Below are 72,089 nucleotides of genomic sequence, written 5' to 3'. Positions count from 1 at the left end.
CACTTTTCATATTTGGAAAACCCCTCTTGTGCCAACTATAACATCTTCTCTGAGGCCTTGGTATAGTTGCCAGCCCTGCATGCATTCGGCAGTAGGTTGGTCACACCTGCGGCCGTATGTCAGGAATCACACGGTCACTGACATCATTCTGCGCCATCTGTCCTGCCTGAGAATCACAGACTGGTCCTGCTGAGCAGCTGCCTGCGATGGGCACAAGATGCACACTCCTATATTACCCACACTGATCTGCCAGCAGCTGGTGCTGGGGACCACTTTAGACACTGGCAGAGACGTAGCACGTGGGTATTGGCATATTGGGCTGCTTTGTGGCATTGTGGGCACTTTAGCCATATAGAGATGTAAGCGGTGTATTATTTTTATCTACTGGCTGACAGGCGAAGCTGCAATCTAAATATACTGCGTAAAAGTCTGACTCCTATTAAATCTGGAGATATAGACAGGTGGCAGCACCATGCCAGTCTAAGGATAAAGGGGTACTACAATCTCCAAGATCCTATTCCAATATGTAGTAGGTGTAATAATATAAAAGAGAAGTAAGATCACCATGCCAATATTGTTCGGGATACACCGAAAAGATGATGAATAGGTGTCAATTCCTGCTGGTGACCCTCAGCTATTGTAGAACCAAAAAAAAAAAAAAATTTCCGGCACTTCCATCCATAAAATTAATCTTTTTATTAGAAATTAATTTAAAAAGAGGAGGATCCATCATGAGGATAAAACCTTACGCGTTTCTGGCGTATACCACCCTTAGTCTTAGGATTAATATTATCAAATACCTCCAATTAGAAATGTAGTATTGTTTTCCTGATTAGCTATGTCACTTACCCCATGTGCAGTAGTGGTTATGACCACTAGCAACTACACTGAACAAAAATATAAAGATAACACTTTTGTTTTTGCTCTTATTTTCATGAGCTGAACTCAAAGATCTAAGACTTTTTCTATGGACACAAACGGCCTTTATCTCTCAAATATTGTTCACAAATTTGTCTAAATCTGTGTTATTGAGACCTTCTCCTTTGCCGAGATAATCCATCCACCTCCCAGGTGTGACATATTCAGATGCTGATTAGACATGATTATTGCACAGGTTTGCCTTAGGGTGGCCACAATAAAAGGCTGCTCTAAAATGTGTAGTTTAACTGTATTTTTGGGGACCCGGGGGGGGGTCAGAAAACCAGTCAGTATCTGGCCTGACCACCATGTGCCTCACGCAGTGCAACACATCTCCTTCACATAGAGGTGATCAGGTTGGTGATTGTGACCAGTGGAATATTGGTCCACTCCTCTTCAATGGCTGCGAAGTTGCTGGATATTGGCAGGAACTTGGACACCCTGTTATATACACCGATCCAGAGCATCCCAAACATGCTCAATGGGTGACGTGTCTGGTGCGTATGCTGGCCATGCAAGAACTAAGATGTTTTCAGCTTCCAGGAATTGTGTACAGATCTTTACACCATGGAGCGGCGCATTATCATGCTGCAACATGGAGGCGCGCATTATCATGCTGCAACATGGAGGCGCGCATTATCATGCTGCAACATGGAGGCGCGCATTATCATGCTGCAACATGGAGGCGCGCATTATCATGCTGCAACATGGAGGCGCGCATTATCATGCTGCAACATGGAGGCGCGCATTATCATGCTGCAACATGGAGGCGCGCATTATCATGCTGCAACATGGAGGCGCGCATTATCATGCTGCAACATGGAGCCGCGCATTATCATGCTGCAACATGGAGCCGCGCATTATCATGCTGCAACATGGAGCCGCGCATTATCATGCTGCAACATGGAGCCGCGCATTATCATGCTGCAACAAGGAGCCGCGCATTATCATGCTGCAACAAGGTGACGCGCATTATCATGCTGCAACAAGGTGACGCGCATTATCATGCTGCAACAAGGTGACGCGCATTATCATGCTGCAACAAGGAGCCGCGCATTATCATGCTGCAACAAGGAGCCGCGCATTATCATGCTCCAACATGGTGCCGCGCATTATCATGCTGCAACAAGGAGCCGCGCATTATCATGCTGCAACAAGGAGCCGCGCATTATCATGCTGCAACAAGGAGCCGCGCATTATCATGCTGCAACAAGGAGCCGCGCATTATCATGCTGCAACACGGAGCCGCGCATTATCATGCTGCAACATGGTGCCGCGCATTATCATGCTGCAACAAGGAGCCGCGCATTATCATGCTGCAACAAGGAGCCGCGCATTATCATGCAACAACATGGGGTGATGGTTGTGGATGAATGGCACAACAATGGGCCTTAGGATCTCGTCACGGTATCTCTCTGCATTCAAAATGGCATCAATAAAATGCACCTGTGTTGGTTGTCCCTAACATACGACTGCCCATACCGTAACCCCACCGCCACCTTGGGCCACTCGATTCACAACATTGACATCAGCAAACCACTCACGCACACGGGATTCATCCGTGAAGAGAACACCTGTCCAATATGCCAGACGCCATCAAATGTGAGCATTTGCCCACTCAAGTCGGTTACGGCGACAAACTTCAGTCAGGTGGAGACCCCGATGAGGGTGACGAGCTGCAGACAGGTGGAGACCCCGATGAGGGTGACGAGCTGCAGACAGGTGGAGACCCTGATGAGGGTGATGAGCTGCAGACAGGTGGAGACCCCGATGAGGGTGACGAGCTGCAGACAGGTGGAGACCCTGATGAGGGTGACGAGCTGCAGACAGGTGGAGACCCTGATGAGGGTGACGAGCTGCAGACAGGTGGAGACCCTGATGAGGGTGATGAGCTGCAGACAGGTGGAGACCCTGATGAGGTCGATGAGCTGCAGACAGGTGGAGACCCGGATGAGGTCGATGAGCTGCACACAGGTGGAGACCCTGATGAGGGTGATGAGCTGCAGACAGGTGGAGACCCTGATGAGGTCGATGAGCTGCAGACAGGTGGAGACCCTGATGAGAGTGACAAGCCGCAGACAGGTGGAGACCCTGATGAGGGTGATGAGCTGCAGACAGGTGGAGACCCTGATGAGGTCGATGAGCTGCAGACAGGTGGAGACCCTGATGAGAGCGACTAGCATGCAGATGAGCTTCCTGAGACGGTTTCTGACAGTTTGTGCAGAAATTCTTTGGTTATGCAGATTGTTGCAGCCGCTGTCCGGGTGGCTGGGCTCATATGATCTTGGTGGTGAAGATGCTGGGTGTTGAGGTCCTGGACTGGTGTGGTTACATGTGGTCTGCGGTTTTGAGGCCTGTTGGATGTACTGACAAATTCTCTGAAACGGCTTGGGAGACGGTTTAATTCAATTCACGGGCAACTGCTCTGGCGGACAATCAGCATGCCAAGTGCACGCTCCCTCAAAACTTGTGACATCTTGTGGTATTGTGCTGTGTGATAAAACTGCACATTTTACAGCGGCCTTTTACTGTGGCCGGCCTAAAGCACACCTGTGCAATGATCATGTGTCTAATCAGCACCTGGGAGGTGGATGGATTATCTCGGCAAAGGAGAAGAGCTCACTAACAAAGATTTAGACAAATTTGTGAAGAATAATTGAGAGAAAAAGGCCTTTTGTGCAGAAAAAGTCTTAGATCTTTACGTTCAGCTCATGAAAAATGGGACCAAAACCAAAAGTGTTGCGTTGATATTTTTGTTCAGTGTAACTGTCACTATATGAGTGGTCGTAGTCATGTCCGTCATGTCAAATCCAAGTCATGATTGTTTGCCGGGTAAATGTCTACTAACAACTGGTTATTGATGGTTAAGCAATAGATCCCGCACAATCCAGCCTTGACTAATCTGCTCTAGGCGCTGAACTATGGGCAGGGCAGGGACAATGCTGCTTGGCATCTAGAAATTAAAACTTGCTCACCACTGGTGTCCAATCCACAGGTCATCTGCTGTGATTCTGTGCCACAGTGACTGATGAATGAGCTTTCATAACCCTCATTCCACAGTTATATTGCCGATCAACCAATTAAATGCTCGTTCATTGGGTGAAAAAAAAAACGATTGTTCTCGGCGGTGCATCGTCCTGGGTAAACGAGGCTCACACTGCCAAGAACCATAGCAGCCTATGCGCACTGAGAGATCTAGTATAGATCGTTTACTCTGGTCTAAAACTATCACCGATCAGTAAAAGTTTACCAATCGGCTGCTGATCAGTCCATGTAAATGGACCTTAAAGTACTGTGCCACACACAGAATCAGTCCTGCTCTTTCCTAGCAGTCGGTGGGTATCGCCGTATTGCTGACATATTCTAGGATCAAGAGTCAACAGCCAAGGGATCATAACGATTCTTTGTGTTCCCGATATATATTTTCTGTTTAAAGAATACCTATTGTTTTATGTATTTAATATCTAGTAACGTGCAGTATATCAGTGGGGGTCCGGGTCCTGAGACCCCCACCGATCGCGCACTAAGCTGCTCTGTAGCGTGCTGCTCCGCAGGCAGAAGCGCGGAGTTCCTGAGCCCGTTCCGCTTTGTTCCGCTCTCATTCAAGAGCTCAGCGCCACCTGAGCAGCAGACTGCGGAGCTCTTCTTTGAGCGATTATTTGGGGTCTCGGGACCTGGGCTCCCCACTAATCTGCTGCGTGTTAGGAATAGAATAGATATCAATAAAAAAATAAATCAATCAATGGTTAACCTTTCATTTTTTTTCAGTCCATATTGTTGTGGAAGCTCTCGGGGAGCTATGGTGTTTCCAGTAAATTGACATGTAATGACACTAGAACGACAGAGGTGTAGTGGTGCCTGTGATAAAGTGGGCTCTCCCCTTTGATGACAGAAGGAGTGTGAAGGATAGCACATGTAAAATTTCAGCATGCCCCATCCTTTGTGATAAGCAGCTGCCCATTAAGGAGTTATTACTAACCTGGCAAGTTATCAACAATGTAACAACTTGCTGATCTCTGTGGGGTCCGACAACTGGGACCGCCACTACTCTTAAGAAATAGGTTCTTAAAATCCTTGATAGCATGTAGCGGCCGGCATGATTATGCATCTCTTCTCTGTTCATTGTCTATGGGACCGCAGAGATAGCCGAGCGATGTGCTAAGGCTCCTTCACACGTCCGTCACTGCCGACTTCGTGCTGATTGACAGCCGGCTCCCCACTGCCTAATTGCGGGGAGCTGGCTGTCAATTGCAAGTCAATAAGTGCGTGGAACACATCGGACTGCACTTGGATGCCATCTGAGTGCAGTCCAATTTCCATGGACTGACAGAATGGAGAAAATGAAGACCTTTTTTTTCTCCATCTTCTGCTTATTCAAGAGAATCAGATCACACTCTGACCAGAGTTTGATCAGAATGTGATTAGCATAATCGGTCCAATTCTCTCAGATAAGAAAATATACCCTCGTGTGACCCTAGCCTTAAGCCCCCATCTCACATAGCGAGATCGCTGCTGTGTCACGGTTTTGGTGACGCAACAGCGACCTCACCAGCGATGTCGCTATGTGTGACACTTTGCAACGATCAGGCCCCTGCTGTGAGGTCGCTGATCGCTGCAGAATGTCCTGGACCATTTTTTGGTCGTTGCTCTCCCGCTGGTCAGCACGCACTGTGTGTGACCAGCGGGAGCAGCGATCAGGCTGGTAACTATGGTAAACATCGGGTTACTAGGGCCACACGCGCACCTAGTAACCCGTTGTTTATCATGGTTACGAGCCTGCTAAAGTGAGCGGTAACCTCCCGCTCACCGTAGCAGAGTGGTAACCATGATAAACAACGGGTTACTAGGAGCGCGTGTGCCCCTAGTAACCCGATGTTTATCATGGTTACCAGCCTGCTCCTGCTTCAGCAGGCTGGTAACCAGGAGCAGGACATCGTGGAAAGATTCTTTCCACGATGTCGCTGCTCCCCTGATCGTTGGTGAGCCTGCCTGTTTGACATCTCACCAGCGACCACATAGCGACGCAGCAACGATCCCTGACAGGTCGTATCGTTGTCGGGATCGTTGCAGCGTCGCTAAGTGTGACGGGGCCTTTAGTCTGAACTGCAGTACCTCAAGCTACCCGTGGACAGCCGTGGCACTGTTTTTGAAACAAAGCAGCCATATTTTCTAACTCTCTAAATAAATATTTTTTTTTTACCTTAAAAAAAAATGCTCCTCTCCAAATAGTAGAAACTTAACAAAACCTAAGACAGTAACAAAATGAACAGATACCCTGCTGTAAGTAAAAGCAACAGTGCACCCATACCACCTTACACTCCAGTTCATTTTTTACGGGGGGGGGGGGGGGGGGGGGGGTGTTCGGTTCAGAAATAGTAGAAACTGTACTAATTCTCAGGAGTTTTCATGCAATTGACCTTGGAGTCCCAACCAAAATCTACCATAATCTTCCCCTATTAATATTCAGCCCCCAGAAGCCCCGGCTCCCATCTCCATGTCTCCGTGTTATCGATGTGCTGCTCATCTGAGTGTAATAAGTGCACAAAATCCTTATTAATTTTGGTTTATAAATGTCTATTACACGGGGCGGAGGGGAGCGCACATCCCGAGGCCGCGCCACAACTCGGAATGGTGATTGCACATGATGAACCTCAATTTGCATTAATCTGCCAAATATAATGTCAGCTGTTTTGATTATCTGGATGTCTGCTCGCGCCTGACAATTAAGGAAGAATCTTGCGCAATTAGAAAAGCTAATTTTTTTATTTATTTTTTTACTGCAAACCGTTTACACAGAGTAGAAATGGGAGATGTAATGTTGTAATTCAGTACGTTCTTACTGAGCAAAAAACTAGTTACATGGTGAAATATAATCCACTAGTCTTAATAATAATAATTAACTTTTTACTATAAACTAGGGGGGTCTCGGCAGCAGCAAATCTGCATAAAATTCTGCCAATTTGTCTGCAGGTAATAAAAACTCCCTCTCCTCACCTTCCCTGGTAACGCCAGCCTGCTGTCACCTTGTTCCATGTGATCGCTGCAGCCTCGAACATGTCTGACTATCACAGCTTTGCTGTATTTTATCTCTTCTTTAGAGGCAGATATTAGTATGTGTATTGTCTTGTACTGCAATAATGTATCTCATGAGCTACAATGCATGTAAGCTTCCACGCCCAAATACAAAGTATCTATAACAGGACCCCCACCTACCATGAATCATACAGAATATTGCTGTGGAAGAGGGGACTTTGGGACCCCCTTTATGCGATGGCCACTTCTAAGGCCTTTGGGACCCCCTTTATACGATGGCCGATTCTAAGGCCTTTGGGACCCCCTTTATACGATGGCCACTTCTAAGGCCTTTGGGACCCCCTTTATGCGATGGCCACTTCTAAGGCCTTTGGGAGCCCCTTTATGCGATGGCCACTTCTAAGGCCTTTGGGACCCCCTTTATGCGATGGCCAGTTCTAAGGCCTTTGGGACTCCCTTTATGCGATGGCCAGTTCTAAGGCCTTTGGGACCCCCTTTATGCGATGGCCACTTCTTCAACTTTTATTGCTACCCTTGTGGCCTAGGGCACTTAGGTGGTTTAAGATAAAGTCCCTGGTGGTCTAGGGCATTAATCGTTCATTTACACCACTCACAAGTTTCTTTGGTCTTTGGGGCCATTGGAACCTGGGGCTCTTGGAATTTGACCATTTTTGTATCCCTTAAAAATGTTCCTAGCCCTGTATCTAAATACCTAAATCAGGACAGTAGTATCTCAACACTCAAGACTCATGTTTTACTAGCCCCCCCACCCTCCAGATATGCCCCAAAATATAGACTAGTTTCTTAAAACAATGTAACGCTGATGGGACCTTTTCTTCTTGATGTCACTAGATGGCAGTGATCACTATAAATGGAAGCACGATGGTTATTACCTCTGCAGTCTCGAATGTTATCAACTCTTGTGAGGAAACTGAAAGACGTATGCCAATAAGCATACGTAACACGTATGCTTCACACTGACTTGTGTCTCAGTGTAGGCATGTGGTAGGTACAGTATAGTTGGCTATACACCTTAGATACAGTAGCTGTGCAGAATGCTTGTTCGGTTGACAATTATCTCTTCTGGTCTCCAAACGTACCATGGGTGGACTGACAATGCTGGTATTTTTCGATAGAGGGTAAGAGTTTTGTAAGTAGCTGCCAGACACCCATATGCCAACTGTCCCGAATTTGCTTGGACTGTCTCGACTTATCAGAAACAATCCCAGCAAATTTGTGGTGTCCTGGACGAGAAGGGGCGAAGTTTACACAAACCCTTGTTCCTCATGGGTTGGCTCAGACCTAAGGTGGGACTACAACTTTCCTAAGTAAACAATAGTAGAGATGAGCGAACCCGAGCTTAAAAGTTCGGGTTCATACCGGACAGTTAGTGTCTAAACGCTGAACACGGTGGTGAGGAAGAGAGAGAGAATTTTCCAGCTGAACAGTTCAGGTCCTCATTGTTTTCGGGGTTCAAGTTCGGGTAAAGTCTTGGTACCATAACCAAACTTTGTAATAAAGTTTGGGTGTGGTACCAGAACCCGAACCTCCATGGGTCCATGTGGATCACTGTTATCTCCCGAGGAAACAAAAGAAATGGGTTTTTACATTCAACATACCGGCTTCATCTTTCCCCTGACATCATATTAGATGCGTCCTGTTCAGGTGCCCCAGGCAGGAACCCGCCTATTTCCCAGAGGAGAGAATGGCTATGCAGAGCACCTAGGGAGGACAGGATGTGTCAGTATATTACATGGGTGGTCTATTCATTCCATGGAAAACTGTGTAATGTTTCATTTGTCCTGCGATGCCCCCAAATGGATTGAACACTTGCTTCTGGATTCCTAAACAGATGACAGCTGATGACTGGGGTCCCAGCAGTGAGACAGTGTAATCCAACAGAAAATGCCTAAAGGGTATAACCCCTTAGCGCAGATCTGTCACCAGACGTCACAATACAAACTGCATTCATTATTAAATAAATCTCTCAGATTCTGATGAGGCTGGCGTACTTGCTTTAAAAAAATATATGTGAACAAAATTGATGTATAATCCTGATATTAAGATGAGTCCGGCTGCATAATGAGATTGCCCATGAGAACAAGTGTATTCTAATGCCACTCACCCAGCATGACTGACAGCTGCAGCTCGTGCTGAGCAGTGTGAGATTTCAGTAGCAGCAGGGAGGAGGGACACTGAGGAGCTATCAATCAGACTAGGTGGGTGGAGATTTAGCTTAACTTTCAGAAAGGATTATACAGCCATTCTGACATGGATTTTCAAAGTAAGTGGAATCCGCAGCGCAGGGAGGCCCAAGCTTTCTGGGCCCCCCGCTGCAAATTGCAGTCCTCAGCCACCCCAGAAAATGGCGCGTTCATAGAAGCGCCATCTTCTGGCGCTGTACCCAACTCATCCAGAGCCCTGTTGCGGTGGCTCACTGGGTAATAAAGGGGTTAAGGCCAGCTTGGCATTATCAGCTGGCCCTAAGCCCAAAATTCATGGGGTCACGCCAATATTAGACATGACCGCCATGAATTTCTAGTAAAGTATTTTAAAAAACACAACACCCAGAATAAAGTCCTTTAATTGAAATAAAGACACAATTCTTTATTGTTCTAAATTAAACCATACTTACCATCACGCCCATTCCAGCTGAAGCCAACGATCTCCTGCAATAAAAGTAAAATAATAAAGCAACCTCATCCTTACCTTCCCATGGTTCCCAGGACAGCTCCAGCTCTGCTACATCGAGATGACAGGCTGGACCGCAGCAGAACGCTGCCATCCAGCCTGTCATCCCGCAGACACTGAGAAGCGCAGGCATGCTTGCGCTCCTCAGTGTCTCGCTGTGACGGCATCCAGATGAGCCGACAATGAACTCAGCTCACCTCATGTACGTCACTGACAGCGTGGGAGAATTCTCCTGACATTACAGTGAGTGGCAGACAATCCCTGCATGATTGGTGCTCTAAATAGCGCCAAACATGCAGGACGGGGACCCGAGCTCCCGCCTGAGCATCTTGAAGTACTCGGCGAGCTCCGAGCATCTCAAGTACTGAGATGCTCGGGCGAGTACCGAACAGTGGCGAGCATGCTCGCTCATCACTAATTCTAAGCAAAAATGGCGCCATTTTCCGAGACCCGTAGCGTCTCCATTTTTTGTGATCTGGGGCCGGGTGAGGACTCATTTTTTTCATGCTGAGCGGACGTTTTTATTGATACCATTTTTGGGTAAAGACGATGTTTTGATCGCCTGTTATTGCATTTTATTGCAGCGACAAAAAAACGTAATTCTGGTATTTTGATTTTTTTTCTCATTACGCCGTTTACCGATCAGATTAATTACTTTTATATATTGATAAATCGGGCGATTCTGAATGCGGCGATACCAAATATGTGTATTCTTAATTGTTTGATTTTGAATGGTGCGAAAGGCGGGTGATTTGAACTTTAATATTTTTTTAATTATTTTTAAAAACATTTTTTTCACTTTTCTCTGGTTTCAGCAGTCTCCATGGGAGATTAGAAGCTGCGATCATTGGATCGCCAGTGCTGCACATAGCGGAGCTTCAGCCCTGCTGTGTGTAGCAAAGGTGCTCATCTGCTATGAGCACCAACCGCTGGGTGGCGCTCATAGCAGATCGGCTATGACAACTGCAGGGGTCTTCTGCAGACCCCGGGTTGTCATGCCAACCCATCGGCAACCCGCGATCATGTGACGGGTGTGCTGTTGGGCTGGTCTTATGAGCATGTTAGGCTATGTTCACACATCACGTTTTTTCAGCGTTTTTTTATGCTTTTTTTTTAGTAGTAGTGGGTTGTGAAAAAAACGCATCAAAAACGCAGGCGTCAGGTTTTTCAGTTTTTTTTCAGTGTTTTTATGCGCCAAAACCAGAATGAGATTTTTTTTTTCACTGAACTGTATGTACATGCATAAAGAAACAAAAGGACAGTGAAAAAAACGCATCAAAAACAAACCAAAAAACAAGGAAAAAAGCAAGAAAAATCCTGAACTAACCTCCTGGCAAGTGATCAGGTTTTGATGCAGAAAAAAAAAACGCAGCAAAAACGCAATGTGTGATCATAACCTTAAATGCCGCTGTCGGAATTTGACAATTTGAATTCGGCGTTTAACATGATAACAGCCGCGGGTGGATCGCGATCAGATCAGCTGTCACGTGCCCGGAAAGGGGTGCAGGCTCATCGCCGGAGTCCGTACCGAAGAGGGGAATGCGATCTTGAATGTACTCATACGTCCAAGGTTGTAAAGGGGTTAAAAATGAATCCAGTTTATATTGTGAAATCCGGTGACAGATCTGGTATAATTATAAAAAATATTTTTTTTCTGGAATAAACAATGAATAAACAATAAAAAGGTACTCCACCCCCCTGAGAGAGAGATGGATGGAGACGGACCGGTGGATGGAGACGGACGGATGGATGGAGACGGACGGACGGATGGATGGACACGGACGGATGGATGGAGACGGACGGATGTATGGAGACGGACGGACGGACGGATGGATGGAGACGGACGGACGGATGGATGGAGACGGACGGACGGACGGAGACGGACGGACGGACGGATGGATGGAGACGGACGGACGGATGGATGGATGGAGACGGACGGACGGATGGATGGAGACGGACGGACGGACGGATGGATGGAGACGGACGGACGGATGGAGATGGACGGACGGATAGAGACGGACGGACGGATGGAGACGGATGGATGGAGGCAGACGGACGGACGGATGGATATTCGATATAGATATTTGATAGATCATAGATATGAGATATATATATATGGATGGGTAAATAGGAGATAGATGATAGATACAGAGATATTTAGGAGATAGATAGGTAGATGAATAGTAAGACAGATAAGTCTTACTATTTCCTGCTAAACAGATCATAATCCCACCTATGACAGATACATTTTAGACTTGTGAGGTGCAGAAACCGGTGAGGTGCAGAGACCGGTGAGGTGCAGGTACCGGCGAGGTGCAGGGACCGGTGAGGTGCAGAGACCGGTGAGGTGCAGGGACCGGTGAGGTGCAGAGACCGGTGAGGTGCAGAGACCGGTGAGGTGCAGGGACCGGTGAGGTGCAGAGACCGGTGAGGTGCATGGACCGGTGAGGTGCAGAGACCGGTGAGGTGCAGGGACCGGTGAGGTGCAGGGATCGGTGAGGTACCGGCCGCCCTTGCGCTCTACAAAGTGATGCATGATAATAAATGAGGGGGTTCAGCATGTGTGAACGCTGGGACTGGAAATATCTTCGCCTCCGCAGCCGTGCAGGACTCCTGAAATATCAGTCTAGCTGATGTGACAAGACCGATGTATCCAGACACATAAGTAGGGCACTGAATCCAGCGAGAGAGGTATTTTTATATAATGGGTCAGTTTTCTAGTTCATAAAGAATGATATATAAATATGCACAACACTCAGCAACAAGATCCATTCTCAAATCAACATGTGACTTCAACTCAATTATGTGCGAGCAATGGGGTCAGACCATCTGAATATTCCGATCCCTGCAGCAGTGGTATTTCCAGGGTCTGGGGGTCACCGTATTACTGGGCCACTCGTACTATTACAAATGTGTCAGTCAGAGTGTTGCAGAAAGATTTGCAATAGGCCGTGCACGCATCACACCGCAACGATGACGTAACGCCAGGCCTAATAATGAGAGGTGATGCCAGGAGATAGGTGGAGGTCTGCAGGGCAATAATGGCCGCACCCCCACAACACAGCACTGAATCCTGCCACTATTTGCTTTGTTTTTCTCACAGATTCATATGAAATCTCAATTAACTCATTTTTTCACATTTTCCTCACAGCTTTCTGCTTGCCGCCATTCATTATTACCTTATTTTCCAGGGTTCTGAAAGGGACAGCAGGGTAATCCAAGCGCTGGTGCCGTAACGTAATCTCATTATAATAGTATGTGTGGGATTGGAATGACTGACACAATGACAGCGCTATTGTTCTTTAGAAAAGACTTAATAACTATGGCACTTGGTACAATCAGGGACATACAAGGGCAAGAATTCTTAGAAATTATCACTGTAACCCATGTTTCCCAGCATTCACATCAGTCAAAGACCATACACTTAGGTCCAGAAATATATGGACAGTGGCCGAATCTTTGTGATTTCAGCTCTGCAGGCCGCTATTTTTATTTAAAATGAAACAACTGAAGTGGAGACTTTCAGGTTTAATTAAAGGGGTTGAAAAAAAAATATCCTGTGAAACGTTTAGGAATTGCCACCATTTTTCTACAAAACCTCCTCATTTCAGGGGCTCAGAAGTAATTGGACAAATTAACTTTAGCGTAATAAAATGTTAATTTTTAATACTTGTAGAGAATCCTTTGCAGCAATGACGGCATGCAGTCTGGAAGCCATGGACGTCACCATCGCTGGTTTCCACCTTTGTGAGGCTTTGCCGCCTTTACTGCCTTACGTTTTGTCTTAAGCCTGTGAAGTGCTGCACGATGGGTCTGAGATCCGGTGATGACTCGGCCATTGAAGGATATTCCACTTCTTTGCTTTCGCAGGATGTTTTGGGGCATTGTCTATCTTTACTGTGAAGCTCCGTCCAATCAACCTTGCTGCATTTGGCTGGATCTGAGCACACAGTATGGCCCTGTACATACAGGATTCATCCGGCTGCTTCTATCTTCAATCACATCATCAATAACCACCAGTGACCCAGCGCCATTGGAAGCCCAGCATGCCCGCGCCATCACCCTGCCTCCACCATGTTTACAGAGGGGGTGGTGTGCTTTGGATCAAGAGATGTTCCAAGCCTTCTCCATAGTTTCTTCTTCCCATCATTGTCGTTCAGGTTGATCTTAGTTTTGCTTTTCCAAAACTGGGCAGCTTGTTTAAATGTTTTTTTTGGCAAAGTTTAATCCAACCTTTCTATTTTAATGCTGATTAATCGTTTGCACCCTATGGTGAATGATTGATTTGCTCTCATGAAGTCTTCTCTTTATGGAAGACCAAAACACTGTAACACCTACTTCCTGGAGAATGTTCTGCACTTGGGTGGATGTTGTGAAGGGGTTTTCCTCCTCAATTAAGGACTCTGCAATCATTCACCACTGTTGTCTTCCATGGACGTCCAGGCCTTTTTGATTTCCCAAGCTCACTACTGCGCTCTTTTTTTTACAGAATCTACCAAACTGTTGATTTGGCCTCTCCTAACATTTCTGCCAGGGTCGGACACTGACATCTTGGAGCCCCTGTAAAAACAAATGTGTCTGGACCCCCTTCATTTTATGGTGACAAAGCTACAGATATATATATTGTATATAGCCACACACATAGATTATATATATAAATCTTCCATAGTCTCCTTTATTATGTATATTACTGTCCCTTATTACACAGTGCCCTCTCTTATTATGTACAGCTCTGTCCCTTACATATCGGATTATCTATAGCGCCCTGTTCTTTATTACATACTGACCTCTCTTGCTAGATATATAATGCAATAACTGCTGATGGATCATGGGAAAGCTTCTTTTCTAAGGGAGGAGGCTGATGGACTGGTCTTCTGGTCAAAAGCTGCTCCATCAGCAGTCATTTTATATCTAACAAGAGAGGACTATGTAAAAAAGAGAGGACTATGTGATTAACAAAAATATGCTATGTAAGGGACAACTGTACATAACAAGAGAGGACATTTTATAATAAGGGACCGCCGTATATATAACTGGAGAGGATGGTACATAATAAGGGACGGTGTTATACATAATAAAAGAGGAAACTATGTAACTAAGGATGGCGCTATACATAATAAGTGAGTACACTATATACTAAGGGACTCTGCTATACATAATAAGGCTACATTCCTGCATCTGTGTGCAGTGTCGGTGTGCTGCCCTGTTTTACTGACGCATTGAGCATGTCCTATTCTAATCCTCAATATCGGATCAGAACAGGTCATTCTCTGACCCTCACAGATCTCATTCTCAGATCCGTGATTTTCATGGATGTGTGAATGGATCTATAAAACTGTACGAGTCCGTGGACCATCCGATAAAAAGATCTGGCAGCACACGGACATTTCACACAAATGTGAGAATGTGGCTTAAGGAATTTTACAGATAACATTATCACTCCAAGTCACACAGTGCAAATATAAAATAATATTTACATCCAGGCACTTACCGCTGACATCTCATCTGATCAGAGCCGGTTTCTGATGCTTCTTCTCCATCTGGTCAGACCTTCATGTCGACATCTCCCAGCCACGACTCGTCTTGTCACGATGATCTCCAGCCTAGAAAATAACAAGGTCACATATTGTATGTGTGGCGCCCCTGAGGGTTCAGTCGCCACAGAGGTACTGCTTCTCACCCAGAGGTGTGGTATCTCACTCTCAGGTAAGGAAGGAGTACAGCTCAGGACCCTAACACCTGCATTCACTACACCACATTTCCGGGGGACAGGACGAGATTGTTCCTACGGGAGAGCACAGTCCCTGGTTCCTGGCTGGAGTGGGGGGAACCACCTAGAGAGGGGGAACCATGTAGTGGATGGGGTGGAGGAAGTAGATCCTGGGAGCACATGACAGAGAGAGTATAAAATAGAGACACCATCTTAGATCAGGGTCAGTTCAGTCAGAGGAGGAGAAGTGACAGGAGCAGAGGCTCTGTATGAGCTCTGCTCCAGAGGCGGGCCTACCCTGTGAGGCCCAGGACTGAAGGAGAGAAGAGAGGAGAGGAAGCAGGAAGGCTCCAGGAGTAGAAGAGAAGGGACCCTAGGGGTATGGGCCGTGCAGAAAGCCACCCGTACGCCCGCTGCTACCAGGAGGTAAAGGGGTCAGGCCAGATAAGGGGAACCGGTCCCTCAACTAGTGGAGAACTGCAAGGCTCAACTAGAAAACGGAGGCTGCAGCACTTTATGTACCGTTCGCCAAAAGTCCACACCAGTCTCACTAAGAAGGTAGCCACATAGGACCCAGGGGACAGAACAGACATCGCCCGCCAAGGCCCGCGGGTACCGGATTGGAGTCATTAGGTGTGAGGTGCAGGGAGAAGGCCAGAGAAAGGACACACAGAAGGGGGTCCTGCTAAGTACTCTGGAGCTACCTGGGGGTGGACTGAGCCCCTCACTGAGTAAACACAGGACGACGTGGGAAGTCGTGATCTGCAGTGATGACTTGGAATGAAACAACTGTGAGTAAAGTACCTGAGACTGCATCCCATTGACTCCGTGTTTAATACTGACTCCCTGCACAATAACCACCATCATCCACACACACTGCCCTGAAGCTACACTCTTCCTGTGGGGAGTTATACCACCCTTGCTGCCAAACCATCAGCTTCAGAGGACTGTTCCGCAGCGGCGGCCTCATTAGCCGCACTCCACAGGTGGCGTAGTCGGACATTATATATAACCTATACACAGATACTACCCTTGGATTGACCGCCCTGGGTCACGGACCGGGTCACCGCCACAGTGACTACAACCCCCAGCATCTACCGGCCCGGCACTGGGTACCCCACGGCCCAGGGGGCGCATCATATGCATACATGTGTCTCCCCCGCTCTGCGTCCTCGAATACAGATATGTATCCCCCCCCCCCCCATTAATATACTATTAGCCACTTAGTAATTAAAATATAAAATGATGACCAGCACTGTGCCCCCCATTAACTATTATCTGCACCGGCCAATAATATAAATTATTCAGTCTCTGTGACTCTCCCCAATTAACTGTAAGGCTATGTGCACACGGAAAACATACAAGGCTTCACAGTACAAGCAAAGTGAAACCCCCATAATTGCTCTCTCCCAACACCCCCATCATTGCTCTCTCCCAGCACCCCCATCATTTCTCTCTCCCAGCACCCCCGTCATTGCTCGCTCCCAGCACCCTCATCATTTCTCTCTCCCAGCAACCCCGTCATTGCTCTCTCCCAGCACCCTCATCATTTCTCTCTCCCAACACCCCCATCATTGCTCTCTCCCAGCACCCCCATCATTTCTCTCTCCCAGCAACCCCGTCATTGCTCTCTCCCAGCACCCTCATCATTTCTCTCTCCCAGCACCCCCGTCATTGCTCTCTCCCAACACCTCCATCATTGCTCCCTCCCAGCACCCCCATCATTACTCTCTCCCAGCACCCCCGTCATTGCTCTGTCCCAGCACCACCGTCATTGCTCTCTCCCAGCACCCTCATCGTTGCTCTCTCCCAGCACCCCCATCATTGCTCTCTCCCAGCACCCCCATGATTGCTCTCTCTCAGCACCCGCATCATTGCTCTGTCCCACCGCCCCCATCATTGCTCTCTCCCAGCCCCCATCATTGCTCTGTCCAAGCACCCCCATCATTGCTCTGTCCCAGCAACTCCATCATTGCTCTCTCCCAGCCCCCCATCATTGCTCTGTCCCAGCACCTCCATCATTGCTTCTCCCAGCACTCCCATCATTGCTCTCTCCCAGCACCCCCATCATTGCGCTCTCCCAGCACCCCCATCATTGCGCTCTCCCAGCACCCCCATCATTTCCTCTCAGCACCCCCATCATTACTCTGTCCCAGCACCTCCATCATTGCTCTCTCCCAGCCCCACATCATTGCTCTGTCCCAGCCCCCCACCATTGCTCTGTCCCAGCACCCCCATCATTGCTCTCTCCCAGCACCCCCATCATTGCTCTCTCCCAGAAACACATCATTGCTCTCCCCTTCCCCACCATCCCCATCATTGCTCTCCCCAGCCCTATCAGCCCCATTATTGCTCTCCCTAGCCCCATTATTGCTCTTCCCAGCCCCATTATTGCTCTTCCCAGCCCCATTATTGCTCTTCCCAGCCCCATCATTCCTCTCCCCAGCCCCATCATTCCTCTCCCCAGCCCCATCAGCCCCATTATTGTTCTCCCCAGCCCCATCATCCCATCATTCTTCTCCCCAGCCCCATCAACTCCATTATTCCTCTCCCCAGCCACATTATTGCTCACCCCAGCCCCACCATCCCATCATTGCTCTCCCCAGCCCCACCATCCCATCATTGCTCTCCCCAGCCCCACCATCCCCATCATAGCTCTCCCCAGCCCCATCATTGCTCTCCCTAGCCCCACCATCCCATTATTCCTCTCCCCAGCCCCATCAACCCCATTATTCCTCTCCCCAGTCCCATCATTTCTCTCCCCAGCCCCATTATTGCTCACCCCAGCCCCACCATCCCATCATTGCTCTCCCCAGCCCCACCATCCCATCATTGTTCTCCCCAGCCCCACCATCCCCATCATAGCTCTCCCCAGCCCCATCATTGCTCTCCCTAGCCCCACCATCCCATTATTCCTCTCCCCAGCCCCATCAACCCCATTATTCCTCTCCCCAGTCCCATCATTCCTCTCCCCAGCCCCATTATTGCTCTTCCCAGCCCCATTAGTCCCATTATTCCTATCCCAAGCCCCATCATTCCTCTCCCCAGCCCCATCATTGCTCTCCCCGGCCCCATCAGCCCCATGATTGCTCTCATCAGCCCCATTATTGCTCTCCCCAGCCCCATCAACCCTATTATTCCTCTCCCCAGCCCCATCAGCCCTCTCCCCAGCCCCAATATTTCTCTCCCCAGCCCCATCATTGCTCTCCCCAGTCCCATCAGCCCCATTATTGCTCTTCCCAGCCCCATCATTCCTCTCCCCAGCCCCACCATTGCTCTCCCCCCACCTCCCCTCCCCAGCATTTCAGTAAATAAAACAACAACAACTTACCTCAGCTCGCTCCCCTGCAGCAGCATCCTCCTAGTTGTCGGCAGCTTTCTTCCTGGCCCAGGCGAGCGCTGCCTGATGACGTCATCAAGCTGCGTGCACCTGGTTCAGGGAGGAAGCAGAGGACGAACCCTCCAGCTCCGCTGCTATTCTACTCCTGACAGCAGCGGAGCTGCAGGGATCGCTCCCTGACCGCCGCGTGCAGGGAGCAGCTGCACCTTGCGGGCCCCTTGGCGGCGGTATGTCCACCCCTGGACTGCTATGGGCCCACCCCCCCAGCTCATGGGCCCCATAGCAGTCGCGTGGTCTGCCGCCATTGGCGGTGCGCCACTGGACTGTGCTATACATAATAAGTGAGTACACTATATACTAAGAGACTGTGCTATACATAATAAGTGAGTACACTATATACTAAGAGACTGTGCTAAACATAATAAGTGAGTACATTATATACTAAGGGACTGTGCTATACATAATAAGGCTACATTCCTGTATCCGTGTGCTGCAGTGTCGGTGCACTGCCCGCTTCTACAGACGCATTGAGCATGTCCTATTCTGATCCTCAAAATCGAATCAGAACAGGACAGTCTCTGACCCTCACGGATCTCATTCTCAGATCCGTGATCTATAAAACTCTGTGAGTCCGTGTGGCGTCCAATAAAAAAAATCTGGCAGCTCACGGACATTTCACACAAATGTGAGAATGCAGCCTAAGGGAATTACAGATAACGTTATCACTCCAAGTCACACGGCGCAGATACCGAATAATATTTGCATCTAGGCACTTACCGCTGACGTCTCATCTGATCAGAGCCGGTTTCTGCTGCTTCTTCTCCATCTGATCAGACTCTCATGTTGACATCATCCAGTCACGAGTCATCATAACGATCACCGTAGCCCTAAAAATAACAAACATACATTGCTTACATACATGTGTCTCCCTTGCACTGCGCCCCTTAATACCGATATGTGCCCCACCATTAATATACTATTAGCCACGCACCAATCAAAATATAAAATGATAAGCAGCACTGTGCCCCCCATAAACTATAATCTCCGCTGCCCAATAAATATAAATTATTCAGTCTCTGTGACTCTGCCCAATTAACTGTAAGGCTATGTGCACATGCAACATTTTTGTTGCGCAAAATATGCAAAATTTTACAGTACAAGAAAAGTGAATGAGATCCCTAAAGTCTCGTGCACACATTACTTATGTTTTCCTTGCGGATTTGCAGCAGATTAAAATTTGCATAATGTCAATTATTGCAGCATATTTCACCGCTACTAATGAGTGGGAGAGAATACACAACAAAAGCAGGTAAAAAAACGTGGCAAAAATTATTTTACACAGCTTTCTTTCTGCCAACACATTAGGAAATGCAACAGAATTTTCTGCTGCAAATCCTGAACGTGTGCACATAGCCTTAGTCCCTGTCCGGTGTCCCCCCCATTCATTATAAGTCCTTGTTAGCATAATAATGAATTTGGAGGTGGCATTATCAGATACTTAACATCCTCCGCCACCTCCCAATTCATTACCAGTCCCTGAGAGCGTCTTTTTCCACCTTTCCATTCATTACTAAGTGTCCTATGCACCTTACCCCCTCCCCTCCATATCCCATCATTATCCTCTCCCCAACCCCCATCATTGCCCTCTCCCCCACATCCCATCATTGCCCTCTCCCCCACATCCCATCATAGTCCTCTCCCCCACATTCCACCATTGTCCTCTCACCCACATCCCATCATTGTCCTCTCACCCACATCCCATCATTGTCCTCTCCCCCACATTCCATCATTGTCCTATTATCCACATCCTATTATTGCCCTCTCCCCCACATCCCATCATTGCCCTCTCCCCCACATCCCATCATAGTCCTCTCCCCCACATTCCATCATTGTCCTCTCACCCACATTCCACCATTGTCCTCTCACCCACATCCCATCATTGTCCTCTCCCCCACATTCCATCATTGTCCTATTATCCACATCCTATTATTGCCCTCTCCCCCACATCCCATCATTGCCCTCTCCCCCACATCCCATCATAGTCCTCTCCCCCACATTCCATCATTGTCCTCTCACCCACATTCCACCATTGTCCTCTCACCCACATCCCATCATTGTCCTCTCCCCCACATTCCATCATTGTCCTATTATCCACATCCCATTATTGCCCTCTCCTCCACATCCCATCATTGTCCTCTCCTCCACATTCATCATTGCCCTCTCCTCCGCCTCTGATTTCTGCTATCTCTCTGATGGATTTCTTCTTTTTTTTTGTTCAGCCTCATGATCTGTTTCTCTTTTATTCACATCTCCTTTGACCTCGTGTTATCGGTTGTCAGGTATTCCACAGAGACGACACCGGGGAGATCACACAATTTCTCACCGCACAGTCACTCTGTCAGGATTTCGTCAGGGATCTGCGAGCACACGGTCCCCACTACTCACTACGAAGGTATCGGCAAGCGACCAGTGAGCGTATGGCGTCACACCTCTGGATTCCAATGCATGGAATATGTGTTTACGCCCTCCGTACGGTCACTGTTAGCTTCACGATAGCACGATATTCGCTGCCACCACCGGCCGAGTTTGAAATATAATACAGGACTGGCCGGACGCCTGCGTTCTGGTAACGTATGGCTTCAGGGAAGGGAACAATTACAGGACAGAAGAAACAGAACTATTACATTTTATATTTAGTCGAAAAGGGAGGCAGTGTTTAGGAAAAATATACAAAAGATTTTACAAAAGGACGCAATACAATACATAAGCAGTTGCACAAAATAATAGGGATTAAAGCAGAAACTTACTATATGATCACTGAGACGATTCAATATAGCTGGAGGGGAGCTCTCCTCTGATTTGACTGTTATCAAACAGGATCTGTTGCATATAATAACTATATACTCCCGCAATGAATGTTACTCCAACCTCAGCAGACTATTTTATGCTGAAGGGACAGACCTGCCCACACCCCCCTGGCCCGACATCACAGGGGCTGGGCTCCACCCTTCATGTTTTTATTAAAAACGCTAACTTCTGTGATAACTTATCGCTCGTTGATCGCGGAAGCTTGCAAACGATGCCATATTTTCCATTATGATTTTACCTTTGTTTAGAGACCATACATCGCATACCTGCGATCCGTTATTCTGGTGCTTTTGCGCTACAGCTCCACAGAAGGATTTCCAGCGACAGGAAAATATCCCTATCGTTCCCTAGCTGACCCTGTGACTAAAAATATGGGTCCCATTATTATCGAATGTATCAAACTTTAGTTATTCCATATCTCGTTTTGGCTCCAAAGGGCCTGTAGACTTTTGTTAAACTCTCTTTGAAGTCCTGGGAATGAAATTTCAACAGGTATCTATAGATTTATCGCAAGTCTACATCTAATTGTCCCATTGCTTTGCCAGGGGAAATCTACTCGCATTTTACGTAGGTTGGTGACACCTCTCTTGCCAGCATTTGTTTGCAGGGCCTTACTCTGGAGTGTGTTAATTGGGTTTTTGTGCTGACATGGAGACAGCTCTTGTACTGACAAGTGGTCGATTGCTAGCTCTTGTCTTGTGACTAAGGTGGATAAGGGAGGAGTGAGAGGGGCTTCAGGGGAAGAAATAAAGAATATTTTCAATATTTCTCAATATTTCCCTGACATTGGTTCACAGCAGCAGCTTCCAAATGTAAATGCCATACCTGGAATACGCTCAATACCTTTTACCTGCTTAATTGATGATGGATTAAGGAGAGAAAAGGCCATGCAGTCCATTAAAGAGCTTTTCAGATAATTGTCAATTTTTTTTGGTCCCTATAAAAAGCGGCACCTACATATTAAAGAGCTGTAATTCCTAAACCCTACCTCTAATTAGGATGTGAATACCCTCAAATTAAAGCTGAGAGTCTGCACTTTAGGCCCAGATTCTCCTACCCACTATGGGCTGTCCTTAAACTTAACTCTCACATAACTGTCTCTGTTCCACTGTTGCTGGGCAAACTTTAAGCTTTCACCCAGTTCTGCACAAGGGTAAAAAGGACAACAGTGACATCTTGTGGCCGTTAATTAGTACTGCAGCCCACAGGGAACTTAACAGGGAAATTACCACAAGAAAACATATTTCACACAACAGTAACTATTAGCATCTTGCCTCGATGTCTTCTGGGGGGAACAGGACTCATTGTCCACTCTCTTACAGAGCAATGGAAAAAAGAAGGTCTGAGCTGATGAAGAAAGTTCTCTTTTACATCATGCGGATCTTGGTTTTTATGCATTTCACTCATGGGTAAGAGATTGCTCCAAAAGGCTCTTTGGGAAGAAGACAAGCCTGCGGTGGCAGTGTAGTAATGTAGGAAATGCTCTACTGGAAAACCTTAGGACCTTGTATTCATGTTACATTAATATTTAACACCTACCTAAACCGTACTACTGACAAAGTAATGTCAATGGATTCTTTCATTAATATGTGACAAATATTAAATAAAAATGTGACAAATATTAAAATGTTGACTTGGCTTTTAAATTCTCAGACCTTAGTCTGATCGAGTATCTACGGCATGCGCTGGAAAAACAAGTCCAACCCGTGGAGCCCCCAGCTTGCAACTTACATTTGCTTGTGATTAGGGCTGCCATCAGGAATTTCAGGGCCCCATCCTGGCAAAATTTTCGGGCCTTCTTGATACTCCACCCAGGCTCCTACCCAGCTCTGCCCCCACGACAAGGTAGACTCTTCTGGCAGGGCCCTATTCTACTCTAACCTATTAAACATTTCTTAAAATATTCAATACTCTTTTTAGGTATATTTTTATTTATTTTTCTTTAAAGGAATGTGTCACATACATTTTTTAAAATGACCAATAATATCCATCACACCATGGCCGATCCACATATTACCACCATATAGTGACCAATAATACCACATACAAGGAATACCGCCACACCATGACTAGACCACATATTGCCACCACATAGTGACCGAATAATACCACACACATGCCGCTTTGATGGCCGTGAGAGCTCCAAGGCTCCCTGTGCAGAGGACATGTACGCAGCCAGCAGCAGCGCGTCGCCACGTGAGACCCCGGGGCCTGGTGAGCAGAAGCACAAGAGGGGGGCGGGCCCCTGCTCTTTGTTTCTGGTCACCGGGCCCAAAACAGCAGTAAGGGCAGTAATGTCCTGATGGCGGCCCTGCTTGTGATGTCCATGCTTTTTCGGGTCAAAGCTGTACCACAGCTTTAGGGGGACCTACATAATATTAGGAAGGTGAATCTTATGGCTGATTGATGAATATTAGCTTTGGTTCAGCTTATCATAATGACTCGTGTAGACGACCGTATTTTCGGTTGGAGTGCGATCCAACAAAACATCAGATCGCACTCGAACAAATGTTATTATATGGGACTGAGCACATGAACTAGCTGGGCCCAGGAAAAAAAAAGCAGCATACCTGAGTTGGATCCGATTATCGGATCGCACTTGACCATGCAAGTCAATGAAAAAAATCAGACTGCACTCAGATGACATCTGAGTGTAGTCCGATTTTCACAGACTGTCAGAATGGAGAAGATGGAGATTTTTTTTTTCCATCTTCCCTTCATCTGAGAAAATCAGATGAGAGTGTGATTGGCATAATCTGCCCGATTCTCTCGGAAGGGAGAAAACACACTGGTGTGACCCTAGTCAGACAAGAACTTTTACGAGCTTGGATTTGGGTGTGGTAATGTAACACTTGGTAATAGGCTTCCTATCTACTCTAGGAGTCCATGGAGACAGGAGGAGTTGTGTCATTTAGTTTATAATAACTTGCAAATGAATGCACATTATTATACTGTCAATGAATGCAAAGCAGCAAATCATCATTCAGTCACATCCAGCAGAGGCCATCGCTTGACTGAACATTGGGTAAGAGAAGGTTCATAAGGTTCTAACCAAATATGATGCTTGACTTTCACCCTCAAGCGACTGAAGCATTTAATGTCTATGTATCATACAACTCGCCCATCCCAAGGTAGTAAAGGTAACTCCCTTTATACATTCTGGAAGCCTCGCAAACACCTGGCTGACGAGTCTCCACATGTCACTGCTTTACTCATTATTGGAAAGTCATTGTTCTTTTAAGAAACTCATCCAAACTTTCTCCTGTCTCATACGTTTCATTTAAGGAGATTGTCTTATGTTTGTCAATTTAGTCTCACTAATTAGATGTAAGACTGGGGAAGAAAAGTAAAGTATTTATTAGTATTTTTAAATAACATTTTTTTTACCTACCTTACACTTCTTCCCTGCATAGACAGATAGCATGTTATGTGTGATTTATGGAAGATACAATGAATGGGAGTTAAAGAGGTTGACAGATACTTTTTCGTTCACTTTTCAGCTTTGTTGTGTAGATTGGGACAGAATCAGCAGAGGTTGGAGATTTAACCATAGATATCAGCTGTCTTGTACTTCTTTTTTTTTTTTTTGTTCATTAAAGAGGCTATCCACTACTTTTTCATTACCTATCGTTAGGATAGGTCATCAATGTCTGATCGGTCGGGGTCTGACACCTCGCACCCCCACCGATCAGCTGTTCTCAGTATCGGCAGCGGCTGTCGGCTGAAACTGCTCGATTGTGGAGCTGCTCCATCTTCTGGTAGTGGCCGCGGCAGGGTACTGCACATCCACCTCCTATTGGTTTGAATAGGAGGTGAATGTGTTGTACCAAGCCTCGGCCACTATCAGAAGACAGAGCAACTCCGCAACCAAGCAGTTACAGCAGGCGGCTGCAGCCGGCATCAAGGAAAGCTGATTGGCAGGGGTGCCAGGTGTCAGACCCCAAGCGATCAGACATTGATGACCTATCCTAACGATAGGTAATGAAAAAGTAGTGGATAGCCTCTTTAATGAACAAAAAAAAAGAAGTACAAGACAGCTGATATCTATGGTTAAATCTCCAACCTCTGCCGATTCTGTCCCAATCTACACAACAAAGCTGAAAAGTGAACTACAGAAATACTGAAGGCTAACCTATTGTGTATACTCAATTGGCCATTGTCAGCAGTTACATTACAACTGCTGACAAGTGAAGTTAATAAAATTGATTATGTTGGTACAATGTCACATTTCGTGGAGTGTGTTATGTCTCACATGGTCAGATGGATCCTCAAAGCCCTTGGTACATATGAGCCATTGTGATACAGCACGGACTGATGACGTCGGTGCAGCGGGGAGGTCGAATACTGTGGTGGAATAATGACAACAGGAAAACCATACGTGAATTATAGGATGTGATGTAGAAGAGTTGAAGCAATGACAACAGAGATTACAGAGTTGTAATCCAGAAGGAAGTAGGGTAAACTCAGTGATGTAATTGAGCTGAGTTTTCAACAAAATGTAGAGTTGACACAGAGATATAGCAGCATTGACTCAGTGGCAGAGCTGAGTTAGTCAGAGAGTTCAATGCAGAACTGGTACAGCAGTATAGCAGCGTTTACGGTCAGGGAATCATATGCAGAGCTGGCAGCTATACAGCAAAGTCCTAGTGATGCAGCAGAGATGGCTTTATCCCAAGGTCCAAGACAGAACTGAACAATGGAATATCATGGAGTCCTAGCAATGGAGTCCTAGCAATGTAGACAAGCTGTATTTGTCAAAAATGGACTAATAAAGAGGTTTGTAAGGCTGCTTGCCCATGATGCGGATTAAATACGTTTCTGCGCCTGCATTTCTGCTGCGAAAACACATTAAAAATGCATGTTAAGTTGTCGGCCATGTTTCCCAATGATAATCCGCATGTCCTGTGCACATGCTGCGGAAATTTCCACTGCGGATTATCATTGCGGAAAAATACGCAGCATGTCCATTAATTTTGTGGAATCGTGGTGAAATCGCCGCCATTGACTTGCATTGGACCGCATAACATCCACATGACTACACGTACACATGCAGATATTATGCGATTAATGCGCAGATGGTACCCGGGTCTGGAGAAGAGGAGACTCTCCTTCAGACCCGGGTACCATAGTACCTGTAGTGAAAAAATAATTAAAATAAAAAAAAAAAACATATACTTACCTTCTGATGGCCCCCTGTCTGCTCCCGGCGGCGCTGCTGGCTCTTCGGCTGCTCGCAGTGGTAAAAGGACCTTCCATGATGTAATTTAGTCATGTGACAGGTCACGTGACCGCTGACGTCGGCGGTCGCGTGACCTGTCACATGACTAAATGACATCATGGAAGGTCCTTTTTAGAGCACCGCGAGCCACTGAAGACACCGGACGCATCGGAGAAGGGGACTGGGGGCCATCGGAAGGTAAGTATTATGTAATGGGTTTTTTTATTTTTCAACATTTTTATTCTTTTTTTTTTAAATTGATGCATCGTAACTTGGTCACACAACATAAATCCAGGCCGGTTGCATGGATTTATATAATATGACCAAGTTGTCAAGCACTTTTCCAAGTGATGCTAAAATCGCTTGGAAAAGCGCTTGACAACTCGCATGCAAAATCGCATGTTCAAAACGCTTCACAAACGCTTCTACCTGGCAGAAAAAACGCATGTAAAATCCGCATGCGTTTTTTCTGCCAGGGAGATGCAGAAACGCTTTGCAGCATTTCTGCATCGTGGGCACTTAGCCTAAAAGGCAGAAAGCAGTCTACAGTAGCGCCATGGATACCTACTACCTAAATACTCAGGCAGTGATAAGCTTGAGCTGGACTCTAAGGCCTGGAATCATGATGATAGAGATGCACACCAAGCTTCTTTGGCAACGCATATTTCAGAGAGAGCCAGGAGCAGGATGAGGACGCAGCATCCAGTGCTGGATCCAGAAGGTTAAGTAAAAGAGTGGGATATAATAGGAATGTGTTGATGGGTTGCAAGCAGGAAAAATGGACAAGCACAAGGCTCTTAGAGAGAAGTGACAAATTGAGATGTCTAGAATTCAGGGTCAGAGCATCTCCAAAACAGCAGCTCATGTGGGGTATTCCCAGTATGCCACGGTTAGTGTAACATCTGTGCCGTTTCTTGACCCTTCTGTGACTGTTTCAGCCATTAGATGGCGCCGCGCCTCTGTTGCGGGTGATGCGTGACAGCGTCATTCCTATTTTATCACTGGGACTTTTGGTGCCACTAGATTAGGGAGCAATGGTTTTGATTACTCCTTTCTGAGAGCCCTGGGCTGTCTGCTATTTAAACCCCTGGGTCTCTGACTTCCACTGCCAATTAGTCTGCTACTTGGTTTGTGCTCTAATTCTTGCTCTTGTATTGTCTTCCAGATTCCTCTCACTTTCTCAGCTTGAATTCTGACCATCCATTTGATTTACGATTTTGTCCCTGATGTGACCTCTTGGCATTGACCTTGCGTGGTGACCCTTCTTGACTCTGGCTCGCTCCTCCGGACAGCAGCCATTCTGTGAAAGCAATTCAGTGCACCCCGTTGTAAAACCAGATCCCTGTACAGGGGTTAAAAGTTGAAAGTTGGGGTTCCTCTGGAACCGTCAGATGGAGTGGCTTGAGCCAATTCTGTCCGAGGTGGTCTTTTTGAGCCTGTGGCTTCTGATAGACGTGACAGTTAGTAACATTAAAAGTGAAGAACTAAGATTAGCCCATCTAATCCAAACCCATAGAAGAGTACTAACAGTATAAATTGCTGAAAAAGCGAAAGCTTTTTATGATAGAAAGATGCCAGAATGCACAGAGCATTATAGGGTGTGTAGATGGAGACCGGTTAGGGTGGCCATGCTGATCCTGTCCACCACCGAAGATGCATATAATAAGAACCAAATCATGGAGCAATGGAAGAAAGCTAACTGGTCTGATGAATCACGTTCTCTTATACATTCGAAACCTTGGGTTCAGGCATTTACATGAATGTATGGTTTCAAATCAGGTACGGCAACATAACAGGCCCCGATTGAGCATTTGTGCTGGAAAAATAAGTCTTCCTTATTGGATCAGTTGTAGAAAAAGGAAGCCCCTTCAGAACATAAAAACATACATAAGGCTAGCTTTATAATATTACATTGTGATCACTGGTAAGTGACTTCATAACCATGCATGGGTCTGCTCACCAAAAGGAGGTCACATATGCGAAGCGTAATCTTTTGTACAATTTACAGCTGGCGGCACCGAGCAATTAATAAGTATATAATCATGTAACACAAGGCAACAGATGGCGGTCTCTGTAACCTGTGATACAATCTTGTGAATTGTGCCAGATTCTTACACTGCAGAATGAAGTCTACCGCTTTTTATGAATACCACCTTCAGTGCACCATTCTCAATACATTATAGAGCATTTCCTCCTAAATTGAAAAAAAAAATGAAGTTTTTCATTCTTCCTCTTTGACAAACTCTTTACATTTTAATTTAACTGTTCCTTTGTAACAATAGTGTTCAAAATAATAGCAGTGTGTTCAAAAACATGAGTTAAGCACAAAATCTTTACACTAGTTTTCATTTCCATGCATTGGGAACATTGTACACTGATTCTAATTCAAAACATGAAGAGAAATGTATATAATTTTTAACTACTTTACAGAAAATAACAAAAAATGAACATTGGGCTGATATAAAAAATAGCAGTGTCTGCATTTGTCTTTACAAACTCACAATATGTTCTCTCTTTTTTGAGGATTTAGCATTCCTGTGAATCACAAATCTAATATTTAGTTGTATAACCCACAGTGTTTTAGAACTGCTTCACATCTATGTTGCATAGAGTCAACCAACTTCTGGCACCTGTCAACTGTTATTCCATCCCAGGATACTTTGACTTCATCCCACAATTTTTTGGCATTTCTTGGCTTTGCCTCAGAAACGGCATTTTTGATGTTACCCCACAAGTGTACTATCGGATTAAGGTCCGGGGATTAGGCTGGCCACTCCATAACCTCAATTTTGTTGGACTGGAACCAAGATTTTGCTCATTTACTGGTGTTTAGGGTCGTTGTCTTGTTGAAACACCCATTTCAAGGGCATATCCTCTTCAGCGTAAGGCAACATGACCTCTTCAAGTATTTTAATATATGCAAACTGGTCCATGATCCCTGGTATGCGGTAAAAAGGTCCGGCACCATAGTAAGAGAAACATGCCCCTATCATGATGCTTGCACCACCATGCTTCACTGTCTTCAGAGTGTACTGTGTCTTGAATGCAGAGTTTGGGGTCGTCTGAGGAACTGTCTGCGGCCCATGGACCCATAAAGAACAATTTTACTTTCATCAGTCCACAAAATGTTTCTCCATTTCTCTTTAGGCCAGTTGATGTGTTCTTTTGCAAATTGTATCCGCTTCAGTACATGTTTTTTTTTAACAGTGAACTTTGTGGGGACTTCTTGCTAAGAGATTAGCATCACACAGGTGTCTTCTAACTGTCACAGTACTCACAGGTAACTTGAGACTGTCTTTGATCATCCTGGAGCTCATCATTGGCTGATCCTTTGCCATTCTGGCTATTCTTTGATCCATTTGAATAGTAGTCTTCCGTTTTCTTCCACGTCTCTCTGGTTTTGCTTTCCATTTTAAAGCATTGGAGATCATTTTAGCTGAACAGCCTATCATTGTCTGCACTTCTTTATAAGTTTTACTCTCTCCAATCAACTTTTTAATCAAAGTATGCTGTTCTTCTGAACAATGTCTCGATCGACCCATATTTCTCAGGCTTTCAAGGAGAAATGCATGTACAACATGTGCTGGCTTTACCCTTAAATAAGGGCCACCTGATTCACACCTGTTTCTTCACAGAATGATTGACCTCACTAATTGAACTCCACACTGCTATTATTTTGAACACACCCCCTTTCAATTAATTATTCAAATACACCGACTCAAAAACATGCTGATCTTGAATGCTGAGTCTGGTGGTTTTCTTAGAATCTACTGCACCAACTGGTAAAATTTGACATGTGGTAATGTAATTTATACCAAAAACAGTGATTAATCTGGTCATATTGGACGGCTATTATTTTGAACACTACTGTATATACTATGTTTTTGGTAAATAAAAAAAAGCCCCTGAGCTCCAATTCTGTCAAATTGTTCTTCCTATCATGTGCTTTTTATAATCGTGTCTTAATGTGGTGATGGGCCTTTCTGACGGTTTAGGCTCCAGTTCCCTGATGTTGAATTCTTGCAAATCTTCACTTTGTGCATCTTTCATTTTTGGAATAAAAAGTAAAACTTTACAATTTCAATGTTGCAGATCAGCAATACACAGTTGCAATCAGAAATTATTCAACTCTCATTACAAAAATTTTTTTTAGCAAAATTCACAAACTTTCTGCTGTTTTCAATAAACAAATCAAACAAGAATAATATAAATATCTCAACACAACTAACAGAACAAATGCTTTCTCCACATTCAAGACAAAATGGCACTTATTCTGACTACTGCAGTCTCCGAATTATTATTCACCCCTTCATGGCAACTTTAGTTTTTAGTAGAGCCCCTTTGGCAGTTGTGACCTGCTGCAAACATTTTGCATAGCCAGACACCAGCTTCTGGCAGCGTTCCTGAGGAATCATGCACAATGGCCTGCAGGTCACTAAAATTCTTGTATAAAAAGAAGACAGCAAAGCCAGTGAATGTTCCTACAGATGCACATGGAAGCAGAATTCACATGTTCAAACTTAGAAGGAATACTGGCTGCACTGGAAGAAAGAGGACGCTGGCACCAGCTGCCACCAGGTTCATGAGGAGATAGGTGGTCAAAAACCCTCAGGAGACTGCAAAAGACCTGCAGCAAGAGCTGGTGGCAGCAGACGCTGAGGTTACAGTGTGTATGCTATAAACTGTAGGTGTTCAATTCATACCTGAACTCCAAGACATACACCTATACTGACATAAAGGCACAAGAAAAGTCAGCTTCAATATTGCCAAAACCATATAAATAAGTCTCAGAAGTTTTGATATTCTGTTCTGTGGAACAATGAAGCGAAACTGGAACTTTTCAGGGCTATGGATGAATGGTATGTCTGGAGGAGGAAGAATGAAGCAAATGTTGAAATGAACACCCGGCCTGCAGTGAAGTAAGGCGATTGTTCAGTGATTCCTACAGTGAAGCATGACGGTGGTTAGGTGATGTCTAAATTGAAGCATGGCGATGGCCCGGTGATGCCTACAGTGAAGTATGGCAGTGGCTTGGTGATGTCTACTACAGTGAAGTATGGGGATGGTTCGGTGATGCTTAGAGTGAAGCATGGCGGTGGCCGGGTGATGCCTACAATGAAGCATTGCGGGGTTCGTGATGTCTACAGTGAAGCATGGTGGTGGCTTGGTGATGTCTACAGTGAAGCATGGTGGTGGCTCAGTGATGTCTACAGTGAAGTATGGCAGTGGCATGGTGATACCTACAGTCAAGCATAGTGGAGGCTCAGTAATGTCTACAGTGAAGCATGGTGGTGGATTGGTGATGCCTATAGTGAAACATAGCGGTGGCTTGATGATGCCTACAGTGAAGTATGGTGATGGCTCAGTGATGCTTGGAGTGAAGCATGGCGATGGCCCGGTAATGCCTACAATGAAGCATTGCAGGATTTGGTAATGTCTACAGTGAAGCATGGCGGTGGCCGGGTGATGCTTACAATGAAGCATTGCGGGTTTTGGTGATGTCTACAGTGAAGCATGGCAGTGGCATGGTGATACATACAGTCAAGAATAGAGGAGGCTCGGTAATGTCTACAGTGAAGCATGGTGGTGGATTGGTAATGCCTATCGTGAAACATAGCGGTGGCTTGGTGATGCCTACAGTGAAGTATGGCGATGGCTCAGTGATGCTTAGAGTGAAGCATGGCGATGGCCCGGTGATGCCTACAATGAAGCATTGCGGGGTTCCGTAATGTCTACAGTGAAGCATGGTGGTGGCTCTGTGATGTCTACATTAAAGCATGGCAGTGCCATGGTCATACCTACAGTCAAGCGTAGTGGAGGCTCGGTAATGTCTACAGTGAAGCATGGTGATGGCTTGGTGATGCCTATAGTGAAGCATGGCGGTGGCTTGGTGATGCCTACAGTGAAGCATGGTGGTGGATCAGTGATGCCTACAGTGAAGCATGGCAATAGATCGATGATGCCTACAGTGAAGCATGGAGCTGGATCGGTGATGCCTACAATGAAGCATGGCGGTATCTCTCTGGTGGGATTTGAAGAAGGCAGTTGCAGCAGGCAAACCCAAGAATTTTTGCAAACTGAATGCCATTACCCACAAGGAATGGAGTAAGATTCCTCAAGAGTGCTGGAAAAAGCTGTTTTCTCATTATGCATCACATTTGCAACAGGGAACTACATGAAGAGCACATGCCCTGTGAACACTGAGCCGCATTGAAGATTTCTTTTTGTCTGAATAATTCATTTGAAGTGATACAGCAATGATACACAGACAAGCATCTTACACGGGATTTTACTTAAGAATACCCAGTAAGCGGGGTTTGTAACTATGGGAACAGATACGGCACATGACGGTTTGGTTAAAGAGCAACTCTGCAAAGCCCACAGGAGCCTGCGGGGACTGGTGAGAACGAGTCCTGCGTACAGCGTCTGGGCTGAGCGCAATAACCTGGATTCATTTCTGCCAAGAACGTCGTTGTGATGTCTGACACTATTGATTGGAAACAGGACATTATTCTGTAGATAGGATATAACTGTGTGCAAAATGATGCAGGTTCACTTTAAATGGAAGCTGCTACGAGATGTGCATAAAGTTTATAGCGGCGGGTAATTGGTCAGCAGGGTGCTGCAGTGAGGGATGCTCTGCCTGTTCTGCAGCAGCTCGCAGAATTAGCCGTACTGCTCAAAGCCATGCTGATGATAGGTGCACTACAGGCAATGCTGCTCATACAGCGTGCCGCAAAGCTGGCACATCCAGCCGACCCGTGCCCGCAATATCCGCTAGCACCCAGTGGTTTAACCCCGTAAGGATCCCTGTCTGCTCGTTAACAACCCTGCCAGTTCTGCTATGTGCCAATATTTCAGGGAATAATTCTGGAGACCTTTTCCAAGCAAATACGATATTGCTTTTTCTTTTCTTATTTTGTCATAAGTTGTATTTTTTTTTGCGAGAAAGTTATTGCATTTATTTATGAAAAATTATGAAAAATTGCAACAACAAAAAAAGAAAGAAAATATAATTTTTTTTCCCTACTTTTAACTGCATACCCTGAAAGTCTGGTAATAAATGTATATTTGTCATCTTAACGTTTATTACAAATTATTCTACAACGCTTTTACACTTGCAGAATATTTCAAGACTTATAAATGTAACGGTCATTTTAAAATTCTGAAGTAAATTTTCTTTTTCTGTTCTCTGCCATGTTTGCATCGTCTAAGAAGTGGTAAAATGTTAGAAACCCTAATAAAGGACCTCATTTAAAAAAAAGCCAAAAAAAAACCCCACAACTATACCCCATGAGGTATAGATCTAGGGATGTGGAGAGTATTTTGAACCCACTGATTTTGTATGGATTTGGTGCAAAGCAAGTGAAAAAATGATGGCACTTTTATGACAGATTTGCTCATACAAAGAAAAGGAAATGAAGGAAATACACCCCATGTTGTAATACGCTGTTTCTCCTGTGTTGAGAAATACCCCTAATGTGGCCCTACTTTGCTAACCATACACACAGGGGCCCAGAATTAAATGAGCACCGCTTGACTTTCAACCTACAATTTAATGAATTCAAAACCCGTGTGAACCCCCAAAATATTCATCTAGGGCACACATGTCAAATCTGTCCCATGGGCCAAATCTGACCCACAGGGTGAGTATATTTGGCCCATGGTGCCAGGCAGTTCCCCCGATTATATCTGACCCCTGCCCGGCATCACACTTTCACTCAGCATTGCACTTTCAACTATATCAGCATCCTAGATGCCGACACAGTTGAAAGCAATGATGGAGAGTCACCTGACACTCCCTCTCCCATCATTCGCCCTCTGCGATGATGTTATTGCAACGCGCCCGCTGTACTGAGATGTGCAGATGATCTGGAGACACCATGAAGAGACCGGATAAGCAGCGCAACGGGCAGAGGTGAGTATTTACTTATTTTTTCAATTTGGGGCGCATTATTCTGTATGGAGGACTCTGTGGGGCCATTATTCTGTATGGAGGACTATGTGGGGCCATTATACTGTATGGAGGACTATGTGGGGCCATTATACTGTATGGAGGACTATGTGGGTCCCATTATACTGTAGGAGAACTATGTGGTGCCCATTATACTGTATGGAGGACTATGTGGGCCCATTATACTGTATGGAGAACTATGTGGGGCCCATTATCCTGTATGGAGGACTATGTGGGGACCAATATTCTGTATGGAGGACTATGTGGGGACCAATATTCTGTATGGAGGACTATGTGGGGACCAATATTCTGTATGGAGGACTATGTGGGGCCCATTATACTGTATGGAGGACTATGTGGGGCCCATTATTCTGTATGGAGGACTATGTGGGGCCCATTATTCTGCATGGAGGACTATGTGGCGCCCCTTATACTGTATGGAGGACTATGTGGGGCCCATTATTCTGTATGGAGGATTTTGTTCGTGGGACAAGCCCTTTAAGTTTGGTTCCATATGAAAAAGTTCATTGTTATTTTTCATGATAAGGAAAAACGTTCTCAATTGCATACATTTTTTAATAAAAATCAAGCTTTTAATTTTGGCTCTGTGTGTATTTGAGTTTGACATCTCTGATCTGGGGTGAGATTTTAAAGGCAAGCTGTCGGCTAGCTAATAGCATTTAAAACATGTTTGACTGTCTTAACTGGAAGAGTGGATGCAGTTAGAAAATTAAGTTATCTTTTCCCTGCTTCTCTTCCAGTCATCGGGGCGGCACCCGGAGGCAGTGACCAATCAGTGCTCACAACCAGGGGTGGATTAAGAGTAGCAAGGGCCCCGGGCAGTTTAGAAGGCGCGGGCCCCCCCCCCCCCACACACCTGATTTATCACGTGACATGTCACATGATCCCCTGTGATAGATCATGTGATAGTTCACGGGAAATTAATTTGCCACAATATTAATTGTGCTGCCTCATCTGAGAGCAGCACAATATTGGGGCAGATACCCTGATTCCAGCGATGTGTCACTTTTTCAGCTGCTTGTCGTCATTTTGAGAAAATCACCGTTTTATCTGCTGCAGATCTAGCAGCTCTCTGAATGCTGCGCTCTGTATAGCCCCACCCACACCACTGATTGGCAGCTTTCTGCCCATGCTCAGTGTACACAGAAATCTACTGATCAGTGATGGGGGTGGGGTCCTACAGAACTTACTAGTCATCTAGTGATAATTACCTTCTGACAAATCAATGATTTATCAAAACAACACCAAGCAGCCCAGTAAGTGACACATTACTGGAATCAGTGCCTCTAACCCTACATTATGCTGCTCTCAGATTAGGTGGCAAAAACCTGATGACAGATTCCCTTTAAAGGAGCTGTAAACACAAAAAAGTTTGTATTAAAAAAATACAAGCCATTTGTGAAATTAACTTTTTTTCATTGTTAATTCACATTAGACTGTATCTTCAACACTTTTGTCAGCAGGTCTTATTACAGACTCTGAATAGGGCAGCTCTCTCCCTCTCCCTCAGCAGAAAGTCACAGCATGGTGAAAAAACGGGATCTTTTATGATTTTCTCATAATAAATAAAAAAGGACATGCAAGCCCTCCAAACTATTTTCCGTTTCTGTATAGGGGAGGTCCTAAATCTTTCTTGTTCTTTAGTTGATCACATGTCAAAAAGGCAAAGCATTTACTATGAACTCGCCTAAAAAAATATACACTTGGAGAGTAATATCATCATCTGCATGTAAATATTCCTTGACTCTAAGGGCTCGCTCACACTGTCGTATAACACGGCCGAATGCTATGTGATGCTTTATCGGATAGGACTCGGCCCTATGTTATACTATGGGACAGTGCAGATCTGCGATTATTGGCATGAGAAAATAATCTCATTCGATATTCAGACCATGTGCACCCATACAAGTCTATGGGTGCACGTAAAACATTGGACTGCACTCGGATGTCATCCTATTGCAGTCCGATGAACACTCACAGAGACTATGGAGAAGATGGAGAAATTAAGTTCTCCATCTTCTCCATATCTGTGCTGCGAGAGAATCGGATCACACTCAGTTGAAGCAATGACAGAGTTTGAGCCGAGTGTCATTAGCATAATTGGCCCTATTCTCTTGCATGAGAGAACATATGGCTTAGTGAGTGGACCCTAAAACTGAATAGTAGTGACGGACAGGCACCTCACAAGCGGGATCCATGTAGCTCTCAGATGTCATGTAGGTAGGGCTTCATTCCATGGGGTAGGGCTTAATTTCAAGGTATATAAAAAAAATGGACTTCAAATAAACATTAAATGAACACAAAAAGCAGTAATTGAATTATTTTTTTCGTATTTATGTTTGCAGCCCCTTTAAAAACCCTTTGAGGACCAAGGCACATATATGTCCCATAGTTTTAAACTGGAAAAAATGTAATTGAATAAAATTTAAGGTCCTCGAAGGTTTAAGTAGGTCATAAATTCATATGAATACTTGCTCATACAATTGCACATGCCAAAAGATGAAGAAGAACAGAATCAAAAATATGACATTAAGTGGAGCACTTACAGGTATTCAAGGTGAAAGAGACCAGCAAAGGCATCGTCTCGAATGACAGTAAATGAGTTAGAATTCAGCAAGCTGACAATGAAGACAGCAGGTTAGAAGCGAAGCAGACTTTATGGTGCTCAGAATTAGTCAAGCAGAATTTATTGACTGCTCTTGCAAAGCACTGAGACTCCCGCTGTGTATAGATGGCGCCGTGCGGCCTCCCGCTGTGTATAGATGGCACCGTATAGATGGCTACGTGCGGCCTCCTGCTGAGTATACGTGTATAGATGGCTACGTGCGGCCTCCTGCTGAGTATAGATGCCGCACGGCGCTCCCCCCAGAGACAGCAGGAGGCCGCACAGCGCCATCTAATCTCAGCGGGAGGCCGCACGTAGCCATCTATACACAGCAGGAGGCCGCACGGCGACATCTATACTCAGCGGGGGGCCGCACGTAGCCATCTATACACAGCGGGCGGCGCACGTAGCCATCTATACACAGTGGGGGGCCGCACGGCACCGTCTATACACAGCGGGGGACCGCACGCAGCCATCTATACACAGCGGGGGGCCGCACGTAGCCATCTATACACAGCGGGGGGCTGCACGGCGCCTCCCCCAGAGACATCAGGAGGCTGCTCGGCGCCAACTATACTCAGCAGGAGGCCGCATGCAGTCATGCACACACACAAACATATACAGACACGCATAAACACATTTGAAACACAATAATACATACAAACAGACATCACACAATGACATCTACACACACACACACAGACAGACAGACATCACACACACACACACCTGCCCACACACACACACCTGCCCACACACACACACCTGCCCACACACACACACCTGCCCACACACACACACACACACACCTGCCCACACACACATGCCCACACACACATCTGTGTGTGTGTATGTATAGTGTGTGTGTGTGTGTATATGTGTGTATGTATAGTGTGTGTGTGTGTGTGTGTGTATAATTTGTGTGTGTGTATTTTTTTTTAAGTTAAAAACAAGTAAAATGCATGTGGCATCAATATCAAGACTCCAGATATAAGGGCCTATTCACACTGAATTTTGCAATGCATTCATCTCCTCTTTCCAGGCTTCTATCTAAATCCCTGAAAAATGGCATTCAGATGGGCCATTGATTTGAACAAAGGCAAACCGAGGCTAAAGTCTGAATCTTTAGGCTCCATTAGCTCTGCTTTCAGATGTCTCATTTCAGACAGCACAATCCTGAATTTCAGGGATTCAGTTGTAAGCCTTGTGTAAAGACCTGAATGCAGCGCTGATTGTAGTGTGAATAGGTCCTTACATCCTACACCACCTCAGGGGATTGTTGTTATGGAGTATTGCCCCTGGGTGGCCGCAGTTATGACCACCACCAGGGCTCGCGGTCACCCACCCTAGCTTTGGCATTCTGGGGAGCTGGTATAATGAATATCTGAGAAGAGCCCTAGAGAAGCAAGAACATTGGACAACCAAGGGGTGGTGGCCTCAAGTCAGGTGTAGTGTTCAACAGGGCGAGACTTTCTAACCTGCCCACACACACACACATCTGCCCACACACACACACACACACCTGCCCACACACACACACACACACACCTGCCCCCCCCCACACACACACCTGTCCACACACACACACCTGCCCACACACACACACCTGCCCACACAGACACACACACACCTGTCCGCACAGACACACACACACCTGCCCACACACACACACACCTGCCCACACGCACACACACCTGCCAACACACACACACACCTGCCAACACACACACACCTGCCCACACACACACCTGCCCACACACACACACCTGCCCACACACAGACACCTGCCCACACACACACATGCCCACACACACACACCTGTCCACACAGACACACACACACCTGCACACACACACACACACACCTGTCCACACACACACACACCTGTCCACACACACACACCTGTCCACACAGACACACACACCTGCCCACACAGACACACCTGCCCACACACACACACACACACCCACACACACCCACACAGACACACACACCTGCCCACACAGACACAAACACACCTGTCTACACAGACACACACACACACACACCTGCCCACACAGACACACACACACACCTGCCCACACACACACCTGCCCACACACACACACACACACACACGCACACACACCTGCCCACACAGACACAAACACACACCTGTCCACACAGACACACACACACACCTGCCCACACACACACACCTGCCCACACACACACACACACACACATCTGCCCACACACACATCTGCCCACAGACACACACACTCACCATCCCCCGGCTCCATTCCTCCTGCCTGCTCTCTCTCGTCTCCGGTGCAGCACTGCAGGCCGGGCGCGCACTGCGAGACATCAGAGCTAGGAGACACGGCCGCGCACAGGGCCGTGTCTCCTAGCAGTGACGCGGCCGGGCCAGCACAGGGAAGTTAACTGCTGCAGTGCTGGCCCGGCCGATGAAGAAGTAGCGGCGGCCGCTGCTGGGGGAGCGGTCCGGGGCCCCCCCTCCCGCCACTGCTACCGGTATGTGCCGCGGCGGCCCGCACATATAATGAGGGCAATCCGGCATTAGACACCCCGCCCGGAGCCGCGGGCCCCCTGCAGGCTCGGGGCCCCGGGCGGTCGCCCGGATTGCCCTCATTATAATCCGCCTATGCTCACAGCACAGCATCTTGATTGACATCCTGCTCAGTATACACGCTGGACACACGCTGCAGAGCAAGCTGTCAATCAAGGCGCAAGGAAAGTGATCAATGCACCATCACAAAGGGCACAATTCTCACTGGGCTTTAATTTAATATTTACAAAGGGCCTTGGAAGGACTATTTAGCTTCGCCTGATTGTGCCAGAAGAGGTACCCCATTTCTAGTACAGGTAAATTAGATCACATACTATGCGGGCACTAGGTTTGATTTTGTAAAGCCGATCATAGCTGGGGTCATTTGTTGGGACATAGCACATTATCGCAGTAATGAAGCACATTATACCTTCTAACCTCTTGTGCTTCATGACATCTCTATAAATTGGGGTGTCATACAGGACATCTGTAGATCTTATTGTGGTCTATTTGACAAGCCCCATATAGAAAAGAACTTGGTCTCCAGGTCAATCTATCATTACGTCCAAGACAAAAGTGGCACTCATCACAGAAGACAATGGACCTCTATTTCAGCCTTCATTGCTCCATTTCATCCTCTGGTAACCATCTGGAGACCCCATGGGCAACGCCATGCAGAGTCCTTCACAAGGGAATGTCACACTGGTCCTACTCCCTGGATTATGGTGAGGGGCGGCATAATGTACGATAGCCAGACCCCTCTAGTCTTCATTCCAGGTATACTAAACAGCTCGGTGTTAGATAGATTTGGTCATGAAACCAGTGGTACGGCCATTTCTCCAAAGTGTCCCAAAAGCTATTCTTCAGCCCGACCATACCAGGCTGCATGTGCTCCCGTCAGCCATCTAAGTGGCCTAAACGTGCTACCATGGCCTGTGGCGTCTCCGGAATTGTTTCCCATCGAGCATATCTGAGACGTCATTAGTCGACAATTGCAAAGGAAGCTGCCAGCAGCGGATCTTGATGGCTTGCCCAAGAGCATTCAGTGACAGAACATTCCTCAGACAACCATTAATGACCTCATTGATAGCAGCTAAGGCAGTAAGTGTGGAAATTTCTGCTTGTGGCGCTCATGAATAAATCAATATGTCTAGGTACATTTTTTTTTATATGTAGCACAAAAACGACTCTTTGACATGCATTCTAACACTAAAGCTAACTGCCACAATAAAAGCCCATCCCTAACTGATGTGAGAACAAACTAACACTACTCCTAACCGAAATTAACTCCCACTAAGAATATGTTTACATTTGAAACACGTGTGGTAGTTTCAACTATTAATTGCCTCGCTATGTTCCCCCTTGCTGTGGAGTATATCTCCGTCAGTTTGTCGACCTTATCTTTCGGATCTTAACCATTAAAGAAATAAAGTAATTACATGTTTTTAATCAAATTTGGCTTCCTGGGCCAGGAAGGTACGATCAAACTGTGATGAAAACTGCAATAGGCTGATGGGTGGAGTGCTCGGTCAGAAAGCCTATGTATACAAATATCAAAGACTGGCCGTCACTTCCCATATAATTGTAGGCTATTAGCCCAGGAGAGGTATCGTACTAGGTTAGGTTCTCAGCAAAGAAGGTCGCCTTGTCTTTGGCTGCTTGGCACACATGTTACAAATGGAGGTGGCACTCTTAGCTTGCACCTGCTCACACCTGTTTTTCTGTTTGGAAGTGACGGTCGGTCAGTCTTTGATATTTGTATCCTTAAGATTGGGCACAATATTAGATCTATGAAGGTCCAACTCCTGTTAGCTCGTTGAGGCACCTTTAAACAGCTGATCGTCAAAATGCCAAGATTCAAACCATCACGATTTAATATCTCTGGCATATCCCAAGCATCGGCCATCAATTTTTTTTAAGAACCAAAAATCATCCCTCAAAACATTAAGGACATGATAAAGTTGTCCATGCTAAAATTATAGCTTCTTCAAGGCAGTACATCTTTAAAGAGGCCGACTGCGAATGAAAACCTATATCTAATATCCTGTTAGGGCATTCTGGATCTGTCAGGGTGATTTTACTACTGAAACTAATGGTACAATACAGCCGTAGAGGTCACACAAAAAAAAAACAATAAAAATGACACCAGCCGTGTAGTAATCCGATGTACCAGCACTGAGAAATCGAGCTTTGAAGCCACATGCAAATTAACCTGGAAGTGCATTGGGGGTGTGGCGATTTACTCCAGTACACTGCCATGCCTCAATGCACTTTCAGGTTCATTTATATGTTATACAATTAATTTCAGTAGTAAAATCGATGTGACAGTTTCCCTTTAACAGAAGGGAGACCAGCTACGAAGAGTACCAGTCTCTCTAGAAGACCTAGCACATCCGTTTATTTCATGGACCGCCTGTTGATGACAATATGAAGGGTGTTCTGCTTCCTGAACTGAACACACATAAAGGGTTCTCATCCTATGAGATTTTGGCTGACACTTTACCCAAAAATGAAAATTAATGTGGTTTCATTGCAACCAGCAAGTTTCCATCAGACACAAGTTGCAAAAGTCCAGTAGATTTGTGACTTGCAAATGTGCCAAAGCTGTTGTAACCTGACCAAATTCACTTTCACTATGGTGCAATGTATCAGTGACAAAGTGCCATCTTTGCCTGCACAGTGTGTGTTAAGCCATTGTCTATGTGTGCCCCAGCCTTATTAGCACATATAGACATCATATAGGGGGATGTGGCATTTAGGACCCCTATTTAAGATCACAGCACAAAGCCACTAACACTTGTGGCCCTTTCTCTTGCAGACCTAGTCCATTTATGTTGGCCATTTAAAGGGAATCTGACAGCAGGTTTTTGCAATGTAATCTGGAAACAGAAAGATGTAGGGGCAGAGAACCTGATTCCAGGGATGTGTCACTTACTGGGCCGCTTGGTGCAGTTTTGATAGAATCATTGTTTTCTCTGCTGCAGGTCTAGCAGTGCTCAGAAAGCTGAACTGTGTATAACCCCACCCACACCACTGATTGGCAGCTTCTTGTATACACAGTACACTGTCAGTGAGCTGCCAATCAGTGGTGGGGGTGGGGTTACACAGAGTAGTCTGACTTGCCTGCATGTGAGAGCTAGTCCTGGAGTGATAATCTTCTGCTGATAAAACACTGATTGTATTGAAACCACAACACTCAGCCTAATAAGTGACACATCAATTGAATCAGGATCTCTTGCTCTATATTATGCTGACAGATTCCCGGACTTTAACATTGATGGCCTATCCTTAGGATAAATTATCAATGTCTGATCAGTGAGGTTGCGACACCCGGCACTCCCACCGATCAGCTGTTCCCAAAGTCAGCCCAAACTCCTCAGATGCGGAGCTACACAGCACAGCTCCATCAACTGTATAATGGCCGTGGCCGGGTACAGCACATCCGTGACCTATTCACATAAATAGGGGGTGGAGGTGCAGTACCCAGATGCGGCCACAATTCCTTAAACGGGGTTGTGCTGTGCAGCATCTCAGTTCTGGCCACAGCTAAATGGCATGGGTGTTGGGTGTCACACCCCCACCGACTAGATATTGATGACCTATCCTGAGAATAGGTCATCAATGTTAAAGTCCCGGACAACCCCTTTAAATGATCACATGTAATACTACATCTCCCCAGTAGTGGCCGCTGCAGAGACAACAAAAAAAAAAAACAGCAGCTTCCCCTGATCGCTAGGTCACTGCGGATCTGTGATGAGACAATCCCTTTAAAGTTTTTCTCTTTTGCAATCTGTTCTGGGTTTTTTTTCTAGGAGATTTGCAAACAAACAGCAGCCAAAAATATGACAGAAGGTTTATGTGTTAGGATCACCTAAAAATTATGCGGCCTGGCTGTTTAGCAATTTGTATGCAGAGATTGGAATGAAATGACTCCTTAATTGTTCATCTGAGGAGAGCGGTCTAATTTGCTCTGACATTATCCATATTCCTGTATGAAGAGGACTCAGACAGCAGCAGCGCCTAAAAGCTTTCCTCCCACACAAGTGCCGCTCGCTCTTCCTGCCAATCAGCTCCCAGCATAGGTGCAAACAACGTGCACGGGCATATTGCTGCATGATCGGCGGAAACCATCTCTTAGAAGAGAAGAAGCTTCGCAGTTGTGGACTCTAACCACCCAAATTGTTCTCATTTTTGGAAATGCGGTGGAAAGATTAGATCCCTGCCGCCTTGTTTTTCAGCAACCATTCACATTACAAAGGGTCGGCGCTGCGCAGTTTTCACCAACAGGAAAATCTCTAAAGTATTTGGCACGCAGGAGGAGTAAACCACATATTATGTGCTGGCAGCGGAAGAATTTTACTCTCCCTAAGGCGATATAAATGAATACTGTTTTACTTAGTGGTTATGTATCCTACATACATGTGCTCTATATTTAAGCAGGACAGGACTGGATACTGTCCTATGGAAAACTTTGGGATGGACTCTCCTAATCTGAAGGGATGACACCTGGTCCTGTCATTGGCTTTTACTATATAGTGGGGAGAACTTACTGCATAAAATGTTCACAATGAACGCGATAAAGCAGAACGCAGTAGACTTCTACACCCCCTCTAGTGGTGGATGCTGGTACATCATGTTATCCTTATGTCTATATGTGCTAGTTATGGGGGCTCTATGTACTGGAAAAGCTTTGCTTAGTCTGCAATAAAGACATAATAGGAAATTAATCAATTCAGAATGTTAGAAACGGAAAATGATGTTTTAACAACGCTAGACATCCAGGGATCAGACACTTTCCCAACACTAGACATCCAGGGATCAGACACTTTCCCAACACTAGACATCCAGGGATCAGACACTTTCCCAACACTAGACATCCAGGGATCAGACACTTTTCCAACACTAGACATCCAGGGATCAGACACTTTCCCAACACTAGACATCCAGGGATCAGACACTTTCCCAACACTAGACATCCAGGGATCAGACACTTTCCCAACACTAGACATCCAGGGATCAGACACTTTCCCAACACTAGACATCCAGGGATCAGACACTTTCCCAACACTAGACATCCAGGGATCAGACACTTTCCCAACACTAGACATCCAGGGATCAGACACTTTTCCAACACTAGACATCCAGGGATCAGACACTTTCCCAACACTAGACATCCAGGGATCAGACACTTTCCCAACACTAGACATCCAGGGATCAGACACTTTCCCAACACTAGACATCCAGGGATCAGACACTTTCCCAACACTAGACATCCAGGGATCAGACACTCTCCAATCACTAGACATCCAGGGATCAGACACTCTCCAATCACTAGACATCCAGGGATCAGGCACTTTAACAACACTAGACATCCAGGGATCAGACACTCTCCAATCACTAGACATCCAGGGATCAGACACTCTCCAATCACTAGACATCCAGGGATCAGGCACTTTAACAACACTAGACATCCAGGGATCAGACACTTTTCCAACACTAGACATCCAGGGATCAGACACTTTCCCAACACTAGACATCCAGGGATCAGACACTTTCCCAACACTAGACATCCAGGGATCAGACACTTTCCCAACACTAGACATCCAGGGATCAGACACTTTCCCAACACTAGACATCCAGGGATCAGACACTTTCCCAACACTAGACATCCAGGGATCAGACACTTTCCCATCACTAGACATCCAGGGATCAGACACTCTCCAATCACTAGACATCCAGGGATCAGACACTCTCCAATCACTAGACATCCAGGGATCAGGCACTTTAACAACACTAGACATCCAGGGATCAGGCACTTTAATAACACTAGACACACTAGACATCCAGGGATCAGACACTTTCCCATCACTAGACATCCAGGGATCAGACACTTTCCCAACACTAGACATCCAGGGATCAGACACTTTCCCATCACTAGACATCCAGGGATCAGACATTTTACCATCACTAGACATCCAGGGATCAGACACTTTCCCAACACTAGACATCCAGGGATCAGACACTCTCCAATCACTAGACATCCAGGGATCAGACACTTTCCCAACACTAGACATCCAGGGATCAGACACTTTCCCAACACTAGACATCCAGGGATCAGACACTTTCCCATCACTAGACATCCAGGGATCAGACATTTTACCATCACTAGACATCCAGGGATCAGACACTTTCCCAACACTAGACATCCAGGGATCAGACACTTTCCCAACACTAGACATCCAGGGATCAGACACTTTCCCAACACTAGACATCCAGGGATCAGACACTTTCCCAACACTAGACATCCAGGGATCAGACACTTTCCCAACACTAGACATCCAGGGATCAGACACTTTCCCATCACTAGACATCCAGGGATCAGACACTCTCCAATCACTAGACATCCAGGGATCAGACACTCTCCAATCACTAGACATCCAGGGATCAGGCACTTTAACAACACTAGACATCCAGGGATCAGGCACTTTAATAACACTAGACACACTAGACATCCAGGGATCAGACACTTTCCCATCACTAGACATCCAGGGATCAGACACTTTCCCAACACTAGACATCCAGGGATCAGACACTTTCCCATCACTAGACATCCAGGGATCAGACATTTTACCATCACTAGACATCCAGGGATCAGACACTTTCCCAACACTAGACATCCAGGGATCAGACACTCTCCAATCACTAGACATCCAGGGATCAGACACTTTCCCAACACTAGACATCCAGGGATCAGACACTTTCCCAACACTAGACATCCAGGGATCAGACACTTTCCCATCACTAGACATCCAGGGATCAGACATTTTACCATCACTAGACATCCAGGGATCAGACACTCTCCAATCACTAGACAACCAGGGATCAGACACTCTCCAATCACTAGACATCCAGGGATCAGGCACTTTAACAACACTAGACATCCAGGGATCAGGCACTTTAACAACACTAGACATCCAGGGATCAGACATTTTACCAACACTAGACATCCAGGGATCAGACACTCTCCAATCACTAGACATCCAGGGATCAGACACTTTCCCAACACTAGACATCCAGGGATCAGACACTTTCCCAACACTAGACATCCAGGGATCAGACACTTTCCCATCACTAGACATCCAGGGATCAGACATTTTACCATCACTAGACATCCAGGGATCAGACACTCTCCAATCACTAGACAACCAGGGATCAGACACTCTCCAATCACTAGACATCCAGGGATCAGGCACTTTAACAACACTAGACATCCAGGGATCAGGCACTTTAACAACACTAGACATCCAGGGATCAGACATTTTACCAACACTAGACATCCAGGGATCAGATACTCTCCAATCACTAGACATCCAGGGATCAAGAACTTTAACAACACTAGACATCCAGGGACAAGACATTTTACCAACACTAGATGGCCGGGGAATAGAGACTTTACCAGCACTCGATGTCCAGTCATCAGACGTTATACCAACATTAAACATCCAGGGAGCAGACACTAAACCACCAATAGGCATCAGGAATCTAGCACCTTGTAAGAAATCCTGGAATAAAGGTATTTGTCACCAATAGACCATTAGGGTTCAGGGATTTTTACAGTTACTACTTAATATACGCTGCTCAAAAAAATAAAGGGAACCCTCAAATAACTCATCCTAGATCTGAATGAATGGAATATTCTCATTGAATACTTTGTTCTGTACAAAGTTGAATGTGCTGACAACAAAATCACACAAAAATCATCAATGGAAATCAAATTTATTAACCAATGGAGGCCTGGATTTGGAGTCACCCCCAAAATTAAAGTGGAAAAACACACTACTTTGATGTAATGTCCTTAAAACAAGTCAAAATGAGGCTCAGTATTGTGTGTGGCCTCCACGTGCCTGTATGACCTCCCTACAACGCCTGGGCATGCTCCTGATGAGGTTGCGGATGGTCTCCTGTGGGATCTCCTCCCAGACCTGGACTAAAGCATCCACCAACTCCTGGACAGTCTGTTGGTGGATGGAGCGAGACATGATGTCCCAGATGTGCTCAATCGGATTCAGGTCTGGGGAACGGGCGGGCCAGTCCATAGCTTCAATGCCTTCATCTTGCAGGAACTGCTGACACACTCCAGACACATGAGGTCTGGCATTGTCCTGCATTAGGAGGAACCCAGGGCCAACCGCACCAGCATATGGTCTCACAAGGGGTCTGAGGATCTAATCTCGGTACCTAATGGCAGTCAGGCTACCTCTGGTGAACACATGGAGGGCTGTGCTGCCCTCCAAAGTAATGCCACCCCACACCATTACTGACCCACTGCCAAACCGGTCATGCTGAAGGATGTTGCAGGCAGCAGATCGCTCTCCTCGGCGTCTCCAGACTCTGTCACGTCTGTCACATGTGCTCAGTGTGAACCTGCTTTCATCTGTGAAGAGTACAGGGCGCCTGTGGCAACTTTGCCAATCCTGGTGTTCTGTGGCAAATGGCAAGCGTCCTGCACGGTGTTGGGCTGTGAGCACAACCCCCATCTGTGGACGTCGGGCCCTCATACCACCCTCATGGAGTCGGTTTCTAATCATTTGTGCAGACACATGCACATTTGTGGTCTGCTGGAGGTCATTTTGCAGGGCTCTGGCAGTGCTCCTCCTTGCACAAAGGCAGAGGTAGCGGTCCTACTGCTGGGTTGTTGCGCTCCTACGGCCCCCTCCACATCTCCTGGTGTACTGGCCTGTCTCCTGGTAGCACCTCCAGCCTTTAGACACTACGCTGACAGACACAGCAAACCTTCTTGCCAGCGCTCGCATTGATGTGCCATCCAGGATGAGCTGCACTACCTGAGCAACTTCTGTGGGTTGTAGAGTCCGTCTCATGCTACCACGAGTGTGAAAGCACAACCAACATTCAAAAGTGACCAAAACATCAGCCAGAAAGCATTGGTACTGAGATGTGATCTGTGGTCCCCACCTGCAGAACCACTCCTTTATTGAGGGTGTCTTGATAATTGCCAATAATTTCCATCTATTGTCTATTCCATTTGCACAACAGCATGTGAAATTGATTGTCAATCAGTGTTGCTTCCTAAGTGGACAGTTTGATTTCACAGAAGTTTGATTTACTCTGAGTTATATTCTGTTGTTTAAGTGTTCCCTTTATTTTTTTGAGCAGTGTACATCCAGGATTCATGCAGATTATCTCCAGTAGACCACCAGGGATCAAGCATGACATCAACAATACACTGATGAACCTCCTGGGACCAGACAATGTCACCACTGATCCATCTCATGTTTTACACAGAAAATAGACACTGTGAATTTCATCAAGAACCAGCAAGGACACAAGCTCAAAAAAATGTGGTCGTTTTCCACCTTCTTCTGGTTTTTAAATGTATGAGGATTAATATAGTTAGGTAAGATGCTGTAAGAGCTGCCCAATAAATCTGGGAAAAACCCACGGAAGCACAGAGAGAAGGTACAAACGGGATGTAGATGCTCTGCTGGGTCAGTGCTAGGAATGCTACCCACTGAGCCAGCTACTGTTATTACACACATCAAAATATCACCTAAATCATTGAAATTGTGAACTTTTAGGATTCCTTTATGACGTGTCCCATTGCCCCTGGCTCTTCCTGACACTGCCGGGCGGCCATAGTGAGACCGCATGTAATGATATGGGTAGCTGGCTTTTGAGATTGTTGTTTAACATCTAAACAAATAAAGCATCTCTTCTGTCTCGTGTCTCGCGGGGCGGATGCACGGCCCAACTGCAAACATTTGTTCATCAATAATCCATTTTGCTAATGGCCTCAGGGACCCCTGGTTCTAGTTCTCTCCCCTGACGCCCTCATCATCAACTCATTCGCTCTTTTCTATTTCCTTTCTCGCCCCCCCCCCTTTCCTCTACTTTGGCATCCCCCTTCTCTCAGCCTTTTCCTGCCACTAACATTAGATGCAGAATTGTGCAATGTATGCATTATGTGTATTTTGCTTTAGATGGTTTTATACGGTAATAAACAGTATTTTGCAGTTCATGATCACTGGGATGGTTTACATTTAGGTGCTTAAGGGGGTTTAGAGGATTAGGTATATACAGCTGCTCCTAAGAACAGCGCCTCACCTGTCCACAGTTTGTGTTTGGTATTGCAGCTCAGCCCTATTCCCTTCAATGGAGTTGAGCTACAATACCGAAAACAGCCATGGACAAGTTTTTGTTATTCAGCACAATAGTTTTAGAATCAGCTGACATTGTCGAAGATGATTATCCGGCAGGAGGGGAAAGATCTAATAGAGGCAGAATCACGGGAGGTAACATATACAGTACAGACCAAAAGTTTGGACACACCTTTTCATTTAAAGATTTTTCTGTATTTTCATGACTATGAAAATTGTACATTCACACTGAAGGCATCAAAACTATGAATTAACACATGTGGAATTATATACTTAACAAAAAAGTGTGAAACAACTGAAAATATGTCTTATATTCTAGGTTCTTCAAAGTAGCCACCTTTTGCTTTGATGACTGCTTTGCACACTCTTGGCATTCTCTTGATGAGCTTTAAGAGGTAGTCACCGGAAATGGTCTTCCAACAATCTTGAAGGAGTTCCTAGAGATGCTTAGCACTTGTTGGCCCTTTTGCCTTCACTCTGCGGTCCAGCTCATCCCAAACCATCTCGATTGGGTTCAGGTCTGGTGACTGTGGAGGCCAGGTCATCTGGCGTAGCACCCCATCACTCTCCTTCTTGGTCAAATAGCCCTTACACAGCCTGGAGGTATGTTTGGGGTCATTGTCCTGTTGAAAAATAAATGATGGTCCAATTAAACGCAAACCGGATGGAATAGCATGCCACTGCAAGATGCTGTGGTAGCCATGCTGGTTCAGTATGCCTTCAATTTTGAATAAATCCCCAACAGTGTCACCAGCAAAGCACCCCCACACCATCACACCTCCTCCTCCATGCTTCACGGTGGGAGCCAGGCATGTAGAGTCCATCCGTTCACCTTTTCTGTGTCGCACAAAGACACGGTGGTTGGAACCAAAGATCTCAAATTTGGCTTCATCAGACCAGAGCACAGATTTCCACTGGTCTAATGTCCATTCCCTGTGTTCTTTAGCCGAAATAAGTCTCTTCTGCTTGTTGCCTGTCCTTAGCAGTGGTTTCCTAGCAGCTATTTTACCATGAAGGCCTGCTGCACAAAGTCTCCTCTTAACAGTTGTTGAAGAGATGTGTCTGCTGCTAGAACTCTGTGTGGCATTGACCTGGTCTCTAATCTGAGCTGCTGTTAACCTGTGATTTCTGAGGCTGGTGACTCGGATAAACTTATCCTCAGAAGCAGAGGTGACTCTTGGTCTTCCTTTCCTGGGGCGGTCCTCATGTGAGCCAGTTTCTTTGTGGCGCTTGATGGTTTTTGCAGCTGCACTTGGGGATACTTTCAAAGTTTGCCCAATTTTTTGCACTGATTGACCTTCATTTCTTAAAGTAATGATGGCCACTCGTTTTTCTTTACTTAGCTGCTTTTTTCTTGCCATAATACAAATTCTAACAGTCTATTCAGTAGGACTATCAGATGTGTATCCACCTGACTTCTGCACAACACAACTGATGGTCCCAACCCCATTTATAAGGCAAGAAATCCCACTTATTAAACCTGACAAGGCGCACCTGTGAAGTGAAAACCATTTCCGGTGACTACCTCTTGAAGCTCATCAAGAGAATGCCAAGAGTGTGCAAAGCATTCACCAAAGCAAAAGGTGGCTACTTTGAAGAACCTAGAATATAAGACATATTTTCAGTTGTTTCACACTTTTTTGTTAAGTATATAATTCCACATGTGTTAATTCATAGTTTTGATGCCTTCAGTGTGAATGTACAATTTTCATAGTCATGAAAATACAGAAAAATATTTAAATGAGAAGGTGTGTCCAAACTTTTGGTCTGTACTGTATATGTAAAAATGCAAGAATAATGAATGTATTAAAGGGGTTGTACAGACAGTATCAATTACTGCCTAAAAAAATTCAAACAATCCCGTGAAGATCCTATTCCGACACTCACCTGGTCCCCGCGGATCTGTGCTCGACACACCAGAAATGACTAGAGATGATCTCCCCATCAAACATTAGCTGAGGTGGTCACCGGTGGAGCCAGTGACTGACTGAGTCGACCTTTCTTACCAATTATGGTGTGTCGAGGACAGGACCAGTAAATACTGACCGGTGGGGACCATGTGGGCACCGGAATGTGACTTTTGGAGTATTTTCTTTAGGCAGTCTGGGGAATTACAGGACAAATCTATATTTCTTTGACAACCCCTTTAATGCTGTAGACAGGGTTCTTTTATTCAGAGAGACGAGATCTTGTGATCAGACACACTATGCCGCCAGGGTCTCCTGGTGAGTTTAGGACCTAAGGCTGTGTGCCCACGTAGCATTTTTCAAGCGTATATGCTGCGGAATTTCCGCAGCGTAAACGCTTGAAAAACGCATGTATATCCGCACCCCATGGTCCCCAATGGGATTCCGCAAGTTCTATGCACATGCTGCGGATTTTTCCGCAGCGTTTATGCCGCGTTCAAAAATCCGCAGCATGTCATTTAATTTTGCGTTTCCGCAAGCGGAATTGCCTTTGTCCAATGCATAAAAAACGCAAGGCAATTCCGCATGTGGAAAACGCGTGATAAACGCGCGAAAAATGCGCGATAAACGCGTGCGGAATTCCGCATGCGTTTTTCCGGGAGAGGACTTGCATTTATGCAGCAGAAATTTTCTGCTTCATAAATGCAACGTGGGCACATAGCCTTATTCCTTTGGGGAGTCAGATCATTTATTGTATATACTGGGAGTTCCACTTGTAGGCTATGTTCACACTAGGCGTTTTTTCAGCATTTTTTTTATTTGTTTTTTATATGCAAATTTTCAGCTGCGTTTTCCAGTACCAGCAAAGTCTATGAGATTTCAGAAATCTCATGCTCACACCTTGTTTTTTTTTGTCCTCAGTATTTTGTGCTTTGCATGTTTCTTTTTGCACAATAGCGCATATCCCTTCTTTCACCTTTTTTTTCAGTGGTTTTGCAAAGTTTTTCACTCATTGAAGTAATGGGCAGTGACAAAAACTCTGAAAAAAAGCAGGTATCAGGTTTTGCTGCATTTTTTTTGTGCCAAAACCTGATGAAGTTGAATAGGTAATTTTTTTTTGACACCAAACCTTATCAGCATGCATAAAGAGACAAATGGGCAGTGAAATAAAAAAGCCATAAAAACACAGCAAAAATAAAAAAACAAGCAAAAACCAAGCAAAATCTGCTTTTTGGAGGTAGAAACTTTACTGCCAAGAGATCAGGTTTTGCTGCTGAAAAAAAAAAACGCTGAAAAAACGCCTAATGTGAACATAGCCTTACAGTGTTTATTTTCTAAAAACTTTATTTTTGGAGGGGGGGGGGGGGGGCTATTTCTTTTTTTCCTTATAGGGTTTGTCAACTTCAGGGTAGACCTAGAAGGGTTATTCATTGTAATATGAGTCCTGCAATCCCTAGAGAAAAAAACATTCCAGGTATCACAATTCACATATGGGACCCACCTTTCCTATGACCATAGTTCAGATTAAGGCATGCAACTGACCCCGGGCGCGAAGCTAGTCTGATGTTTTCTAGCCTAGATAATGCTTATCATAGGTGGAACCGAAAATGGAAGGAGAAGGTTTGGAGGACAAGTTGCCGGGTCAATGTTTTTGCAGAAATGTACCATGGAGCACTGGGAGACACAAAGAGAAGAACAGTATACGGACCCTTTGCAGACCAATTACTCATCATATTACACAATTCCACATCTTTGGAGTTAAAAAAGGGCCCCATTACCTCCCGAGCCCCTTTATGACTGCACATGTTGCACCAATGAAATGTCCGCTCCTGTCACTGAGATAAACTAAAGGACGATGTCGCAGGTAGCCATATTCAGAATTTCCAAGGTTGGTAATGCTGGTCAGGCACAACTGTGCAGCAATTCCAACCATAGTCATACGATCAAAAGGGCCAGTGACACATGCACTTTAATTTGGGACTGCGGAGTAATGGATCTTAGAGAATCACTTCTTTTGTCATTTTATGACCATTCCTGACTTTACAAAAACTCTGAAAATCCCCTTTAAGAAAACCTTGTGTAGTAAAGCACATGCAAATGTTTCCTATCTGCAGGCCGCGCTCTGTCAATCTTAGTGAATATTATTATTCCATAATTTAGAGATTGCACCGTTTGAAAATAACTAGTTAATCAAATCTCTAATCTAGATGCAGATTTCATAGCTCAAAGTAAAAACGTTTTACACCCAATGGATTTTTGGAATGCAATCAAATCCTAAAACAACTATGGTGTCTGGTTTTATGCGGAGACATACAAAATCATGGAAGGGAGAACAGATCCCTGTGAAGTGTACGTCTATAGGGGACGCCGGAAGCTACCAGACAGATTTTGTTGGGGGGGGGCAGAAATGGATCTGACAGGTTGGATTTTCTGATCCTATTGTTTTCCATAAGATAGCAGGCTGAATGTGCCTGGTAGCAATTTAAGGTCAATTTTTTTTAGGTCTGTTGGTGTTGCACGGCGGCCAGGCTTGGACTGGCCCACGGGAGAACAGGAGAATCCTCCGGTAGGCCCCTGTGAAAAAGTGCCAATGAGTACTGCATAAAAAAGTATCATACATTAAAAAAGCTAGCCAAATTAATATTACATAGAAGCAAAAGTACATTTGTTTACTAGGGTAAGGTTATTTTTTGCATGTAGCCCCAAGAATCACTGTTACTGGTGGGCCTATGCCAATCCAGTCCGACACTGACGGTGGCCATTGTTACTGTGGGGCTGTGTCTATGGGGTGTTGTGACCCAGAGCCGTGGGCTTTGCCTGGCAGCATAGAGGGCTGTGGGGCTCTAGGGTCGCTCCCCTGGTGGCCCAATGTCATGATGGAGGTGGTCAGGTTATGGACCCAATGAGAGTGACAAAATGTTAACTAAGAACCTTGTGTTCAGTTTCATACATTTTGGATGGATGTGCAGTCCATGTCTTCACCTACAATTATGTTATATCTGGGAGCAATATATTTCCCCTTTCTAGAGTTAATGGGGTTGTCTGGTGTAGAAAATGCATTTTCAACTCTTCTAGTATTGACGGTTAATGTGAGGACTCCTCCTAATTTGTGACCTCAATTAACCATATATGGACGTACCTACAAAGAGCTTTTCACTCTCTGGAGGACTCGGCATGTTAATATATATGACATCTGCGTAATGCTTTCTTTCACCTGTAGGGGAGCTGCAGGAGAATTTAATATTTCCTGCCAGGTTCCGTTGCCGATTACAGCTGTAGATCTCGGAAGCAGGAGTCCCATTAAATATGGGACCTTTCCCTGTTCACATCCATATTGATAGCTTATTTAAAAGAATTTCTGATGTTTTAATGGGACAAATAACACTAATGCTACTGATGTTTATGGAGTACACTTTGCACCAAAATCTGCACAAAGTCCATTTCCCATTAACGGTTTTGTGACCCTTACTGGTGCAAAATCTGTTTGGAAACCGCTGAGGGCAGCCACACATGAATTAGACCCTTAGAATGACACTAATCCACATGTGGGCAGCATGGTGGCTCAGTGGTTAGCACTGTATGGTGGTTCAGTGGTTAGCACTGTATAATGGCTCAGTGGTTAGCACTGTTGCCTTGCAGCGCTGGGGTCCTTGGTTCAAATCCCACCAAGGACAACATCTGCAAGGAGTTTGTATGTTCTCCCTGTGTCTGTGTGGGTTTCCTCTGGGTTCTGCAGTTTCCTTCCACACTCCAAAAACATACTGATAGGGAGTGAACCCCAATGGGGACATTGATGATGATGTTTGTAAAGTGCTGTGGAATTAATGGTGCTGTATAAGTGAGTAAAATAATTGTGGATCTGTGGCAGAGAATAAACCATTTGTTTTTCTTCCGTGGATTTTCATGCAAATTTTTCACTTGAAAAATTTTATGAACATACCCTTTGAGAAGAGCTCATAAAAGATAATAGTATGGATCAGCTTGTAAGAAGCCTCCCCTTGCGGTTCATAGGGCCTCTACCGTACCTCCGTTTGCCTCATGCATGTTCCATTGGACTGTGTACTTTCCCGTAATCTTGCAGATCCTTCATAACATTTCAAAAGAGGACATGATGCCCCCAACTGCATCCATGCGCTATCATAAAATATGTCCCTTTATGGAAGCCCTATTGGGGTTGCTCATACACTTCAGCCCTAAATCTGCACAATTCTTTACAATGTTCAGACAACACACTTGAAAAATACCTGAACATCTTCAAGTCCCCAATAAAAGCTTTAAATAATGAATTCCCACTGGTGACAATTAGATCTGTGCATATGTACGTAGCGAGATGAAACTCCAGACGGGCCATTCTCTGCTGAAAATCCTTACAAGCTGTTCATGTAATTCAGGGAACATAAACTGAAATGTGATCTACAGTGGAACATTGGTGACATTTTTAACGATACACTTACTGACGCGTTACATCACCCCAGCGTTTAGTCATCACGATAAAGCCGGGCTCAGTAGGTGGGAAGTCACAGATGAGTCACCGACTTGTAACATAGACGCGAAAAAAAAGGAAAAACCAAAAGACAAACTTATGAGAGCTGATGTCGAGTGTGAAATCAACGGGAATTATCTTGGAAATGAAATGTACAAATAGGGCGGGGAGGGGGGAGAGGAGAGGATCGCTCCTGAGATCTGCTTCTCTCTGTCTCACATTGCCCACTCATGTTATCAATAGGTGTGAATAGAATGAATGGGTGATGCATCACCGTAGTAAAACCAAAGAAAGTAGTTAATCGATATATAATACAACCATAGAAAAACTAAGTACACCCTCTTTGAATTCTGTGTTTTTATATATCAAGACATAATAAAAGTAAATAAATAACTAAATAAAAACATCTGATCCCCATAGGGCCATAAAATTAGGTAAATCCAACCCTAGATAAAAAAAAATTATGATAAATTACACCATTTTAAATTACACTAGTTTTAATAAAAACTAGGTCAGAATGCAGAAGCAGTGTGTAAAAAATTAAGTACACCCTTACTGCTTCCGAGTAAGGAATTAAAAAAGAAATCAAATGCCCCTGATTAATTATTCATCTCTGTATAAGCAGAAGTTTGCTGGTCTGGGCAATTCATTTACTACTGGACAGCCCCATTTAAATACCCAGGTGTGCTGGCTCAAAATAATAAAATCAGATGTTACTTACCCTCTCCGGGTCCAGCACTGCCTCTCTGCTTCTGCTCCAGTTGTTTACTGGAGGTAGGAGTGACGGTCACAGCACACATCACCTCTGCTGCCAATCACTGAGCTCAGCAGCTCACGATGTCTGTATTAGCAGAGCTGCTGAGCTCAGTGATTGGCAGCAAAGGTGAACTGCGCTGTAGAGGTGACGTCACCACTGCAGCCAGTAAACTGAGTCCGTAGCAGCAGAGAAGTACTGCTGAAACTGGGGAAAGTAAGTAACATCCGATTTTAAAATTTTAACCCAGAGCTGACTATTAGAGACCAGAAACCTATTGTAAGGTTGCAGCTGGACAGATCGTGGACAGGAGGTATGTGTCCCAGAGGTGCCAAGCCTCAGTGATGTAGGACTTGGAAAAGCAGGCTCCAGCACACATAGTGCTGAGAGGTGTTTAATTTGAAGATATAATCCCATGTGAATCATTGTGCCCTGTTTGGTGGGGGATTATAGAGGTCTACAATGTACAGCTGTAATCGGACACTTTTGCAGCTAAACAAGAAGGGAGGGGGATGAGGGACAGTGAGTGACAAAACCCCCATCTTGTGCTGTGAAGCTGCCACAGGAAGACCCCCCGTGGATCCCAGCCATGCAGCATGTCCTTTGTGTCAGACAAGTATAATTCCAGGGGCGGACATACAGCCGGTGCAACTGCACCGGGGCCCGGTGGTGCAGGGGGGCCCTTGCAGGGTGGATAATAATGAGGGCAATCTGGCCAGTTTCTCAGAGCCCGAGACTCCCGGGGCCCATGGCCAGATTGCCCTCATCCTGTGCGGCGGGCAGGGAGCAATCTCTGCAGCTTCGCTGCCTATATGAGAAAATTGCAGCGGAGCTGCAGGGATCCATCCTCTGCTTCCTGCCCGCCCGCGCTCTCTGTGTGACACAGACATGCACTGCTTGATGACATCAGTAAGCGGCGCGCGCCTGTGTCAGGGAAAAAGTTGCTCGTGAGGACGATGCTGCAGGGGAGCGGGCTGAGAGGTAAGTTGTTTTTTGTTTTTTTTTATCCAATACACTGGGGCAATGATGGGGGACAGCAATGATGAGGATAATGGGGGACAGCAATGATGAGGATGATGGGGGACAGCAATGATGAGGATGATGGGGGGGCATTGATGAGTATGATGGGGGACAACAATGATGGGGGAAGAGCAATGATGGGGGACAGTAATGATGAGGATGATGGGGGAGAGCAATGATGGCGGTGATGGGGAGAGAGCAATGATAAGGATGATGGGGGACAGTAATGATTAGGATGATGGGGGAGAGCAATGATGAGGATGATAGGGGGAGAGCAATGATGGGGGAGAGCAATGATGGGGGAGAGCAGTGATGGGGAGAGCAATGATGGGGTGATGGGGGAGCAATGATGAGGGTGATGGGGGAGAGCAATGATGGGAGTGGTGTGGGACAGCAATGATGGTGGGTGGTGTGCAACAGCAATGATGGGGGTGGTGTGGGACAGCAATGATGGGAGTGGTGTGCGACAGCAAGGATGGGGGTGGTGTGACACAGAAATGATGGGGGGTGTGGGACAGCAATGATGAAGGTGGTGTGGGAGAGCAATGATGAGAGTGGGGGAGAGGACACTGAGGTGTGGGGTGGAAGAACAAAGATGGGAGGAGAGCAGTGATGGGGGTAATATGCATAGGATACTTTATAATGAATATATAAATCTGGCTTTAAACTTCGCCACAACAGTATCTCGGACCTGCCTGGTGTGTTCCTTGGTCTTCATGATGCTCTCTACACTTGAAACAGAACCCTGAGACTATCACAGAGCAGGTGCATTTATATGGAGACTTGATTACACACAGGTGGATTCTATTAATCATTACCAGTCATTTAGGACAACATTGGATCATTCAGAGATCCTCACTGAACTTCTGAAGTGAGTTTGCTGCACTGAAAGTAAAGGGGCTGAATAATATTGCACGCCCCACTTTTCAGTTTTTAATTTGTTAAAAAAGTTTAAAATATTCAATACATTTTGTTCCACTTCACGATTGTGTCCCACTTGTTGTTGATTCTTCCCCCAAAAATTAGAATTTTATATCTTTATGTTTGAAGCCAGAAATATGGCAAAAGGTAGAAAAGTTCAAGGGGGCCAAATACTTTCACAATGCACTGTATATATGTGTGTGGCTGTATATAATAATGTATGTAAAGTGCTACGGAATATGTTAGCGCTATATAAAAATAAAGATTATTATATATATATCTGTAGCTTTGTCGCTGTAACGGGTCTGGGAGGCGGAACCTCTGAGCAACTATACAAGGGGGCGATCCTTGTAAGGAAGAGGGTGGTGACCAGGGAAGACGGGCAGGTAGTCACAGCAGGTGACCGGGACAGTCTCTGGGTAAACGGGCAGGAGGTCACGGCAAGTGACCGGGACAGTCTCTGGGTAAATGGGCAGGAGGTCACAGCAAGTGACCGGGGCAGTCTCTGGGAGAACGGGCAGGGGGTCACAGCAAGTGACCGGGACAGTCTCTGGGTATAGGGTTGGTACGACCTGTGACGGCTGAGCCTCCAGGTAGGCTAGCAGGTGGATGGCAGGTGTGTGCTCCCAGGTGAGCAGGCGAGAGTCTCTGGATAAGCAGGTGGTCACAGCATGTGACGGCGGAGCCTCCAGGTAGGCTAACAGGCGGATGCAGATGAGTGCTCCCAGGTGAGCAGGCGAGAGTCTCTGGATAAGCAGGTGGTCACAGCTTGTGACGGCGGAGCCTCCAGGTAGGCTAACTGGCAGGTAGCAGATGAGCGCTCCCAGGTGAGCAGGCAAGAGTCTCTGGACTGGCAGATGGTCACAGCACGTGACGGCGGAGCCTCCAGGTAGGCTAACAGACAGGTAGCAGGTGAGCGCTCCCAGGTGAGCGGGCAAGCTGGTCCATAGACAGACTGACAGGTGTCGGAAGGCAGACCGTTGGACCTCAGGCTAGCAAGCAGGAAAGCGGATGACAGGCAGGAATCAGGCAGCAAACTGGCAGGAAACTGGCAGGCAACTGGCAGGTAACTGGCAGGTAACAGGCAACGGGACCTGAGGGCTGAAGCAGAGTAGTGAACAGTGCAACAACATTGCTCGGGCACCTCCATTTTGGAGGAGGTGCCTTATATATGGTGAAGTCCTCCGGCCATTGGCCGGGGACTCCTTAGGACGGCGCGCGCGGCCCCTTTAAGAGGGAGGGAGCGCGCGCGCCCTAAGCACCGTGGCCGGGAAGGAGCGCGCGCTGCCAGCAGAGCGGGAGGAGGACGCCGGGCTCGGAGCGGAGGGGTGAGGGGAACAGCGTCCCTGCCTAGCAGAGGGCAGGGACGCCGACGCTACAGTACCCCCCCCTTTAGGCCCCCCTTTTTTAGGCCAGACAGAAATTTAGCAAGGATGAGAGGGGCATGGATGTTCTCCCGGGGCTCCCACGTTCTCTCCTCAGGACCAAACCCCTTCCAATCTACTAGAAAAAAGGTCTTTCCTCTTACCCTTTTGGTGGCCAGAATGTTCTCTACCTCAAACTCGTCTTCAGCAGAAACCGGAGCAGGAGGCGTACCTGTAGACTTGGAAAAAGAGTTAAGTACCACGGGTTTGAGGAGAGATACATGGAAGGAGTTAGGGATCCGTAGGTTGGCCGGGAGTTTCAATTTATAGGCCACCGGGTTGATCTGACTGATAACCTCCAGAGGACCGATGAACCGAGGCCCTAACTTATAGGAAGGAATCTTGAGCCGGACATACTTGGACGAGAGCCAGACTTTATCCCCAGGACGGAATTGTGGAGGATCCAGACGTTTTTTGTCAGCGTGTCTTTTCATCCGCTCGGACGACTGAAGGAGTGCGGATCGGGTACTGTCCCAAATGGAGGAAAATTTGTTAACGAGAGATTCCGCAGCCGGATTATCCACCGAGGTGGAGACGGGAAATGGGATCCGAGGATGCTGACCGAAGACTACAAAAAACGGGGATTTGGAGGAAGATTCGCTCTCGTGGTTATTGTACGAGAATTCAGCCCATGGCAGGAGATCCACCCAGTCAGAATGGTGGGCATTAACGAAGTGCCGGAGGTAACTGGTCAGGTTCTGATTGATCCGCTCCACTTGACCATTAGACTGTGGGTGGTAAGCGGAGGAGAAGTCCAGGGTGACGTCTAGCAGTTTACAAGTGGCTCTCCAGAAGCGTGAGGTGAACTGTACCCCACGATCCGACACGATGTGGAGGGGCAGGCCATGAAGACGAAAGATGTGGCAGATAAAATCTTTAGCCAGCTCGGGTGCAGACGGGAGGCCTGGCAGGGGAACGAAATGAGCCATCTTGGAAAAGCGGTCAGCGACCACCCAAATGACCGTACAACCAGCAGAGACGGGGAGATCAGTTATGAAGTCCATAGCTATATGCTGCCAGGGGGCAGCAGGTACAGGAAGCGGAAGGAGGCGACCGGCTGGCAGATGTCTCGGAACCTTGTTGCGGGCGCAGGACACACAGGCAGAAACAAAGTCAATTACGTCCTTGTGCAGGGTAGGCCACCAGTAGTGCCGGGTAATAAGCTGGAGGGTCTTTTTCTGACCGGCGTGGCCAGCTAGTTTAGACGAGTGACCCCAGTGTAGGATCTTCTCCCGATCAGGTACTGATACGAACGTCTTACCGGGAGGGAGACGATTTAGACTCACGGGAGCCACCTGCATTACTCTGGCGGGATCGATGATGTGTTTAGGTTCCTCTTCGAGATCAGACACCAGAAAGGATCGGGACAAGGCGTCCGCCTTGATGTTTTTGTCAGCCGGGCGAAAATGAAGAACAAAATCAAAGCGAGCAAAAAACAAGGACCACCGGGCTTGGCGCGGGTTAAGTCTCTGGGCATGCTGGAGGTAAGCCAAGTTCTTGTGGTCAGTGTAAATTATTACCGGGTGAAGAGCCCCTTCGAGCAGGTAACGCCACTCCTCCAATGCCAGCTTGATGGCCAATAACTCTCGATCTCCTATGGAATAGTTGCGCTCCGAAGGGGAGAAGAGTTTGGAGAAGAAGCCACAAGTTACCATTCTCCCGGAAGACGATTTTTGGGTAAGTACCGCTCCGGCTCCAGAGGAGGAGGCGTCAACTTCCAGGAAGAGCTGCTTGTTGCCATCTGGGCGATGCAGCACCGGGGCGGAAGAGAAGGCCTGTTTTAAGGAAAGAAAGGCCTCCTCTGCTTCGGGCGGCCACTCTTTGGGATTAGTGCCCTTACGGGTGAGCGCAGAAATTGGGGCAGTCCGGGAAGAGAAGTGCGGTATGAAGAGGCGGTAGTAGTTGGCGAAGCCCAGGAACCGCTGAATGGCCTTCAACCCCTCCGGTCGAGGCCACTTCTCGATGGCAGACAGTTTCTCAGGATCCATTCGTAGGCCGGTCTGAGAAATTATGTAGCCCAAAAACGGAAGCGAGGTCTGCTCAAAAAGGCACTTCTCATATTTAGCGAAGAGGTGGTTCTGCCTGAGCCTGAGCAGGACCTGACGAACATCCCTCCGGTGAGTCTGGAGATCCGGAGAGGAGACCAAGATGTCGTCCAGGTACACCACCACGCAGGAGTAGAGAAGGTCCCGGAAGATGTCATTGACCAACTCTTGAAAGACGGCGGGAGCGTTACAGAGACCGAAGGGCATTACCAGATATTCATAGTGGCCGTCCCGGGTGTTGAATGCCGTCTTCCATTCATCCCCCTGATGGATACGGACCAGGTTGTACGCCCCACGAAGGTCCAGTTTGGTGAAGATTCTAGCCCCCCTCAGACGATCAAATAATTCCGGAATGAGCGGAAGGGGGTACTTATTCTTCACCGTGATCTGGTTTAGGCCTCTATAGTCTATGCAGGGACGGAGAGAGCCGTCCTTCTTTTTAACGAAGAAGAAGCCTGCTCCCGCCGGGGAGGTAGATTTCCGGATAAATCCCCGGGCCAGGTTCTCCTCAATATATTCGGACATAGACCGGGTCTCAGCAGCGGACAATGGGTAAATACGCCCACGGGGAGGAGTAGTACCGGGTAACAGGTCGATAGGGCAGTCGTATGGTCTATGAGGGGGTAGTGTCTCTGCCTCCTTTTTATTAAAGACATCAGCATATGACCAATAAGGAATCGGAAGTCCAGGTAGATTAGCTGGGGTAGGAGAAGGACGGACGGGATGGACGGGAACCAAACAAGTCTTATGGCAGTCCTGTCCCCAGCGAAGGACTTCTCCGGTCTGCCAGTCAAGCACGGGTGCATGTTTCTGGAGCCAAGGTAGGCCTAGCAAGAGGGCATGAGAGAGTCCAGGCAGAACATGAAAGGAGATACTCTCAGAATGCAGCATTCCCACCTGCAGAATAATGGATTCGGTGATGAGTTGGATGGGACGTGGTAAGAGGCCCCCATCCACGGCAGCGACAGATAAGGGTACAGCCAGAGGTTTGGTGGGGATGCGGTATTTCTCTACCAGGGACTGTGAAATAAGATTCCCGGCTGCTCCAGAGTCAAGTTGGGCTAGTTCGAAATAACGGTTCTCCCCGCAGACGATTGAGACTGACAACAGCAGAGATGGAGAGGATTTATTCTTGTCTAGGACGACCTCTCTGAGCGATCCTAGACACAGGCGTTTCCCGACCTCTCCGGGCAGGTACGGATCCGGTGCTCCTTACTGCCACAGTAGAAGCAGCTCCCCTCGGCACGGCGTAAGTCTTGACGGGTTTTGACCATCTTGGTCTGGTCGACCTGCATAGGCTCAGGAGAGTGTGCCTGGGGAGAAACGGAGGGAATAACGGGTTTCTGGAAGATGGGAGCTAGACGTGGAAACCTTCTCTCACGAGAGACCTCTTTGGCACGCTCCTGGAACCGTAGGTCAATCCGGGTGGCAAGAGTTATTAAGTCGTCGAGAGTGGTAGGAATGTCCCGACCGGCGAGTTCATCTTTAATACGGCCGGACAGACCCTCCCAGAAGACAGACACCAGAGCGTCGTTATCCCAGGCCAGCTCCGAGGCAAGGGTACGGAACCGTATGGCATATTGGCCCACGGTGAGATCTCCCTGACGGAGGCGTAGCAGAGACGATGCGGATGAGGTCTTCCGTCCGGGTTCATCGAAGACTTTCCGGAAAGCCGTGAGAAAGGCTGACAAGTCGGACACCAGAGGGTCTCCTCTCTCCTATAGAGGATTCAGCCAAGCCAGAGCCTCCCCCGTGAGGTGGGACATGATAAAGGCCACTTTGGACCGGTCGGAGATAAACTGGTGGGACAAGAGTTCGAAGTGCAGGGTGCACTGGTTTATGAAGCCCCGAGCTTGAGCGCAGTCACCTCCGTAGCGAGGAGGTGCGGAAAGCCGGGATCCAGGACAGGATACCATGGTATTGGTGGGCAGCGGCGCTGCCGGGTTGCGAGTCATGACACTAGCGGTGGTTACTGGTGGAGCAGTCAGAGTGTCCAGGCGAGAGTTGACATTCCGCAGGTGACCCAGGATGGACTCCTGTTGGGACCTCTGACGGGACAGTTCATGACATAGGTCCGAGAGCGAGGGAGCTTGGGTACCACGGGGTTCCATGGCCCGAGCAAACTGTAACGGGTCTGGGAGGCGGAACCTCTGAGCAACTATACAAGGGGGCGATCCTTGTAAGGAAGCGGGTGGTGACCAGGGAAGACGGGCAGGTAGTCACAGCAGGTGACCGGGACAGTCTCTGGGTAAACGGGCAGGAGGTCACGGCAAGTGACCGGGACAGTCTCTGGGTAAAAGGGCAGGAGGTCACAGCAAGTGACCGGGGCAGTCTCTGGGAGAACGGGCAGGGGGTCACAGCAAGTGACCGGGACAGTCTCTGGGTATAGGATTGGTACGACCTGTGACGGCTGAGCCTCCAGGTAGGCTAGCAGGCGGATGGCAGGTGTGTGCTCCCAGGTGAGCAGGCGAGAGTCTCTGGATAAGCAGGTGGTCACAGCATGTGACGGCGGAGCCTCCAGGTAGGCTAACAGGCGGATGCAGATGAGTGCTCCCAGGTGAGCAGGCGAGAGTCTCTGGATAAGCAGGTGGTCACAGCTTGTGACGGCGGAGCCTCCAGGTAGGCTAACTGGCAGGTAGCAGATGAGCGCTCCCAGGTGAGCAGGCAAGAGTCTCTGGACTGGCAGATGGTCACAGTACGTGACGGTGGAGCTTCCAGGTAGGCTAACAGACAGGTAGCAGGTGAGCGCTCCCAGGTGTGCGGGCAAGCTGGTCCATAGACAGACTGACAGGTGTCGGAAGGCAGACCGTCGGACCTCGGGCTAGCAAGCAGGAAAGCGGATGACAGGCAGGAATCAGGCAGCAAACTGGCAGGAAACTGGCAGGCAACTGGCAGGTAACTGGCAGGTAACAGGCAATGGGACCTGAGGGCTGAAGCAGAGTAGTGAACAGTGCAACAACATTGCTCGGGCACCTCCATTTTGGAGGAGGTGCCTTATATATGGTGAAGTCCTCCGGCCATTGGCTGGGGACTCCTTAGGACGGCGCGAGCGGCCCCTTTAAGAGGGAGGGAGCGCGCGCCCTAAGCACCGTGGCCGGGAAGGAGCGCGCTGCCAGCAGAGCGGGAGGAGGACGCTGGGCTCGGAGCGGAGGGGTGAGGGGAACAGCGTCCCTGCCTAGCAGGGGGCAGGGACGCCGACGCTACAGTCGCAATAAAAGGAGGGGGGCCCATACACATTTCTTGCACAGGGGCCCCAAGCTGTCAGTGTCCGCCCCTGTATAATTCAATACCGAGTTATGGGAATACGATACATCCCAGCGATACACCAAATAGATTTTTGTTTGGCGGGGGATTATAGAGGTCTACAATGTACAGCTGTAATCGGATACTTTTGCAGCTAAACAAGAAGGGAGGGGGCTGAGAGACAGTGAGTGACAAAACCCCCACCTGCTGCTGTGGAGCTGCCACAGGAAGACCCCCTGTGGACTCCAGCCATGTGGCATGTCCTTTGTGTCAAAGTATAATTCAATACCGAGTTATGGGAATACAATACATCCCAGCGATACACCAAATAGATTTTTTGAATCACATGAACAGGAGGAATGTCACCCAAGCTTCCAGCATAGTCTAGCGCGTAGGGATGGGGAGATACATGGCACAGCCTTTCGGAAACCCCTAGGGCCATTGTGTTTGGTCTATCCGCCTCTCCGCGTAGCAGGGGCCCAGCTGGATCCAATGACACAAGAATCGGCTCCCTAGGACCGTCCAGTAAGGAAGTATAGCCCATTTTAGTTTTTGGAGTTTTTAGCTGAGAGAAACCAGGGGTGGAGATTTAGGTCCAGCCAGGGGGCAGGAGGGGGAGTGATCCAGAGGCATTAAGAGCTCCAGCAGCCCTAGCTTAGTGTCTTTTTTCCTGGGAGGTCGCAGCGTGACATCGTGTGGGAGAAGTCCTGCAACAAAGGGGACCACCAGCTTCCCATGTAGCAGCCCCTCCCCCGCAAGCCAGGCCTTCCATCTGACTGGTAACTGTTACTGGTTATATATGTATAACCTTTATGTAGATAGTGTATTGTCTAGTGTGCCCTTAAGGTGACTAACTATATAATTTAACCTTGGGCTGCTCTTTTATCTCGATCCACGAAACTCTCACATCCATTGTTCGGTCCAACAAACACACTACTGGGGCTGGTTCCTGGCCCAATATAATCCCCCGGTCAGCTAGCAGGAATTATATTTAATAGGAACTGGTGGCAGCGCTACCAGGCCAACAAGGTTCTGCTTTACTGGGGCTAGTGAAAGGACCTCTCAGACTGTCAGGGGTGTGAGCGAGTGTGGTGCCACGTTAGTGAATGAGTGGGTCACCTCTTCTCACTCCTGGTGCCTTCCTGTACCTCTGTGTATCTTTCACAAGTGGTGGCAGCGGTGGGATTCTGCGGGGTCTACCTGGTGCCATTCATCATAAGTGGTGGCAGCGGTGGGATTCTGTGGGGTCTCCCTGGTGCCACTCATCACAAGTGATGGCAGCGGTGGGATTCTACGGGATCTCTCTGGTGACATTCTTCACAAGTGGTGGCTACAGTGGGATTCTGCGGGATCTCTCTGGTGCCATTCTCACAGGCCCAGATTATGGGGCTGGGTTTTACAGCAGCTGAAAGAGCTGGGTGGGTTCGGCTGCTCGCTTACCTCCAGTCCAGGTCTTGGAAGATCTGATTTAAGGCAGCTGCAGCTGTCTCATTCTGTGTGTTTTGCAAGGTGAGCAGGCCTTGCATGTGCTACTCAGACCTGCTGGAGTCAGAGGAAAGCACTTCATTTAAACGGCTAAGGCCGTGCTGCATATGGACTGGTTATTTTGAGTTTTGTTAAGTTATACCTTTTTGTGCCCAAAAAAGGCTGTTTTGGGTTTGCTTCCTGGGCGGTTTATGCTGTCTAAATAAACCAGCCTGGATATTCTAATGAAAACACTTCCTGTGCCTACCTCAACAGCAGCAAAGTGAGTACGAAACCCTACAATCGGTGCTAGAAGCACGGGCACGAATCCCAAGGGGTAGTGTGACTGCTACAGGAAACTGTATATGTCCTGGGTGAAGGCTGCCAGCCAGCAAGGGACGTCCGGCAGCATGGAGCAGCTGATAAAGCAACTGTTGCAGGCTAATCTCTAGCAGCATCAACAGCAGTCTCGGCAACAGCAGCATCAACAGCAGCAGATTCAGAAGCAGCAATGGCAACAGCAGCAGATGCAGCAGCAGCACAAGCAGCAGATGGGGCTCCTAGCCGAGGTGATCCGTGGCAGGGTAACCACCCCACCTCCAAGCCAAAGCAACGAGACTCATGTGAGGAAAACAGTGAGAGGGGCATTGCAAAAGATGACTTCGGGATGATGTTGAGGTGTTCCTGGCCATGTTTGAGAGGGTAGCAAACCGTGAGAGACTGCCACTGAAGCAGTTGGCGCAGGTTCTAGCGCCATATCTGACCGGGGAACCACAGAAGGCGTACTTTGATTTGGCCCTGCAAGACACTATGGAGTATAGCAAGCTTAAGGCTTAGATCCTGGCGTTGCTGGGCGTAACCCTGGCAGTCAGGGCACAACTGGTCCACATCTGGGACTTTCACAGGAACAAACCTCCACGGTCACAAATGTTTGATCTTCTGCACCTAGTCCAGAAGTGGATGTAGCCAGAGACTTATTCCCCAGCCCAGATGGTCGAGAGAGTGGTCATGGATCGGTTTATCCACTCTCTGCCGAAGCCAATTTAGTCCTGAGTTGCCCAGGGAGATCCCCAAAACGCAGATGACCTGGTGGGCTTAATGGAGAAGTACCGGGCGGTAGGGGGTTCCTTGAGTGGTCAAGCAGGGGTTAGGTCACCTTTCTGAGCTTAAAGAAGACTGTAATGCACACGCCCGGGCTGAGCGGCGTGTGCGTGTATATGGAGTGATTCCACTGGACCGTGCCGGAGAGTGAATGCCTGGAGGGGCGTAACCAAGTATTCACCCGATCCGACCAGGGTCGCACGACGGCATACGACGCCAGTGCACCAAGGAGGAACCAAGCAGAGGGACCAGGTGCTACTCCAGGACAGACCCCGGACACGGCTGTTGACCCACACCGGGGAACACAGGAACAGACAGGCTAGGCTGGCACACAGACTGGTGGGTATAGGTAGGCACGACTGGTATGCAGGCAGGCAGGTATGCAGGCAGGGGGGTACAGGCAAGCACGGCTAGAGTGCAGACAGGGAGGCACTAGCAGGTTGGAACATAGGCGGGATAGGACCCAGTACACACTGGGACTCAGGAACAGAACCACAGATGTGGCAGAAAAACACAGCAGAGTGAGGCCGCCCAGAGTGGTGAGCGAGAGCAGGGCAAGACGAGACCGCCTAGAGCGGTGAGCGAGAGTAGAGCAGGACGAGGCCGCCTGGAGCGGTGAGCGAGAGTAGAGCAGGATGAGGCCGCCTGGAGTGGTGAGCGAGAGTAGAGCAGGACGAGGCCGCCTGGAGCGGTGAGCGAGAGTAGAGCAGGACGAGGCCGCCTGGAGCGGTGAGCAAGAGTAGAGCAGGATGAGGCCGCCGGAGCAGCGAGCAAAGGGTCAGAGCAGAGCGAGACTGCCGGAACAGCGAGCAAAGGGTCAGAGCAGAGCAAGACTGCCGGAGCAGCGAGCAAAGGGTCAGAGCAGAGAGAGACTGCCGGAGCAGCGAGCAAAGGGTCAGAGCAGAGCGAGACTGCCGGAGCAGCGAGCAAAGGGTTAGAGCAGAGCGAGACTGCCGGAGCAGCGAGCAAAGGGTCAGAGCAGAGCGAGACTGCCGGAGCAGCGAGCAAAGGGTCAGAGCAGAGGGAGACTGCCGGAGCAGCGAGCAAAGGGTCAGAGCAGAGCGAGAACCGCAGGAGCGGAGAGCGAGGCAGGGCAGAGGGGACAGGGCTCTGTTCACACGGAACAGACAGGAAGGGAAAGGCAGAACCAGATACCCACAGGGTACTTGCAGTGAAGTAGCGAGTGGACCACAAACTCACAAACGGAAGTACAGTGACAACGAACAGGAGTTAGGTACGAGTTCAGACTCTGCAGAAAAAGGAAAGGTACGGACATAGAGAAAAACAGGAAACAGGCTAGAAGAGTATACAGACAAGAACAGACACAGTAGCAAGATACAGGAGTGGGTCTAGGTATGCAGCCCCTAGAAGGCGGAAGGAACAGGCTAGGAGCGTGTTCAGACAGGACAGACGAGATACAGGAGTGGGTCTAGGTATGCAGCCCCTAGAAGGCAGAAGGAACAGGCTAGGAGCGAGTTCAGACAGGCCTGGAAATACAGCCTCCAGGAAAGTCAGGCAAGCAAACACAGAAAGGGACCTGGCACATGCAGAGTGAAAGAGCACACTGAATGAAACACAATGCTCAGGCAGGGTTTCTTGGGAGGAGCTGGGTTAAATACCAGGTGACAGACAGCAATAGGCTGAGGACGCATCAGGGGTGTGTCTGCAGCAGGTACAAGAAACAGGAAGTGATCGGGCGCCGCCCTTAAGCAGCAGAAACAGAGGCAAGCAGACAGCATGGAGGGAAGCCAGGCTAGCAGACTGGACTGGAGATCAAGTGCGCGCTCTTGCACAGTGGGAGATGGACCACTATGCAAGGGCGCTGCCAGGTATGTTACAAAGACACTTGCCAAAGGCAAAAATCAAGCTACTAGGGTAAGTTATGAACCAGACAGAATGAGAGAAAACCCTAAAATAAAATATAACTTTTAATAGATACTTTAAAAGACCAACTAGTGGTCATATAATGGACAAAAACCATAAAAGTGTCCGTGCAGCAAAGGGCAGGGGTAAGGGGTATAATTAGATAATGTCATTCAGGCTGGCCCTAGATATCCCTCAAAAACTGGGAACCTGCCTAACAGCGGACGTTTATCACCCTAGCGAGAGGGTTTGGTGTTCCCGCTCCACGTCGGCATGGACCATGGGCATTGACTCTGATGGTCCATGGCAAATACACTGCTATTGCCGATGCTCCTACTATGGTGTATCTCTTAATCTGTCCCCTGATGAGCCCTGAATGAGAAGACGGTGAAACGCGTTGGGATAGCTGCTGGCACTCCCTGTGCCATAATTTTGGGACTTTTTCCTATGCACTGATACAACCTACAGAACATATTCTGAATTGATCTATCCGGCTTCTACCTAAAAGCATTCTACTACCTACCTCAGATAAGTCCATTTCTCTCTTGCAGCATTTTTTTTTGTATGTTTATTGCTTTTTTGAGCTTACTGCTCTTTGATTGTTTTGGAGAGATCATTGATTATCTCTCTAATCATACTTTGAGAGAGATTAAAATGTATGGAGCACTTGTCATATGTTTATAAGTATTGGGTTGTGACCTAGGCGGTATCACTGCATAGGATCACAAATTTTTTTTACCTTAAATATCTTTAAGTTAATGTGTGTTTGGTGCAAGGGTACAATAGGGCAACTAAGGGAAAGCCGACGTGGAGCGGGGACACCAAACCGTCTCGCTAGGGTGATAAACGTCCGCTGTTAGGCAGATTCCCAGTCTTTGAGGGATATCTAGGGCCAGCCTGAATGACATTATCTAATTATACCCCTTACCCCTGCCCTTTGCTGCACGGACATTTTTATGGTTTTTGTCCATTATATGACCACTAGTTGGTCTTTTAAAGTATCTATTAAAAGTTATATCTTATTTTAGCGTTTTCTCTCATTCTGTCACCTTTCTGAGGTTCCCAAAGGGGGGATGGCTCCCAAAAGAAGGGGACTAAATCCTCACTGGGTGGGCATTCAAAGTCCCAGGATGCCGCTGAATCGCAGCTGGGTAATCAGTCCCATTTCATCCTCTGTTGGAGGTGTCATGCTCCTGGCCATATAGCCACCCTATATCCCGTGAACTCTGAGCCAATGGACTGCAACATAGGCTGGCGTTGCTCCTATTTTGCCTACTCCTCCTGCAGCGCAGTTCCTCAACCTGATGAGGGCCCTCAGGCGTGATCAGTGTCCATAAACGGGGTGCGAGTAATTGGACTGTTAGTGACCCTGATAAGGGCCACACTTCCTTATCGGCTAGTCCCTGGAAAGGTGGTAGGCGTCCGGTGTATCCATGGGGATACCTTTAATATGCCAACTATAGATATTTATTTATGTCTTGCATTTCATATTGAGGCATTGTCACAGCATTGTTGCAGGATATCCCAGGGCTAGGTGCACCTTCCCTATCCCTCAAGCTAGGAGCGCCCTAGTCTATACCTGCTCTCTGAATTACTTCTGATGGTGAAGATGCCGGGGCCACATGCCTTGCTGAGCTACTAAATCAGCCCTTATTTGTCCCGTCTCCCAATCAGAGAAGTAGGGCGTTGCAGCTTATAAGAATACACAAACCAGACTAACAAGGGAAGACGTACAGGGATGAATGAAAATACCAATCATATAAATATGCACTCACAAACAACA

Source organism: Phyllobates terribilis, unplaced genomic scaffold (assembly GCF_046119375.1).
Source record: "Phyllobates terribilis strain yellow unplaced genomic scaffold, ASM4611937v1 Scaffold_4__5_contigs__length_816908805, whole genome shotgun sequence".
Classification (NCBI taxonomy): domain Eukaryota; kingdom Metazoa; phylum Chordata; class Amphibia; order Anura; family Dendrobatidae; genus Phyllobates; species Phyllobates terribilis.
Note: the sequence above shows the minus strand (reverse complement) of the source record.